Source organism: Protopterus annectens, chromosome 9.part0 (genome assembly GCF_019279795.1).
Source record: "Protopterus annectens isolate FY-2018-M chromosome 9.part0, PAN1.0, whole genome shotgun sequence".
NCBI classification, from domain to species: domain Eukaryota; kingdom Metazoa; phylum Chordata; order Ceratodontiformes; family Protopteridae; genus Protopterus; species Protopterus annectens.
This window is the reverse complement of record NC_056743.1, coordinates 365,517,946-365,590,034: the sequence shown is the minus strand read 5'-3', so window position 1 is coordinate 365,590,034 and position 72,089 is coordinate 365,517,946.

Here is a 72,089-nt window from a genome sequence, read left to right as displayed (position 1 = left end):
AGTCCCAAGCAAGGAAAGAGCAGAAGATTTGCTCTCAGAGTCTGGAAGATAAGAAAGAAGCTGACAAGCCGGAGAAAAAAAGAGCCAAGACTTACTAAGATTTATGGGTCTGATATTTAATAGCCCTAAAAAGATAGGGTAACTTAAGTATAAACCTTCGTAACCAGCCTATCCATGGTTCTACTGTTCTTGTCAGAAGGCAGTAACTTGAATGAAGGAGCAATTGAGACTGCTTATTAGAGGCTACAAGACACCACAGAGGGGTCAGCAGCAGGACACTTAAAAAGGAACAATCCTCAGGCACCCTAAAAAACCTATCAAACTTCTTGGAAGGAGAGGGCAGAAAATCCGTTGCTTTAGACGAATAGGAAAAACATCCAATAAAATGGACAAGACAGGAGGAATGGCCGCAGGTTTAGGAGAGTCCATCTGCAGTAACTCCTAGTACCTTTTATGGATATACGAAACTTGGGCACAACCCTACTGAAAAAATGTCATCATCCTAGAGATTGCGTCCCCAAGGGAGATTTCCTCAGAAGGATTAGAGTATGGAGAACCCTCCTCACACCCGTAGTCTAAAGAAGAAGAAATCTGAGTACAATAAGTAAGGGAGTCATCATCATAATCAACCACAGAATTCAATTCTCTGGGTCTTTTAAGGGGACCAAGGAGGACCAAGGAGGACCAAGAACAGAAACCCATTCAGGAAGCCTCAACGACAGTAAAACATTAAATACCCCTGAGTAAAGGCCTGCCTCTCACTTTGTTGAAAATTATGAGCAGAAGAAACACGATTAGTTTTCGGTTTCTTTTTTAAGGGGACATCCATCCTAGAAACCTGAGAAGACCCAGACTCGGGATGGCATTCCACAACTGCAGTAGGAACCTCTTCCCTAAAGAGAAATTGTGGAATCCCTCTAGACCCCTCAGAAACAGTCAATCATGGTTCCCTCTGAATGCCCAAAACGGATGCCTGCAAAGCCTCGCCAGACATCCTGCCTGCCAGATCTTCACCGGCCCCCAACCCAGACATGGTAAAAGAATCTGACAAAACAACTGGGCGAGCCTCCAGGTTCATAACAACCATGGGAGAAAATCCAGGCAGAGGCTGGACAGCAGAAGTTTCCAGTCTTACCTTATGCACCTTCTTCTCAGATAGCTGACCACTGGGGCAGGAAGTTCCATCCATGCTATCTGTTGCAAAAAGATTAAGACACTGGTTTCGCAATATACAAGGAAAGGGAAAAAAGCCTACAAAGTTTTGGGGACACACACCTGACAAACTGAACAAGATCTACAGTCGTGAGCAGCACCTAGGCAAAAAACAAGAGACAAATACTGTGGTGGTCCTTACAGGGAATCAGTCTCCAACACTGGCAATGACACTTTCTAAACGATATTAACCCCCAAACAGAAAGTAACCAAAAAAACAACTGGGTACTTCTCTGCAACAGTGAGTACTCAGCAAACAAGAGTAAGCACAGGAATACCAACAAACAGAACAAAGGTACAAAAAAAGGACAGAAGTAACAAACCAACGGTTAAAACCACGTTCAGATTGGTGGCAAAGAAGTTCTGGGGATGCTACGTCTGAACGTCACCATTATACTCTACCCTATTCAAGGTGCGTGTAGGTGACGTTCAGCGTATCAAAGCAACAGTAGACTATGGTAAACTGGCCAGACAATGGGCTTCATGGCAGAGAATCCACCTTTGTAAGAAATAATGCAGCGGCGAATGTAAGGACATCACAACGTCCCTAGGGAATGGGGATGGCCAGAGAAGAGAGAGGGGGCACAGAGAGAGAGAGAGGGGGACACAGAGAGAGAGAGGGACACAGAGAGAGAGGGGGACACAGAGAGAGAGAGAGGGGGACACAGAGAGAGAGGGGGACACAGAGAGAGAGGGGGACACAGAGAGAGAGAGGGGACACAGAGAGAGAGAGGGACACAGAGAGAGAGAGGGACACAGAGAGAGAGAGAGAGGGACACAGAGAGAGAGAGAGAGAGGGGGACACAGAGAGAGAGAGAGAGGGGGACACAGAGAGAGAGAGAGAGGGGGACACAGAGAGAGAGAGAGAGGGGGACACAGAGAGAGAGGGGACACAGAGAGAGAGAGAGGGGGACACAGAGAGAGAGAGAGAGAGGGACACAGAGAGAGAGAGAGGGGGACACAGAGAGAGAGAGAGGGGGACACAGAGAGAGAGAGAGAGGGACACAGAGAGAGAGAGAGAGGGGGACACAGAGAGAGAGAGAGGGGACACAGAGAGAGAGAGAGAGGGGGGACACAGAGAGAGAGAGAGAGGGGGACACAGAGAGAGAGAGAGAGGGGACACAGAGAGAGAGAGAGAGGGACACAGAGAGAGAGAGGGACACAGAGAGAGAGAGAGGGACACAGAGAGAGAGAGAGGGACACAGAGAGAGAGAGGGACACAGAGAGAGAGAGGGACACAGAGAGAGAGGGGGACACAGAGAGAGAGGGACACAGAGAGAGAGGGGGACAGAGAGAGAGAGGGGGACAGAGAGAGAGGGGGGGACAGAGAGAGAGGGGGACACAGAGAGAGAGGGGGGACACAGAGAGAGAGAGGGGGACAGAGAGAGAGGGACACAGAGAGAGAGAGGGGGACACAGAGAGAGAGAGAGGGGGACAGAGAGAGAGAGGGGACAGAGAGAGAGAGGGGGGGACAGAGAGAGAGGGGGGGACAGAGAGAGAGGGGGGGACAGAGAGAGAGAGGGACACAGAGAGAGAGGGACACAGAGAGAGAGGGACACAGAGAGAGAGGGACACAGAGAGAGAGGGGGACACACAGAGAGAGAGGGACACACAGAGAGAGAGGGGGACACACAGAGAGAGAGAGAGGGACACACAGAGAGAGAGGGACACAGAGAGAGAGGGGGACACTCAGCGAGAGAGAGAGGGGGACACTCAGCGAGAGAGAGAGGGGGACACTCAGCGAGAGAGAGAGGGGGACAGAGAGAGAGAGAGAGAGGGGGACAGAGAGAGAGAGGGGGGACAGAGAGAGAGAGGGACAGAGAGAGAGAGAGAGGGGGGACAGAGAGAGAGAGAGGGGGGACACAGAGAGAGAGAGGGGGGACAGAGAGAGAGAGAGAGGGGCACAGAGAGAGAGAGAGAGAGAGAGGGGCACAGAGAGAGAGAGAGAGAGAGGAGGGACAGAGAGAGAGGGGGGGAGAGAGAGGGACAGAGAGGGAGGGACAGAGAGAGAGGGGGACAGAGAGAGAGAGAGAGAGGCAGAGAGAGAGAGAGAGAGCCAGAGGCAGAGAGAGAGAGAGAGAGAGAGAGAGAGCCAGAGGCAGAGAGAGAGAGAGAGAGCCAGAGGCAGAGAGAGAGAGAGAGAGAGCCAGAGGCAGAGAGAGAGAGAGAGAGAGAGCCAGAGGCAGAGAGAGAGAGAGAGAGCCAGAGGCAGAGAGAGAGAGAGAGAGAGAGAGCCAGAGGCAGAGAGAGAGAGAGAGAGCCAGAGGCAGAGAGAGAGAGAGAGAGAGCCAGAGGCAGAGAGAGAGAGAGAGAGAGCCAGAGGCAGAGAGCGAGAGAGAGAGATCCAGAGGCAGAGAGCGAGAGAGAGAGATCCAGAGGCAGAGAGCGAGAGAGAGAGATCCAGAGGCAGAGAGCGAGAGAGAGAGATCCAGAGGCAGAGAGCGAGAGAGAGAGAGCCAGAGGCAGAGAGAGAGAGAGAGAGAGCCAGAGGCAGAGAGAGAGAGAGAGAGAGCCAGAGGCAGAGAGAGAGAGAGAGAGAGCCAGAGGCAGAGAGAGAGAGAGAGAGAGAGCCAGAGGCAGAGAGAGAGAGAGAGAGAGAGCCAGAGGCAGAGAGAGAGAGAGAGAGAGAGGCAGAGAGAGAGAGAGAGAGCCAGAGGCAGAGAGAGAGAGAGAGAGAGCCAGAGGCAGAGAGAGAGAGAGAGCCAGAGGCAGAGAGAGAGAGAGAGAGCCAGAGGCAGAGAGAGAGAGAGAGCCAGAGGCAGAGAGAGCCAGAGGCAGAGAGAGAGCCAGAGGCAGAGAGAGAGAGAGAGCCAGAGGCAGAGAGAGAGAGAGCCAGAGGCAGAGAGAGAGAGAGAGAGAGCCAGAGGCAGAGAGAGAGAGAGAGAGAGAGAGAGGCAGAGAGAGAGAGAGAGAGAGAGAGAGAGAGAGACAGGCAGGCAGGCAGGCAGAAAGGCAGGCAGGCAGGCAGAAAGGCAGGCAGGCAGAAAGGCAGGCAGACAGAAAGGCAGGCAGGCAGACAGACAGAAAGGCAGACAGACAGACAGAAAGGCAGACAGAAAGGCAGACAGACAGACAGAAAGGCAGACAGACAGACAGAAAGGCAGACAGACAGAGAGAGAGAGAGAGAGAGAGGCAGAGAGAGAAAGGCATTTATAAGACTAGCCAGAATGTGTTGGCTTTCTCCACCCCCTTAGATTAGTTCCCTGTGCCTCTGTCCAGCAGAGCCACTGAAGTGATCCCCGGGGTAAACTTTGTTTCCCATCCACTCGTCAAGGTTTCTCTTGGAGTGTTGGTGAGGAGCTCTGCCTAATGTAGATTGGAATCTTGTTCCAAAGCATGGGAAGACTCTGGGACAGGAATCTATCTCTCCAGCACATCCTATTTAGTGTTGTGGTGAGGTTTAGATCCCTAGAGTGGCTTGAGGGGATATGGTTTTCTTTAGGTGGAGCATGTCCATCAATTCTGGGTTGGACATGGCCTTGGTCAGGCAGAGATCACTTCTGAGTAGGTGGTATGTAACAGAGCACAGCTGGAGTTTCTTCAGTCAAGCTGCATAGGGCATCTGTTCGAGGCCAGTGATCCAATTGGTGAGGTACTTCTGTGGTCTTTCCAGCTGTTGCAGGTGTCTTGTAAGGTACATCCCAAATGGGAAATTGTACTCTATGATGGGTCTGATGAGTGATGTGTAGAGTGGCACAAAGACCTATTTTGATCTGGATGCGAACCCTTTTGTGATTAGGTGGGCCACATAGGATTTTCTAGCCTCTTTGGCAATGTGATTATCAAAGGAGAGATTTACTATGTAACTTGGGTCCCCAGATCCCTTATTACGTTGTCCGTATTTAGGGGACTACCACCCATGTGGTAGTTTGTGGGTACTTAGTTTTTTCCAAAGGGGATGACTATGCACTTTTTGGCATTTAGCTTGAGGCCATGATTTTGACACCAGGCATCCATCTCAGTGAGACCTTTTTGGAGGATGTCTGTATCAGCTGGAGTGTCAATTATCGCCCCTAGTTTGCAGACGTCTGCGAACTTGGTCAGCCATAGTCCTCCTGTGCTTGCCTGTACCTCTGAGAAGTATATGCCGAACAGAACGGGTCCTACGACTGAGCCCTGGGGAACACCACTAGTAACCGGTTTAGAGTCGGACCTAGCTACCGCAACTCTCACCATATGGGTTCTGTCCGTAAGTCAGTTGGCATCCCATCTTGTGACATAGGGGTTTATGTTCAGGCTGGTGAGATTGTCTATAATATCAGAATGGAGAATAGTGTCAAAGGCCTTTGTGAGGTCTAGGTAGGCTGTATTTATTTATTGACATTTGTTGACCGGGAAAGTCCACTGGGCTTGAAACCCATTTTCAGTGGAGGCCCAGGGAGAAATGCTCCAAGTTGCATGAAAATCATTTCATGAACTTGTAAGGAAACAAAATTATAATTATAAAGCAAGTGAAATAATACAAAAAACTATCTAAACAGCAAATATGTTGTAAAAAGACACAATACAGTAACAATGAAACATTAGCATGTAGGAAAATTATACAATTGGAAATATTTAACAATACAGCTCAATTTGTTTTGTTTTTGTTTGGGGAGGGGGTAGGAAAAGGGAAAGATAGAATTACAGAGTTAAACTTAAAGATAAGACAGATATAGTTAGAATCCTATAGTTAGGTAGTGGGAAGAAGTAGATTATAGGTGGCATATATTTAATGGTAGTATTAAAAGTAGAAAGTGAAAGAGGAGAAAATCTGTTAAGATGGTTGTATTGATGTGTAGACTATGATACTAAAGATTAGGGATAACTCGTATGGTGCAACAGCGTAACATATACTTGAGCATATTTGCTACATGAAACAGTTTTGCTAGATTAAGGAGGCTGCGGATATGTGTTGCACGTGCAGCTGGGGTCATCAGTGAGTTGTTGTTTTAGTTTTGTTTTCAAGGAGATTATGTCGTTTAATTCTTTAACTGATGGGAGGGTGTTCCACAGCTAGTTATGGAATTGGAATAGAGGCAGCTACCTGCTCTTTTACTAGATTTTGATACTTTAAGTAGGTGTTTGCTATTAGAGCGTAGATTTTTGGATGGGACAAAGTTCAACGATATTTTTCAGGGAAGGGCAACACTCGGGTTTATAAACAAGTTTATGGGCAAAGGTAAGTTGTGTGTAATGTATGTAATGTCCAAATTCTAGCCAGTTTTGTTCTTTAGTGGCCTGGCAATGGTGGGTGCAATTTGGTTGGGCTGATGCGAATTTTGCCATCTTATAACAACAGGACTGTAGTTTGTGCTGCAAAGAGTTGTGGAGATTGGTGAAGATAGGTGACCCATATAGCAAGGTTCGAAGGAGAAGACTTTGAAAGTTTAATTTGGATGTATTTGTCCAAGTATTGTTTGTTTCTGGAAAGTTTAACTAATTTGAAGCAAGTCTTTTTTATTGTGTTATTAATATGCAAGTTAAGTTTGCTGTCAATAGTAATTCCCAACACATTTGGGAGGTGAAGAGTACAGAAGCCCCTTAGAGAATGGCCCTAGCAAAACTAGACTTAGAAATCAAGCTTACGGTGATTTATAAAAGTACGTATAGATGACAAAGTAGCAGCGTCTAAAATACTTCAGGAATTCAACCCCTTCCAAAAAAGTCATAGATGAAACCAAGGCCTTGATAAAGATGGCCTCGATTTTGCCTGGAATCGTTTTCTTATTGCGAGTAAAACAAAAGGTAAAAGCCTTAGAAAATTTGTTACTGGTCTGTTTTGACACGGACTGTCATTTCCTACCATCACATGAAATGAACAATTTATCAGAAGATCCACAGTTCCAGGGTTGCTTGTCTGTGGACATCCAAGGTATGGAGTAACATTTCTCCCTCACTTTTGGGTTCAGAAAAAATAAAAAGATGGATAGTTTGGCTTAAAAGTTAACTTGGATACCACTTTAGGCATAAAAGCCAGATTAGTTCTCAAAGAAATCCTGTTCCTCCGTAAAATGAGATAGGATTGACTCACTTTTAAGAGAGTTTACAACTCAGACACTTCTTGCAGAGGTCAAGATCAATCAGTAAAACGGTCTTCCATGTTAAGAACCTGAAGTCAGCCAGGTTGGCTAGTTCAACTGGAGGAAGTGTTAGCTTCTCTGACAAAGAGAATATCCTAAGGGGGGCACTGGTTTACTTGGCAGTATCTTGTACAAAACCCCTTTCAAATACATTTTGACAGGAGACTCCACTGAAAGGGAAGGATCCACTGGCAGACATGCTGAAACAGTCGATAACGGAAACCTGACAAAGGAATAAAAGACCATGAGATTATAACTCTTACAAACACTGTAAAGAGAGAGAACAACTAGCCCTGAATGTGTGCTGGTTACACTGTTAGCACCTAAAAACGTTTTCCATTTGCTAATAAACGATTTTCTAATAGCAGGCTTTCTGTCTCCATTAGTATCTGGTGCACATCCTCAGTAAACAGGAGCCTAAAAGGACTTGAGATCCTATCTTACAGGTAGTCAAATGAAGTGGATTGATACTGGGGTGTATCAAGCAACCCTGTTCTTGTGAGAGGAGATGCATTCTGGGAGAAAGCTTATAGTAATTGCCCCTTGCCACTTCTAACAGGAGAGAGAAATGCTGTTGCCTCAGCCAGACGGTAGTCACCACAATGATCTTGGGGGATTTATTCTCAATCTTCTGAAGTACCATGAACATCAGTGGAAAGGGTGGAAATGCATGGAGGAATATTCCCATCCAAGGAAAAGAAACCGCATCTGTCTTTCAGGCCTTCTTGCGTGGATTTCTGAAACAGAATCTTGCCAGTTTATCATTCAGAGAGGATCTCTGTACAAATGAATCAAATCGTGGAAGACCCCTGATCTAGTTTCCATTCATGAGGGTCTGCTGCACAATTTTGCTTTGTCAAAATGTAGGGTACTGTAGAGTGAGACTGTGCTGTGAAGCCATATCTAAGGCTAACATGGCTATCTGGTTTAAACCTGCTTATTGATGTACCACATGACTGTGGTATTCTATGTAACCACTTGAAGAGGTCCTGTGGACCAAAGATGACTCGGAGTAGAGTGCCTTGATCAGGGCAAGCATCGCTTTGATATTTATGTTCTTGGTGTCCCACACACCCTGCACTTTTATCCTTCCAGAAACTGTTCCCCAAGCAAAGTCAGGTGTCTGTGTTGACTGACTGCTTTGGAACAGCAAGTCAGATATGGAGACCTGGATTTAAGGGTATCTGCTCTCTCTTCTGAAACTACAGCACTGATTTGAGAAGACAAAGGGTGCTGGAACCAAAGAAACTTCAGATACCACTGTATCTTTCTCTTGGGCAGGCTTATAAATGGCACCATGAGAATCAAATTCCAAGAGACCCAAAACCCTAAGGTATCCCCTCACAGTGACCTACGTTTTAGTGAAAACATTAGAAAAACATCTAGATATAGAACCATTTTTTCCTGTGGAAGAAAAGTTCTTTGAACTGAGATGTTCTCTTGCAATGCCAGCTTATGTAAGAGACTTCTCACCCATGACAGAGATTCTTGATATTTTGAAAAATACTCTGCAAAGATAAGCAAATTGTCTAAATATAGAAAAATGTGGATATCCTGTAGCCTGCAATGAACTAAAATTGCAGCTAGACACTTTGTAAACACTCTTTTTGTGCTTACATTAAGCTATCTCATTTAGACAGAGATTGATCTTACCAATCCAATGGTCGATAATTGTACTTTACCCCTAATGAGAATAACGGTGATCATATCATCATTAAGAATTTGAGAGAACCAATGTTTAGAATAAAGCTTTTAGGAGCTGCCACTGTACTTCACTAGTACAAGGGCAAGTACTTGGAAGTCCCGGGGTAAAATATTCTGTTTTCCATCCACAGATTCAAATTGTGCTCGAATATGGGCAGGAATGAACTTTGTTTTATGTAGATGGGGGTCTATTCCAGAGTAGCTGTATCCTCTGCAGGATACAACTGTCCCTCCAAACCAGTTAATGTTGCAAAAGATGTTTAGATCTCTAGACAGAGAGAGTATTTCTGATGCATTCGGACTTGCTGATGTGCAGTAAACTCAAGGGTTAGAGGATGCCTTGTAGGCCACACACAAGTCACCTATTAGTAATCTATAGGATATTGAGTTTAGTGACATGGCTTTGTAAGACAGGTTTAGGCTTTGTAACCTTTTGGTAAGGCATCTCTTGGGGGAATTCCAGTTGTTGCATGTGTCTAGACAGACATGCCAACAGGAGCATTACATTCAATCACTGGCCTAACGACAGCTGAGTAAAGGGAAACAATGACATCCATAGATCTGGACAGTCTTTTTTTTTGTTTGTTTTTTTGTTTTTGTTTTCAATATAAATATAAGCTTTGCAATACAGAAGAACTTTCTTAGGTTCATAGATATGTACTAGGCTAATGGCCCTGGAGCCCTTACAAGCCTAGCCCATAGAAGTGCCCTGGGATCGTGCCACCCAACGGTAGTTCCCACTGCCTTTATCAAGGAGAGCCACTGGAGTGATCCCAGGGTGAACTTTCCATTTCCCATCCACTCATCAAGATTTCTCTTGAAGAGGGCCAGTAAGGTGCTCTGCTTGACATGTATGGGAAGTCTATTCCAGAGCAGGGGCAGTCTCTGTACTATGAACCTGTCCCTCTAGCATGTTCTGTTGATTGTGGTAATGAGGTAGAGGTCTCGAGCGTGTGGTGCAGAGGGATTGGGATTTCTTTAGATATAGCATTTCTAAACAAAGCTGGGTCAGACATGGCTTTGTAAGTCAAGAAGAGATCGCCTCTTAATAGATGATATGAGACAAGTGAATCTGTCCATGTAGGACATATGTTTAAGGCCTAGGACCCTCTTTGCGAGGTACTTCTGTGGCCTTTCCAGCTGTTGCATGTGTCTAGTGAGGTACATGCCAAATGGGGAATTATACTCTATGACTGGCCTAATGAGGGAAGAGTAGAGACAAATGATTACCTCTTTCTTCCTGGATGCAAAACCCTTGGTAATGAGATGTGCTACATAGGACTTTCTGACCAAATGTCAATGTGGTGTCGAAGGAGAGGTCGCTGTCAACCTGCGTCCCCAGAGCTCTTATAACGACTTCAGTGTTTAGTGGGCTCTCATCGATGTGGTAATTAGTGGGAAATGAGTTTTTCCCAAAGGGGATGACGACGCAGTTTTTGGCATTAAGCTTAAGGCCATGGTTGACACCAGTCATTGGTCTCAGTAAGGCCTTTCTGGAGGATTTCTACATCACTTGGGGAGTTAATAATGGCTCCCAGCTTGCAGTAGTCTGAGAACTTGATCAGCCAGAGTCCCGCCGTGTTGGCCTGGACTTCTGAGAAGTAGATGCCAACAGGAGAGGATCCAGGACTGATCCCTGTGGGACTCCACTCATAACAGTTCGGCAGTCTGACTTGGAGTCCACTACTTTCACACTTGCTCTTACAACAATGGACACATGTTGGTCAAAAGTTAATTCACTGTGCTCTTAAGTTCCCAAATCCCAAACAACTGGGTCATCTCTTAGGAGACTGTCAATTTGGTAGTTCCCAATACAAAAAGAAATACACGTGATGTACAATGTTAAGAATTTGGAACATGTTAATATGGTTTGTTCTTTTATGTAAATGCTTGCAACTGTCTCAATTGATAATTTCAATAAAAATTAAACCAACCTACCAGAGACCAGTTCTCTGAAAAGCCAATCAACCAAAACCACGGACTGCCGAAAACCTTTCCCTGTGAAAGGAACCACTTGGCCACCATGGTGAACTATGCCCTGTCGTCAGTGTAGTGAAAACTCAGGAGTTGGTATATTTAAGTAAGGTGGGGGGGAGGAGAAGCCCCCCACTTGGGTGGGTTTAATTTTACTCCACTTAAGAGTTAATTTGAGGTGACCAAGTAGTTCATTTTGCAGGGAAAGGATTTCGGCAGTCCGTGACTTTGGTGGATCAGCTTTTCCAAGAACTGGTCTCATGTAAGTGGGTTTTGTTGCACTGTAAATTTGGTCATTCAATGTAGACCCATATAAATAATATAGGTTCATAGGTAGGTACTAGGCTATCTGCCCAAGGGCCTACGTAAGCCTAGCCAACAAGGTACCCTGGCTTACGCCACCCAAAAAAGTTATTTTACTGTACCACTGTCGAGCAGAGACATAGAAGTGATCCTCAGGGTGTATTTCCCATTTCCCATCCACTCATCAAGATTTTTCTTGAAGAGTGCTAATGAAGAACTTTGCTTGACATAGATGGGTAGCCTGTTCCAGAGTATGGGAAGTCTCTGGGACAGGAATCTATCCCTCCAGCATGTCCTGTTTATTGTGGTGACAAGGTTTAGGTCCCTAGAGTGTGTAGCTCGGAGGGATTGGGATTTCTTTAGGTGTAGCATGTCCAACAGCTCTGGGTTTGACATAGCTTTATATGCTAGGCAGAGATCACCTCGGAGTAGGCGATATGCTACAGAGTAAAGCTGCAGTTTTTTGAGACGGTCAGTGTAGGGCATTTGAGGCCAGTAATCCTATTTGTGAGGTATTTCTGTGGCCCTTCCAGCTGCTGCAGCTGTCTTGTGAGGTACATTCCAAAAGGGGTGTTGTACTCTACAATGGGTCTAATGAGTGTCGAGTAGAGGGGAACAATGACCGCTTTCCTGGATGAGAACCCTTTTATGATGAGGTGTGCAACGTAGAAGGACTTCCTGACTACTGTGGAGATGTGACTATTTATTTATTTTATTTTTATTTATTTTACATTTGTTGACCGGGCTAGGCTAGCTGGAGAAATTTCCATTTTCAGTAGCGGCCCGGGGAGAAAAGCTCCACAGAGTGAGATACATACAGAAAATGTAACAAACCAAAAAATAATGATAACAATAATATTCATAATAATGGAGTTAGTATTAGGGTTTGCAATAACAAAAATAAAGACTAGTAAACCCTTCAATGTTAAGTAGTACTAAAGGGTTAATTCCTATGACACACAATACTATCTACATGACATGATAAAAATTGAGAAAGAGAAGGAAGAAAAAGAGAACTTAATAGATATAGTCAAAAGGAAAGTATGTAAGGAAAGTAGAGTGTAAGAAAGTAAGGGAAAAGATAGAGATGAACTGTGTAGAAAAAGCTAACAGTGGGGGAAGAAGAGTAAGACAAAGAGGGAGTAGTGAGTGAAGGAGGAAGGGAGAAAAGTTATATTTTGTTAGTAGTAGTGAATCAGCTAGTCAGGTTTATTACATGAACAAAGCCAGTGATTTTGGAAATGTAGTTTAATATTTTGTTTGAAAAGAGGCAATGATGTAATCTTTGTTATGTTAGTAGGTAACAAATTCCATTTAGCCCCAACAGCATTGGTAAAAAGAGAGTCACCAGCATTATTATTTGATTTTATAGAACTTGTCAGAATTTTACTGGAGGAGCGGAGAGAGTTAAGATTTTTATATGGGGTAATGAGTTGTGAGAGTATTGGGGTATTATTAGGTTGGTATAAGATTTTGTGGGCAATGCAGAGTTGGTGGATTATCAGATAGTTCTGAAACTCAGGCCAGCCTAAAAGTTTTAAGTTTATACAATGATGTGTTTTAAAGGGGTTGCGCGTACCAAAGCGGGCAATGTTATTATAGCAGGTTGCCAGTTTGTTAAGACTTGTTTTTTTGAGATTGGTGAAGATAGGTGAAGCATACAGAAGAGTAGAGATAAGGTGGGAGTGAGCGATCCTTGTTCTAGTTGAAGGTGTGAGAAAAGGTCTAATTCGATATAGGGATCCTATCTTTCTATTAACTTGTTTTATGGAGTTGTTAATGTGTAGGTCAAATGAGAGATTATTGTCTATTGTAATGCCTAACAATTTAGTTGATGTGTCAGGTGAGATGACAGTGGCTGTTGGAGGAGATAGAGAAGTGTAAGGGAGAGGTCCTGGATGTGGGGGTAAAAAGAAGAAGTTTGGTTTTCTTTGCATTTAGTAAGAGGAAACGACTAGAGAACCATGTTTCTACGGTATTGAACACAGTTTGGGTGAGAGAGATAAGTTCAGTGGTAGAAGATGCTGAGCAGATGAGTGTAGAGTCATCAGCGTATTGAATGCAGGTTGCTTGAGGGATTATAGTTTGAAGATCATTGATGAAGAGGGAGAAGAGAAGTGGTCCAAGGATGGAGCCTTGTGGAACACCAATGGAAACAGGCAAGAGTGAAGAGGTGTGGTTATCCCAGAGGACAGCTTGTTTTCTATCTGTGAGGTAAGATTTAAACCATGTAATGGTTGGGATGTCGAATGAGAGGATTCAAGAGTATTAAGTAACAAAGGGTGGTTAACCATATCGAATGCTTTGGACAGGTCAATGAAGAGGGCAGATGAGAGTAAGTTGTTGTTGCGGTTCTGATTAATGGTATCTACAAAAGAAAGCAGGGCAGTGGTGGTACTGTGGTGTGGTCTAAAGCCATGTTGACAGTTTGCTATTATGTTGTGATGAGAGAGATGTTGCACGAGTTGAAGGTGGATACATTTTCCATGATCTTAGCCAAAGGTGAGAGGAGAGCAATGGGCCTATAGTTAGCGTAGTCAGTTGAGTGTCCACCTTTGTGTAGTGGGATAACATGAGAGACCTTCCAAATTTCGGGGATGATTCCTTCTTTGATTGTCCTATTTATGAGAATAGATATAGGATATGCAATAACCTTGGCAGCTTTTGAAGAAAAGAGATGGGAGCTTATCAGAGGGGTACATGGTTTTAGTTTTAGAAGAAGTTTGTGTATGTATGATGTAGAGATAGGTTGTAGTGAAAATTTAAAGGAGGAGTTAGTTTGGTTACGAGATGGGCAGAAATTGTTGGCATTAAGTTGTTTAGCTAGAGTTTGGATAGTTTCTGTGAAGAAAGCGTTAAAGGCATCTGCAGTCTGCTGTGGGGTGTCAGGATCTGCATTTAGTGGGGAAGGTGTTTTGGAAGTTCCTGGGGAGAGGAGTTTATTAATTGAGGACCAGAATTGTTTTGAATTATTAAGATGAGTTTGTTGTAGTTCGATATAGAATTTTTTTTGTCAGTTATTACTGCCTTTTTAGTTAGGTTTCTAAGCTGTCGGAAGTTTAGAAGATCAGTATTATTTCTGTGGGTTCTCCATCTAGCCCAGACTTTATTTCTAGTGAGAATGAGCTTTTTGGTTTCATTGGATAGCCAAGGGGCTATGTTAGATTTCATTCTGATAATACGTTCAGGAGCATGGTTGTCAAGAATGGATAAAAACATTTTGTTAAAAGTAATACTGCATCTTGAGAGGAAGTGTTTTTAAGGGTTCCAGTTACATGCCCTGAGTTCAGTTTGAAAGAGGTCCAGATTAAAATGTTTGGAGGTGCGTATTTTCTAGTAACGTGGGGGTTTAGCAAATCAGCTTTATCTCTTGTTATAAAAGTTAGAGAGTGGTCACTGATATCATCTGGCAAGGTTCCTAGTTTGTAATTATTTTTTACTCTGTTTATAAGTATCCAGTCTATAATGCTTTCTCTATTAGTTTGTTTATTGAGCCTAGTAGTGGAAGTGATGGTTTGAGTGAAACCATGTAGGTTGATATGGGATGAAGGATTTTCTTCATTAATGTTATTCCAGTCTATGTTCACGTCGCCTAGTATGATAGTTTCCTGTGGATAATTGGTGGATAAGTGACTAAGAAAATCTTCGAGGGTAGGTATATTGTTGCCTGGAGGCAGGTATATACAGATGATATTTAGGGATTTTTTTGAATTTAACTGGAGTTTGATCATGATGGCTTCTATCCTGCTATCTTGAGTTGGTATGGCTGGGAGGGTAGTGACATTTAGATGATTTCTAAAGAGAATTGCAACACCACCACCTTTTCTTTTGGGACGGTCGAGTCTTACCATATTGAAGCCTTGGGGCGTGATCTCAGTGTCTTTAGTGCTAGGTTTTAGCCATGTCTCTGACAGGCAGAGAATATCAAATGCGTGTGTGTGAAGGAGGGCATGAAGGTAAGGTACTTTGTTGTTTAGGCTTTGGGTGTTCAGATGTCCTATTAAGAAGCTATTATTGGTTTTAGTAATAGGTGCTAGAGGGGAGGGGAGAGGAGGACCGGGGTTAGGATGGATGTCACCATCTTGAAGAGTGGGATTGCTGCCTTTGATTGTAAGGTAGCACCTTTGTATGGTTAGTATTTTGGTTTTCTTATCGGATGTTATGTCATAGTTGAGATGTGTAAGTCTGTGGAATTTAGGTAGCTGATAGCTGGGGGTAGGAGAATTAAAAGGATATGGAATAAGTGGAAAGAGAAATATGGAGGTGTGTTTGCAAGAGTGGAGAGTTTGGGCATAAAGTGATTTCTCGTAACAGGACAGGAGATAGACAGAGTATAGAGTGGTGAACAGTAGGAATGAGAGTGAGATTTGGGTTGGCAGGTATGGGGCCATTGTAGGATGAGTACAAGAGGTAAGAAATGGATAAGGAAAGTAGAAGAGACAAGATGTGAAAGGGGTATTCTACTGTTGGAAATAGATACGAAGGAATAAAAGGAATAGGCAGAGAGGGGATAGGAGTAATATAGTGAAGGGATAAAGGTTAAAGTATGATGTTTAAGTATCAAGATGTTGTGAGGAGGAGGGGATAGGAAGAGCACAGTGGGAGTGTGTTATGTTAAAGGGGTGTGTATATGGGTGGGAGGATATTTGGTGGGAAGGGGGAGGATTGGAGGGGTGGGATAAGGGTGTGGCAAGAGATGTATAAGAGTAGGACCCCTGGGGGTGGGTGGGAATTGGGGGTAGGGAGGGGAGCGGAGTGAGCCCGCAGGGCGAACGGAGCGGGTAGAAACAACAGAAGGTAGGGAGAGGAGACAATCAGAAATGCAGGTAAGTATGGCAGGAGCAGAAAGTGTATGGAAAAAGGAAACCCAGGTAGACCAGTGGTAAAGGAGAAGGTATGCAGTAGAAGGTCAGAAAGATGCAGAAGGAGGTAAGGAAGAAATGGGTGAGGGTAAGCTGAGAAGGACTGGCAAGATACTGGAGCAGTACTAGCACTATTTCCAAGGAAATAGGCAGACTGTCAGGTAGAAGATAGAGGCTAAGGGAGAATAGGAGAACCAGCAAGAACTTTAAAGGCTAGTCAGAGGCATATGAAGTAGCAACTAAAAAAGAGAGTGAGGAGAGCGCCACCTAGTGGCCAGGGCTGGTAAATGAGAGAGAGCAGGAAATAGCAGAGAAAGGACAGGGAAAGGTTGCAAGGAAAAGGAGGAATAGTGTAAAGGAGAGAGTAGAGTGGTAGTAGAGGATCAGAGGAGGAGAGATACTGGCTGCTAGGCACACAAGCACGGGCAAGCTATTTGACTCAGAAGGTAGACTTGGTAGAGGCTTAATGAATCACTTATGCAAGCCCACTACCTACTTTCAGTTTCTTGACTGTGGAGGAATATAGGAGGCAGGCAGATTTCCAGTCACTGTAGGCAGGCCAGGAATCATCCGATACCAGTAGGGTGAGAGGCAGGCCAAGGTTCAAAGTAGGGATTAAGTAAGAACTTTCTAGGGGTAGCCGGGTAGGGAGGAGGAAAAAAAATATATAAGAGAGTTAGTAAAGGTGTTAGAGCAAGGTATATAGTGTAATCATGTAATAAGGACAGTTAGAAGCAACACAGTACAAGTTTCTAGCAATCACTTCATAATAAAACCATGTAACAGGTATCAAGAGGTCACATTGACAACAAAGCTGAAATAGAAAATATCTATTCATCTAGCACTCAAACCTAATTAACAGTTACTAAAGCCTAGGTAGTGGAGGTATCAATGCATTAAAGAACAGGCAGGTAAAGACACAATAAAGAAGTACAATGTATATAATTAACCTCAAAACACAGAAGTAATAGTTGTTATAGGACATATAGACCTGGTAGGGCTTTGTATCAGGGGCACAGATACTATAGCAACTATAAAATTATCTAGTAAAATTATCTAAGGAGAGATTAAAAACATTACACTATCAAAGGAGAGACTACTGTCCACCTACGTCCCAAGGTGTCTCATCACGCATTCGGTGTTAAGTAGATTGCTGCCTATGTGGTAGTTCATGGGTACAGAGTTTTTACCAAAGGGGATGACACTGCACTTTTTGGCATTGAGCTTGAGGCCATGGCTCTGACACCAGGCATCTGTCTCAGCGAGGCCCTTCTGTAGGATGTCCACATCATTTGGGGACTTGACTATGGCTCCTAGTTTGCAGTCATCTGCAAACTTTAGCCAGAGGCCTTCTGTGTTTGGTATCTACTTCTCTGAAGTACAGTCTAACAGGAGAGGTCCCAGGACAGAACCCTGTGTACTCCACTTGTCACTGCTTTGAGTTCAGATTTGGAGTCTGCCACTTTTACAGTGTGGGTGCTGTCAGTGAGCCAGTTGGCAACCCATCTTGAGATGTAGGGATTTATACCTAGTTTAGTGAGTTTAGCTATAATTCTAGAATGGGGGACGGTGTCAAAAGCCTTGGCAAGGTCAAGATAGGCTGTGTGAACCACCTTACCCTCATCTACGGCTTTGGTGACTGCCTCAAAGAAGTTGATTAGGTTCAGGAGGCATGATCTGCCTTTCACAAACCCGAACTAGGTAGGATCCAGAGTTTAGAGGTTACCAATGTCGGTTTTTGAGTTCCATGATACGTTCCATGGCATTGCAGATCAGGCTAATAGGTCGATAGTTCCCGGGATCAGTGGTGGCTCCCCCTTTGTGGAGTGGGATAACCGTTGCTGTGTGCCATTCAGTGGGCACAAAGCCTGATGCGAGGCTATTATTGAACATGGTGCTTAAGTGGGGAGCCAGTTCATTCTGAAGTTCGTGTAAAATGCAGCCTGGGATGTTGTCCGGTCCCATGGATGCTGTGTTTTTGGCTTTAGAGAGTGCAACTTTTACCTGTGTAGTTGTGATTACAGGGACTCTGTATTCTTCCTGTAAAGATATGAGCCCTTTAGGGGGTGGGGGGGGGGGGGTAAAGTTAGCACTGAACCTATCTGCCAGGATTATGGCAATATCAGTTGGTTCTGTAATTTTCGTGCCGTTGTGCTGCAACTCGGAGCAGATCTGGGTGTTGCCATCAAGATTCTTGACAGCTATAGAATGCTTTGTGGTTGTCCTTAGAATTATATATATATATATATATATATATATATATATATATATATATATATATATGATAGCGTCTTTGTTCTGTTTGGGATAGCATGAGCCATGCACTTGTGCAAGTGCTTATAGCGTACATTTGTGTAGGATTCAGCAGTTGTAACTGTATTGTTCAACTGCATGGGTGTCATGAAGTTCACCACTTCTGTCTTAAAAAGCATGAAGTTGGCTTTGGAGAAATCTTTTACTTTGGTTTCCTTAATGGGGGCTGGGATGTGGATATCAAGGGCGATTAGCTTATGGTCAGTTCGGACCAACGAGGAGTTGACTTCAGGTGTGGAACACCGGTCACTCATGTTGGTAATGATTAGGTCTAGGATATTGTTGCCCCTAGTGGGGGTGTGGATAAGCTGATCCCGGGCATTGGAGTTTATGAATTCCATAAAGCGTTGAGCTAAGGAGTTGGCACACGAGTAGTTTTCCCAGTTAATGGTGGGGTAGTTGAAGTCGCCCATTATTAGGGTGTTTGGTTGAACCCTAATATTTTCCAGTACATCAAGAAAAGAGGAGAATACAAGATATTTACATGTATACATATTGTGACTGCTCTCTTTGTGAAAGTAACTTCCCTATTTTGATTTCCTGCACCCTATCCAGCAGGTGACACGGGTTTATTCCCAATTTATCTTTTCTACTATGCCAGAGTAAAGAATTATGTCAAAGTCTTTTGCCAGGTTGAGGTATGTGGTGTGTACAGTTTTGTCTTCATCCAAGGCTTTGCTGATCTTTTCAAAATACCCATCAGGCTGAGTTAAGTATGACCTGCTCCAGACTAATCCAAACTGAGACAGGTGTTCTACATGTCCGGATTAGTTTCATGACAAGTCTTTACATCTCTTTGCATACCAGGGTGGTCAGACTTATAGGTCTGTGGAAGGTCCTCATTTATGCAGGACAATGGCTAACTGTTCTCCACTCAGTTGGTACAAAACGTGTATAAAGGTCAAGAGTGAACAATATTGTTAGGGGTGTGGTCAAATCATGCCTCATGCTGCATGCTAATTAAGATGCATCCAGAGATACAGTCAAGACGCACATTGCTGCATGACTTTTAGGACTTAATCTTCTGTGATAGCTGGACACAAGCCAGTTTCAGGTACATCTTGAGGGACACATTTATTTATTTTTTACATCTGTTGCCCGGGCTAGTCCAACTAGACATATGTCCATTTTCAGTGGAGGCTCGGGGAGAAAAGCTCCAACAAACAAAATAAACACACTATCATATATAACATGAGACATTTACAAATACAGTTGACTGTGCAGATCATCCTATACATTGAATTTTGTTACATTTCTGTAAACGGAATCAGGATACATTTCAGCTATGGTTAGCCCGAATGTGCAGATCACCCTATACATTGCATTTTGTTACATTTCTGTAAACAGAATCAGGATACATTTCAGCTATGGTTAGCCATGCAAATAGTTTGCTAACAATATAATATGAGAGAATACTTTTGTTTTATTTGACTTAAAAAAGTAACTAGGTTATACACGCTCTTAGAAGTTAAGAGACAAGTAACTAGTTTGTACAGTAATGGCAATAATGCCTTGAGAAATTAGGGGTAGTTAGTCTGGGTTAGAACAAGGGCATAACCATTGTGATTTAAGGTATGGCTTCAACTTGGTTTTAAATAATGCTATGGAGGTAATGATGGATAGGTCTTTGGGGGGGGGGGGTTCCAGATTTTTCCAACTGTGTTGGTAAACAAGGAGTCACCTGCCAAGTTGTTAGCTTTGCCTATTTGTACAAGTGGTTTATTTGCTGAGCGTAGGGTCTTGAGGTTGTTATAGGAGATGATTAATCTTGTAGGCAACTGTTAATTGATTAAATAGAATATTTGGCAGAGAGAAGATGTGGCAGATGGGGAGAAGGGTAAAGTTAGAGCCAAATTTAATCGGCTAGTAGGCTCACTTTATCTTCCCCCTCAATGTAGGTAACTTCATTCACAGTCAGGTCAGTGCATTGCTGACTTGCGCTCTGAGATTATTAACATTAACAAATGTCATGCAATTGCCTTTGGCTTGGGTGGCTATTTTAGCATAAAACTTGGCTTTGGTGGACTACATTAAACTCCTGAGTTTATTTCAGGAACAAGGGCTCTTACTTTTGGTCAAATTTCCTTTTCTTTTATTATAAGCTTTCAATAAGTTTCCATCATAGGGTTTGTTTCTGGTATTTGCACTGCATTTGTCCCTATGGGGTACAGCATCTATGTACCTGCTTACATGCTGGTATAGTGCAGTGGTGTACATTTCTGTGGAGTTGACTGTCAATCTTCAAATCCCCTTCAAACCCAAAGTAGCATTTTTGAGTATGTAGTTTGTCTAAAAGGTACCTTGGGTGCAACGGATATCTGGTTTCAAAATGTATTTCAAAGTACACTGCTTTATGGTCAAACAAACAAAGTGAGGAAGATATACAGGGGACTAGCTGTTCTTGCTCAAAACCAGGATAAACTATATCCCTAAATGTGAAAAAGTACCTTTTCCTCCCTTATACATCCGTACTCTCCCTTTTTCACATACTTCCCTTGCTTCTAACTTTCTCTTACCTAACTTTCTCTCTAAATAAACCATAAGCATGTCTTCCCTCACTTCATACTGCAGTTCCTGATTGTATTAGACTAACTTACCTTTAATTTCTCTGAAAACGGTCTAAACTTTCTATAATTAGTAAATGATCACACAACTCATATTGATGCTTAAACAGTGTTTTTATGTGATCATTAATTTGTTATAATTATTTAACCAGCAGGTATTTTAATTTCTGAAGATTGCAAAATTATTGCTATTAAAATATTTTGCAATAATTTGGAGTTTTTCTCCCCAGGCCTCTGCTGAAAATGGGCTTCTACCCAGTCAGACCTTCCTAGTAAAAACATCAATCAATAGAGTGGACCTCCCCGGTAATCAAACTGGAAATAAATAAATAATAAATAAAGATGCTCTCATATTAGTAAGAACAACATCCAAGATGTTGTTTCCGTAATGAGTACTCTGCCTAATTGTTTCAGGCATTCATAATAACAAAAGTTCAGGAACAGTTAGTTATGTACTCACCATAACGATCGATGTATGTGGTCCATCTCGCCTACATTCATTACTGATGGGTTCGGAGCCGACAATCGGCTCGACTCTAACTATTTTCAAGCACAAAGTCTCTAATTGGCTGGGCCAACTGGTATCCCAGGATGCAACTCTCCCAAACCCCCAGATCTTGTTTGCATAAATCGCAACCACTCCAAACACATCAACCTTACTAAGAGGATTACCATCCCCAGGAAGGGAAAATAAACCAATTCTGAAGGGTCTCAAAACAACTATCCTCCAAATCCTTCAGGCAGGGGGCAGGTGGGAGGGTACGTAAGAATGTAGGCGAGATGGACCACATACATAGATCATTATGGTGAGTACACAACTAACTGATGTTATGTGGTCCTATCTCGCCTACATTCATTACTGATGGGACAGCATCCCTAGCACTCCTAACCTGGGAGGCTCATAGGAAAACACTCCTGAGAACCGTGGAACCAAAGGAAGCCCGACCTCTAGATGCCACGTCCAGTTTGTAATGAGAGATAAAGGTATGATGAGAAGCCCATGTAGCTGCAGCACGGATGTCGTCCAAGGAAATCCTGGCAGAATATGCTACTGAAGTCGAGACCGCCTTAGTTGAATGAGCCTTGACTAAGAATGGTAAGCTTCTGCCTGCTGAAGAGTAAGCAAAGGTAATGCAATCCTTAATCCACCTGGAAATTGTACACTTGGAAACAGAGGTACCGCCCTGCTCCGAAAGAGAGACAAACAGTTGATGTGATTTTCTTGACTGTTTAGTCCTGTGTAAATAGAATCTTAGTTGTCTATGCACATCCAATTGATGAAATTTGTACTCCGCCTTGTTGGAGAAGTTGGGAAAAAACACAGGTAACTCAATGGATTGGTGGAGATTAAAAGTAGATGACACCTTGGGGAGAAAGGACGGATTAAGTCTCAAGGAGACCCTGTCCTTATGGAATATTAAATACGGGGGCCTAATGCACAATGCTTGCAGTTCAGATAATCTTTTAGCCGAAGTGATGGCCACCAAAAAGGCTGTTATCCAGGATAAGAATTTTAATTCGCAAGTGGCAGCCGGCTCAAAGGGAGAAGTGATGGCTTGCAATACTAGATTTAAATCCCATGGCATGACTGGTGCTGACACAGGAGGACGTAGTAACCAGGCTCCTTTTAAAAAATCTTTGCAAAGTTTATGACCCATCAGAGCAGGCTCATGGAATACGTGGAAGTTAGAAATGGCCGCCAGCTGCACTTTAATGGTGGAGGGAGCAGAGCCTTGTCTGAAGAGCATAGCTAAAAAGTCTAGGACCGCTGATATCGGGGCTGTGAAGGGGTCTAGGCCTTGTGACTGAGCCCAGGTGGAGAATCTCTTCCACTTGCTATAGTAAATTCTTCTGGTGGAAGATTTATGTGACGAAAGGATATGGACCACCTCAGGCGATAAGGAATGTAGTCTAATTATTGATAGAAGTGGAGCAGCCAGGCTGTCAACCTGAGGGACTGTAGGGAGGGGTGGAACTGTCCCGACATACGAGTCAAAAGGTCTGGTACTGGATCCAGAGTCCAAGGACTGTCCACTGTATATCGCTGAAGGAAGGGGAACCAAAACTGGCGGGGCCAGTGTGGAGCAATAAGGATCATCTTGCTTCCCAAAAGAATGGCTTTCTGAATCACTCTTGATAACAGAAGAAACAAAGGAAAGGCACACAGCAGACCGGAAATCCAACCGTGGACTAGAGCGTCCCTGGGTGATTCCTCCTGTGGGGGGATCAGAGTGAAGTAGTTGCAGCATAAGGTGTAGAGGGGACTGGCAAAGAGATCGCAGCAAGGCCAAAGGAGAGACTACTGTCCACCTACGTCCCAAGGTGTCTCATCACGCATTCGGTGTTAAGTAGATTGCTGCCTATGTGGTAGTTCATGGGTACAGAGTTTTTACCAAAGGGGATGACACTGCACTTTTTGGCATTGAGCTTGAGGCCATGGCTCTGACACCAGGCATCTGTCTCAGCGAGGCCCTTCTGTAGGATGTCCACATCATTTGGGGACTTGACTATGGCTCCTAGTTTGCAGTCATCTGCAAACTTCGTTAGCCAGAGGCCTTCTGTGTTTGGTATCTACTTCTCTGAAGTACAGGCTAACAGGAGAGGTCCCAGGACAGAACCCTGTGGTACTCCACTTGTCACTGCTTTGAGTTCAGATTTGGAGTCTGCCACTTTTACAGTGTGGGTGCTGTCAGTGAGCCAGTTGGCAACCCATCTTGAGATGTAGGGATTTATACCTAGTTTAGTGAGTTTAGCTATAATTCTAGAATGGGGGATGGTGTCAAAAGCCTTGGCAAGGTCAAGATAGGCTGTGTGAACCACCTTACCCTCATCTACGGCTTTGGTGACTGCCTCAAAGAAGTTGATTAGGTTCAGGAGGCATGATCTGCCTTTCACAAACCCGAACTAGGTAGGATCCAGAGTTTAGAGGTTACCAATGTCGGTTTTTGAGTTCCATGATACGTTCCATGGCATTGCAGATCAGGCTAATAGGTCGATAGTTCCCGGGATCAGTGGTGGCTCCCCCTTTGTGGAGTGGGATAACCGTTGCTGTGTGCCATTCAGTGGGCACAAAGCCTGATGCGAGGCTATTATTGAACATGGTGCTTAAGTGGGGAGCCAGTTCATTCTGAAGTTCGTGTAAAATGCAGCCTGGGATGTTGTCCGGTCCCATGGATGCTGTGTTTTTGGCTTTAGAGAGTGCAACTTTTACCTGTGTAGTTGTGATTACAGGGACTCTGTATTCTTCCTGTAAAGATATGAGCCCTTTAGGGGGTGGGTGGGGGGGGGGGGTAAAGTTAGCACTGAACCTATCTGCCAGGATGATGGCAATATCAGTTGGTTCTGTAATTTTCGTGCCGTTGTGCTGCAACTCGGAGCAGATCTGGGTGTTGCCATCAAGATTCTTGACAGCTATAGAATGCTTTGTGGTTGTCCTTAGAATTATATATATATATATATATATATATATATATATATATATATATATATATATATATATAGGATAGCGTCTTTGTTCTGTTTGGGATAGCATGAGCCATGCACTTGTGCAAGTGCTTATAGCGTACATTTGTGTAGGATTCAGCAGTTGTAACTGTATTGTTCAACTGCATGGGTGTCATGAAGTTCACCACTTCTGTCTTAAAAAGCATGAAGTTGGCTTTGGAGAAATCTTTTACTTTGGTTTCCTTAATGGGGGCTGGGATGTGGATATCAAGGGCGATTAGCTTATGGTCAGTTCGGACCAACGAGGAGTTGACTTCAGGTGTGGAACACCGGTCACTCATGTTGGTAATGATTAGGTCTAGGATATTGTTGCCCCTAGTGGGGGTGTGGATAAGCTGATCCCGGGCATTGGAGTTTATGAATTCCATAAAGCGTTGAGCTAAGGAGTTGGCACACGAGTAGTTTTCCCAGTTAATGGTGGGGTAGTTGAAGTCGCCCATTATTAGGGTGTTTGGTTGAACCCTAATATTTTCCAGTACATCAAGAAAAGAGGAGTGGGAATACAAGATATTTACATGTATACATATTGTGACTGCTCTCTTTGTGAAAGTAACTTCCCTATTTTGATTTCCTGCACCCTATCCAGCAGGTGACACGGGTTTATTCCCAATTTATCTTTTCTACTATGCCAGAGTAAAGAATTATGTCAAAGTCTTTTGCCAGGTTGAGGTATGTGGTGTGTACAGTTGTGTCTTCATCCAAGGCTTTGCTGATCTTTTCAAAATACCCATCAGGCTGAGTTAAGTATGACCTGCTCCAGACTAATCCAAACTGAGACAGGTGTTCTACATGTCCGGATTAGTTTCATGACAAGTCTTTACATCTCTTTGCATACCAGGGTGGTCAGACTTATAGGTCTGTGGAAGGTCCTCATTTATGCAGGACAATGGCTAACTGTTCTCCACTCAGTTGGTACAAAACGTGTATAAAGGTCAAGAGTGAACAATATTGTTAGGGGTGTGGTCAAATCATGCCTCATGCTGCATGCTAATTAAGATGCATCCAGAGATACAGTCAAGACGCACATTGCTGCATGACTTTTAGGACTTAATCTTCTGTGATAGCTGGACACAAGCCAGTTTCAGGTACATCTTGAGGGACACATTTATTTATTTTTTACATCTGTTGCCCGGGCTAGTCCAACTAGACATATGTCCATTTTCAGTGGAGGCTCGGGGAGAAAAGCTCCAACAAACAAAATAAACACACTATCATATATAACATGAGACATTTACAAATACAGTTGACTGTGCAGATCATCCTATACATTGAATTTTGTTACATTTCTGTAAACGGAATCAGGATACATTTCAGCTATGGTTAGCCCGAATGTGCAGATCACCCTATACATTGCATTTTGTTACATTTCTGTAAACAGAATCAGGATACATTTCAGCTATGGTTAGCCATGCAAATAGTTTGCTAACAATATAGTATGAGAGAATACTTTTGTTTTATTTGACTTAAAAAAGTAACTAGGTTATACACGCTCTTAGAAGTTAAGAGACAAGTAACTAGTTTGTACAGTAATGGCAATAATGCCTTGAGAAATTAGGGGTAGTTAGTCTGGGTTAGAACAAGGGCATAACCATTGTGATTTAAGGTATGGCTTCAACTTGGTTTTAAATAATGCTATGGAGGTAATGATGGATAGGTCTTTGGGGGGGGGGGGGTTCCAGATTTTTCCAACTGTGTTGGTAAACAAGGAGTCACCTGCCAAGTTGTTAGCTTTGCCTATTTGTACAAGTGGTTTATTTGCTGAGCGTAGGGTCTTGAGGTTGTTATAGGAGATGATTAATCTTGTAGGCAACTGTTAATTGATTAAATAGAATATTTGGCAGAGAGAAGATGTGGCAGATGGGGAGAAGGGTAAAGTTAGAGCCAAATTTAATCGGCTAGTAGGCTCACTTTATCTTCCCCCTCAATGTAGGTAACTTCATTCACAGTCAGGTCAGTGCATTGCTGACTTGCGCTCTGAGATTATTAACATTAACAAATGTCATGCAATTGCCTTTGGCTTGGGTGGCTATTTTAGCATAAAACTTGGCTTTGGTGGACTACATTAAACTCCTGAGTTTATTTCAGGAACAAGGGCTCTTACTTTTGGTCAAATTTCCTTTTCTTTTATTATAAGCTTTCAATAAGTTTCCATCATAGGGTTTGTTTCTGGTATTTGCACTGCATTTGTCCCTATGGGGTACAGCATCTATGTACCTGCTTACATGCTGGTATAGTGCAGTGGTGTACATTTCTGTGGAGTTGACTGTCAATCTTCAAATCCCCTTCAAACCCAAAGTAGCATTTTTGAGTATGTAGTTTGTCTAAAAGGTACCTTGGGTGCAACGGATATCTGGTTTCAAAATGTATTTCAAAGTACACTGCTTTATGGTCAAACAAACAAAGTGAGGAAGATATACAGGGGACTAGCTGTTCTTGCTCAAAACCAGGATAAACTATATCCCTAAATGTGAAAAAGTACCTTTTCCTCCCTTATACATCCGTACTCTCCCTTTTTCACATACTTCCCTTGCTTCTAACTTTCTCTTACCTAACTTTCTCTCTAAATAAACCATAAGCATGTCTTCCCTCACTTCATACTGCAGTTCCTGATTGTATTAGACTAACTTACCTTTAATTTCTCTGAAAACGGTCTAAACTTTCTATAATTAGTAAATGATCACACAACTCATATTGATGCTTAAACAGTGTTTTTATGTGATCATTAATTTGTTATAATTATTTAACCAGCAGGTATTTTAATTTCTGAAGATTGCAAAATTATTGCTATTAAAATATTTTGCAATAATTTGGAGTTTTTCTCCCCAGGCCTCTGCTGAAAATGGGCTTCTACCCAGTCAGACCTTCCTAGTAAAAACATCAATCAATAGAGTGGACCTCCCCGGTAATCAAACTGGAAATAAATAAATAATAAATAAAGATGCTCTCATATTAGTAAGAACAACATCCAAGATGTTGTTTCACGTAGTAGGTACTCTGCCTAATTGTTTCAGGCATTCATAATAACAAAAGTTCAGGAACAGTTAGTTATGTACTCACCATAACGATCGATGTATGTGGTCCATCTCGCCTACATTCATTACTGATGGGTTCGGAGCCGACAATCGGCTCCGACTCTGCCAACTATTTTCAAGCACAAAGTCTCTAATTGGCTGGGCCAACTGGTATCCCAGGATGCAACTCTCCCAAACCCCCAGATCTTGTTTGCATAAATCGCAACCACTCCAAACACATCAACCTTACTAAGAGGATTACCATCCCCAGGAAGGGAAAATAAACCGATTCTGAAGGGTCTCAAAACAACTATCCTCCAAATCCTTCAGGCAGGGGGCAGGTGGGAGGGTACGTAAGAATGTAGGCGAGATGGACCACATACATAGATCATTATGGTGAGTACACAACTAACTGATGTTATGTGGTCCTATCTCGCCTACATTCATTACTGATGGGACAGCATCCCTAGCACTCCTAACCTGGGAGGCTCATAGGAAAACACTCCTGAGAACCGTGGAACCAAAGGAAGCCCGACCTCTAGATGCCACGTCCAGTTTGTAATGAGAGATAAAGGTATGATGAGAAGCCCATGTGGCTGCAGCACGGATGTCGTCCAAGGAAATCCTGGCAGAATATGCTACTGAAGTCGAGACCGCCTTAGTTGAATGAGCCTTGACTGAGAATGGTAAGCTTCTGCCTGCTGAAGAGTAAGCAAAGGTAATGCAATCCTTAATCCACCTGGAAATTGTACACTTGGAAACAGAGGTACCCGCCCTGCTCTCCGAAAGAGAGACAAACAGTTGATGTGATTTTCTTGACTGTTTAGTCCTGTGTAAATAGAATCTTAGGTTGTCTATGCACATCCAATTGATGAAATTTGTACTCCGCCTTGTTGGAGAAGTTGGGAAAAAACACAGGTAACTCAATGGATTGGTGGAGATTAAAAGTAGATGACACCTTGGGGAGAAAGGACGGATTAAGTCTCAAGGAGACCCTGTCCTTATGGAATATTAAATACGGGGGCCTAATGCACAATGCTTGCAGTTCAGATAATCTTTTAGCCGAAGTGATGGCCACCAAAAAGGCTGTTATCCAGGATAAGAATTTTAATTCGCAAGTGGCAGCCGGCTCAAAGGGAGAAGTGATGGCTTGCAATACTAGATTTAAATCCCATGGCATGACTGGTGCTGACACAGGAGGACGTAGTAACCAGGCTCCTTTTAAAAAATCTTTGCAAAGTTTATGACCCATCAGAGCAGGCTCATGGAATACGTGGAAGTTAGAAATGGCCGCCAGCTGCACTTTAATGGTGGAGGGAGCAGAGCCTTGTCTGAAGAGCATAGCTAAAAAGTCTAGGACCGCTGATATCGGGGCTGTGAAGGGGTCTAGGCCTTGTGACTGAGCCCAGGTGGAGAATCTCTTCCACTTGCTATAGTAAATTCTTCTGGTGGAAGATTTATGTGACGACGAAAGGATATGGACCACCTCAGGCGATAAGGAATGTAGTCTAATTATTGATAGAAGTGGAGCAGCCAGGCTGTCAACCTGAGGGACTGTAGGGAGGGGTGGAACTGTCCCGACATACGAGTCAAAAGGTCTGGTACTGGATCCAGAGTCCAAGGACTGTCCACTGTATATCGCTGAAGGAAGGGGAACCAAAACTGGCGGGGCCAGTGTGGAGCAATAAGGATCATCTTGCTTCCCAAAAGAATGGCTTTCTGAATCACTCTTGATAACAGAAGAAACAAAGGAAAGGCACAGAGCAGACCGGAAATCCAACCGTGGACTAGAGCGTCCCTGGGTGATTCCCCCTGTGGGGGGATCAGAGTGAAGTAGTTGCTGCATTTGGTGTTGAGGGGACTGGCAAAGAGATCGCAGCAAGGCTGACCCCCACCTGCTGAAGATCAGAGTCGCAACTCGGCTGTTCAGGGACCACTCGTAAGGCATCAGAATAGCTCTGCTTAGCCTGTCTGCTATCACGTTGGATTTTCCCGGAATGTGTGTTGCCACTAGGAACCGTTGGGAAGACGCTGCCCAATTCCACACTCTCATGGCCTCTCTGCAGAGTGGGTAAGACTTGGTTCACCCTTGTTTGTTCCGGTACCAAACAACTGACATGCTGTCCGAGTGAACAGCAATCGTTCCCCATGGAAGAGAGCTCTGAAGTGCTTGCAACGCTAACAGCACTACTCTCATCCCTAGGACATTGATGTGTAAGTGTACCTCGTGATCCTGCCAAGTGCCTTGGACCGTTCTGCCCAGATAATGCCTCCCCCACCCTATCTGGGAGGTATCCGTGGTCACTGTGGCAGCCAGAGAAAGGGGAATTAGATTCCTGCCCTTGTTCAAGTTGGAAGGACATAGCCACCAACGGAGATCCTGCTTGCAATGCTCTGTGAGAAGAATCGGGTGAGAGAGGGGTAATTTTTGATAGGACCATTGGACTGAAAGGAGCCACTGAAGGATCCACATGTGAAGCCTGGCTAAGGGTATTAGCATGATGGTCGCCACCATGGAACCCAATAACTGAAGAACCAACCTGGCTGGGACCTTCTTCTGGGGCAATAGAAGCCTGGACCTGAGATTGCAACACTGTAATTCTTTCTTGTGGTAGAACAGCCCTCATTAGAACAGAGTTTAATTCTGCGCCTATAAAGACAACACGCTGTGAGGGCAGCAAGGCAGATTTTTCCCAGTTTACTGTAATCCCTAACTTTTGACAAAGATTTATGGTAGCCTCCCTGGCTTGGATGAGGAGATGCCTGGTGGGGGCGGTAAAGATCCAATCGTCCAGGTAAGGAAACACCCGGAATCCTAGACATCTCAGGTGAGCTGTCACCACTGCCAAGCATTTGGTAAACACCCTGGGGGCTGTGGTGAGACCAAATGGCAGGGCTCGAAACTGGAAATGACTGGCTCCCAGCCGGAAGCGTAAATGATTCCTGGATGCCTTGTTTATCTTTATGTGATAATAGGCATCCTTGAGGTCGATGGAGCACATCCATACTCCTTCTTCCAACAATGGGAAGATGGACTGAAGAGTGACCATTCGGAATTTGGATTTCAGGACGTAGTGATTTAATTGGCTGAGATCAAAGATGGACCTCAGGTCCCCTGTTTTTTTCGGCACCAAAACTAGCCTTGAGTAAGTTCCTGATCCGATCTGGTCTAGGGGGACCAGTTGGATGACTCCTTTTCTTAGTAGCTTTGATATTTCTAGCGCTACTTGATCCCTTTGACTGGGTGGAACGTCCGGGATTTTCTTGATTAAGGGAGGGGGTGAAACAAAGGGAATGTTATAACCTCCCGTGATTATTTGAAGCACCCATCGATCCTGAGTGATGCTCTCCCAGGCTTGAAGATGCTTCGAAAAACGACCCCCGATTGGCTCCGGAGCAGCGCAGTCGGGCAACCCCTCAGGGATGCTGATAGGAAGATCCGCGAAAGGAGTCGCGGTCTCCCAGACTGCGGGGGCCTCCTCTGCCCCTAGGACGGCGTCTTCCAAAATAATTTTCCCCAACTCTGCCTCTGGTGGGGGGCTCACCTTGAGTGGCTGGGAAAGACTTTTGTGATTTTCTGAAGCACATCTTCCCTCCTCTCTGAGCCTTGGGATAAGGCCTACAGGGAAGAGAAAACGGGCCCCTACGGCAGATAAAGTCTTACCCTCCTGCTCACATCTGGTGAGAATCTTTCACTTTGGGTCCAAAAAGAGAGGACCCATCAAAGGGGGCGTCCATGAAGGAAGGCTTGAAGGCCTCCGCGAAGTGACATAGGCGCATCCAGGCTTGTCTCCTCGGAGCAAAGCCTGAGCTAGCTGCCCTGCTCGCCCCCTCAGCTGCATAGGATATGAGCCTCATAGACGAGTTAGCTATGGAACCAAGGGTAGACAACTGGGCGTTAACAGTCTGTGCTAGCGCCTCAGGCATGTTACCCGTCAAGGTATCTCCCAACTCTTTGAGGAGATCCCGCTGGAGCAGAGTAAAGTGGCAAAGGTAATTCAGGGACCATAGTGTAAAGGTTGCTGAAGACAGTGCGCTTCCCATAACGATCCATACTCCTGGACTCCTTGTTAGGAGGAGGGACTGAGGAAGAAGCCTCGGCAACTTCCTGCTGAGTGGCTGATGCCACCACCATGGCATCTACAGGGACCCCTTTTGTCAAAAACTCTTTCCCCAGGGGAGCAGACAAGAACTTGTAAGGACGACTGGGGCACAGGTTCCATGGAATCAGGATGTTCCCATACCCTTCGACAGATCAGGTCTAATAGTTCGAAGGGTGGAGACACCCAGGAGGTGGTAGGTTAAGCTCCGAAGGCCTTGAGGAATACTGACTCCTCCTCAGAGGGGGGCTTGGAAGACCAGTCGCCTCTCTGCCTCAATCTCCAGGATATCAGAGAAGGAGACGTCATCAGAGGATGACTTAGGGGACCCCTCTGCATCCTCGAGGTCGGTATCTGAGGTGATGGACTCGTCTTGGGAGTCTATGTGCTTCCTCTTGCACAACCTCTTCCTGGGAGGCTCCTCAGGCACAGACTCTGAGGGGCCCTCAAAGTTGGGGACCACTCATGGGGGTGTCCTCAGGCCTTCGAGCTCCGCTGTCCACTGATAGGGGGCATCAGAGGCTCTAGCCGGGATGTATGGGGACGGAGTGGTCAATCCAAGTGATGTCGCTGATGACCTGGCCAGTGCTGTCCTCATGGCCTCGAAGACAGGTCCCCCCGAATCCGAGGACTGACCAGTCTCAGAGGCCACGACCTGAGTCGGGACCCCCCCCCCCGAGCCGAAGCGCCGAGAGGGAGACTCGGGGCCGACAGAAGTCCTGATGTATCCCCCTCGGGCCCGACCGAAGAAACCCAAGTGCCGAAACCAAATGGTTGGAACAGACGGCTCTGATGGACCCATCAGGGGTACCCGAGCCGGCCTAAGGACATCACTCGGTGCCGAACACTCCGGCTCAGATGACACAATGCTCAGAGGAGGAATCATCGGTACCGGTAAGGCAATGGGCTCCGGAGCCAACTGGGTCGGAGCCGAAAATAATTTGGCTAACACTGGCGACTGAAGGGGCCTCTGAATCACCCTATCCACGTCCAAATCAGACAACCCAGAGGATTTGGAGGCAACTGAAGGAGATGAGGATCTCCTACCTATCGATTCCCGAGTAACACTGGGTGACCGGCTCCGAATCAGTTCCAAAATGATTGGAGCCAAGGTAGACTCCAGTACTACAGATACTTCCTGCGGCCCCGAGGACAATGGAGCCAAGGAAGCAGAGTCCAACACAGAGTTCTTCTCCTGCGGCCCCAAAGACAATGGAGCAGAGGTAGTAGTAAATCACCTTCAAAATCTTCTCCGGAGGCTCCGAGGAACTAGATGGAGCCGGAGATCGTTTCTTAGATTTAGTGGATTTGGATCTGCCAGTAGTCAAAGCAGATTCTAAATCCTCTTCAAAAGAGGGCTTGACCAGGCCCTTCAAAATCAGTTTATTTTTCCATTCCTGCAGTACCCTAGCACTGAAGGAATGGCAGACACTGCAGGATTCTTGCAAGAGAATCGCGCCAAGGCAATAAATGCAGATGGCATGCCCATCTGTGATCGACATTTTGTAGGCACACTTTGAGCATTTTTTAAACCCAGAGGGTTTATGCTCCTTCTGCTCTTTAGACATGTCCAGCAAATCAAACACTCAACAACCACAACAGGAAGGAGGGATACACTAAGGAACTCTAACTTAAACGCTCCTAGGATAGACTAAGGAAACACTGACAAAACAACGAAGGAGAGGGCTAGATTCCTCCAACTTAAACGGGCCTAGCCCGCCAAATGCAAGGGAAACTACTCACACACTCTACAAACTGCCACAGACCAAACAACAGACACAACACAACGTAGCTATGAAAATAGCTTTTGTTTCACAGAAAATATAAAATTTCACAAGGTTTTCTAGTCAAAAAAAAAAAAAAAAAAGACTACTTGGCCACAGCCAAGCTCGAGACCACGTCCTGACTCAACAAGCAGCAAACGAGATCTGGGGGTTTGGGAGAGTTGCTTCCTGGGATACCAGTTAGCCCAGCCAATTAGAGACTTTGTGCTTGAAAATAGTTGGCCGAGTTGGAGCCGACTGTCTGCTCCGAACCCATCAGTAATGAATGTAGGCGAGATAGCACCACATAACATTCTTAGTTCTTGTACACTAGTGGTGATGTAGGCTTCCCTGATTATAGCTGCATATTTTAGATCACCTAGGAAAAAAGTGCATTGGGTTGAATACAGAGGGATACCAGTGCCTGTATCTACAAGTTGTGAGTTTCTTGCGTCAGAGAGGTCTACAGCTAGCCAATATATGGTACGGGACCCTTCTGATGATTTGGATATGAAGCTTTGCTGCATCATGCAGGTTTAAAAGCCTTGAAAGGAGCCTATTCTGGATGTAGATTCGAGACACCTCCTCTTTTTTCCCCCCTCCTGCCCAGTAGACGTTTTAAATGTACAGAAGGTGTTGTTGCCTTGCACAGCTGGAGAGCTCTACTGTTTTAAACTGTGTCTCATTCACTACAGAGATGTCAATGTCTTCCAGGGTGAGAAGGGTTTTGTATGGAGTGTTGTTTCTTACTCAGGCTCCTAGCATTGATCATTAACATCTTTATATTCTCCGTCGCTTGTTTTGTCATGTTGGTAGGTTAATCAGGTTGGCATTACCTAAAAAGGGTACTACTAGAGTGGACAACGTCTTTGCCAGTAACAGAATCCAGAGAGAGCACAGATGCAGACCATCACTACCAAAGCAGTGGGGTCTGTCAATCACATCCTCTCATACTTACAAATATTGGACCCACTTTGAATGACACCAAAAACTACGCCAATTATTGAAGGCAATTTTTTTTCCACTCATATCGCAGCATCATCCTTGGATAAAGTAGAATGTTGCCCAATGCTAGGCTTATACCAGCCTTGGAAATAAAGTCTAAGAGGTCCAGCATGCCTCTCTTCATGTAGTCCAGGAAGGTACACCTCAACTGACTGACGTCAGCATGAACTAAAACAGAGTCATACTGGTACTTTATGTTCAAGGGCTTGAGTGTTTGTGAGATCTGATGGACACTGGTACCAAGTCATTTTTTCCCTGCCCAGCCTGGTAAGAGTAACATCTTTATGTCTGTCTTACAATGGAGTCAAATGTAAGAATGCTTGGCTGAGTCAATGCCTGTCTTACAGGATCAGCATCTCTGATGTTTGGGTTCCTTGTGCTGTAGAAGGAGGTAGGATTAACTTGCCAAGTGTGCTTTGTACGCGTGCTGTGTTTTGGAGTTCTTTGAGGTTTCGGCAAGTTTATCTTTAGAACCTCAATCGTATGACGGATTGTATGTATTCAGATAGTCAAAGGGGTATGACATGCACTGCACAGCTGATGACTTTGGTGTTTGTTTACTGCGAGTGAGATTTTTGCCTCCAAGAATAGGATACATATATATCCCTCACATACCGAGTTATGCTATTTGAGGAATATATGATAGTCTAACTGCACGAGACGATTCTTCACTGCTTCAAGATGGCCATCTCAATCAGGCTGGCTAAAGAAGTCACGGGAAAAGTGCTGGTCCATGACACCTTTCTAACATGAATAACTCTGGGAGCAAGGGTGACTACAACTGAATGGAGCTCAGTTTTAGGATAATGTTTGGGTGGGCTTGCTACCAAGTTTTTAAAAGATCAATACAGAACAGCTAGCCCAAAAACCTTCTTTTGCCATTCAACAAGTAAGTACAGTAAAAACTCACTAAATTTAGTATTAATATCAGTGCAAACAGTATCATTACGCTCATTAAGCTATTTTATAGGTCTTTCAGCCTGGTAGGTAGTTTACGTGGAGAGACTTTGCAAAGTGATATTTACGTGCTTATTGTCAACAGCCAATAAACAGGGAGGGAATTATGTTGTCAAACTATGGTGAGGGGCAGGTAAAAACAGAGGAGACTGTAGCTAAAGCAAATACAGATCATTAAAATTAATCAGATCAAGAAATGAAAACACATTTGTCTAGGAGAAAAAACAAATTATTTGCAGAGTAAGTCTGTTTGTGGGGCCAACGTTGGTGCTTTTGGAAGACTGTTAAAAGAAATTTTGCCCAAGAACTTCATTTTCCTGTCAGAAGCTTTTACCGACTCACTTGGGCTCCTCTACTCCCTTGTGAGGTCTACATCCTGGCTTGAACATGTAGCAGGTGCCTGCCACCAACTCACTTATCTAAATACCATTATAAATTACTAATTTTCGTTCTTCTGAGAAACATTAACCCTCCCCAAACAGCCCATCTTCCTCACTACACAATTTTAAATAACATTACTTACTCCTTAAGTACTAAAAATAAACTGGCCAAATCAGTGCATTTATCACAGGCCACAATCTCAATATACTTGCAGTCACAGACTGTGTTAAACTAATAGACCACCACAAGTAGCAGTTACAGACTGTGTTAAACTAACAGAATAACACAAGTACAACCACAAGTCATTAGTGTTTAGAAAAGTTAAGTAAAATAAAGTTTTTGTTATTAATATCTGTATAAACATGCAAATTGCACACAACACTGCATAGTAAGTAGGAGGTATTTTAAATAAGAGGTGTGGGGAAGTTTAAATTACTCTGTCTTGACTGTTGTCTTAATTGTAAATATAACCAGCCCTGATATAATAAACATTCCCCAGTAGCTGAATATTGCAACATTATTTTTAAATCTCATTTCATGGCTTTTCTTGTCTTTTTGTATCGATCATACTACAGGTAGAATTAAAATACAATTCCTTCCCATTTTTTTGGGAAGGGGATGCCCAGACTATTACCTTAGTTTGCACTATGGGCAAGGAATTATTTTAAGCAAATTATTTTGACAAAATAAGAGAAAGTTGAAGCATTAAAAAAGTGTTTTTTTTTTCTTCCATCTTCAAAGTTATTGGACATTAGTAAAGGTTCTAGTGGAACGCGTTTTAGCTGAAGAAAATTAGCAAAAAAGTTAGTCATGAGAAGTCTGTATAGTGTGCCATGAGTGAACTACACCTACACCCCCCCCACACACACACACACACACATACATAGTTGGAGAAGTCAAGTCTGCAGGAACAAAACAATAAATCATGAAAGATCCTTAGAATGCTCTCAGTGAAATTTACAAAATAATTAACTCAAAGGGAAACTGGCAAGCGGTTAAGTGAAAATAAATGAATGTTTAAATTGGGGGAAGTGATTAGTTATACAACAGCTGCCTCCCCAGCAGCCTAGTATTCAAATGCATTACACAGTATACAGTTCAATTCCAAGTACAGTTTAGTCTAGTTTTGGCCTAGTTTAGTCTAGTTTTGGCCTAGACTACATTTAGGCAGCAATCTGGGTAAATGGGACCACTGGATAACATTTTCAAGAATGGTTAGCCTTAATATAAGAAGAGGTAATGTTTGGGGGTGTAACCTTTGATTTAAAGCAACTGCTTCTATTTGGAAGGGTACACTTTTGTTCTGAGGTTTAGGGGTTTTAACAACTTTTGTTGTGTTTCTTTTTTGCTTGAAGTATGAAATGCAACTTGGTGTCAAACAAAGACAAGCAACTACTAAACAGATCTACCTGCAAAACAGTGTGTGCATGTACGTTGCAAGACTATTAACATCCCAAATATATGTTGTATACAATATGCAAAATTTAAAGTTCATTATCAAGAGTATCTGCTTTGTCATTATTAATACGGAACATAAACAGTGGGAATACATGCATATGGTCGAACGGCAGTTCAGCAACGCTACAAAAGCCGAAAGCAGTGACCACAGTTTTGTAGTTGTCGAATTTTCAGATGCCGAACCCGGAAAAACCTACGCCGGCCAGGCTAATATCCCCCCCCCCCCGACCCATGGTAGCGCTTGTTGTGGCGGTTGTGCGATCGGGAATTTAGTTCGATATTGTGAGCGTTCACGCCTGCGAGATTAGACATCACCATTCGGAGTATGTACTGGTCGCGGTTGTCGTGTTCAACCATATGCATGTATTCCAAACAGTCTTGTAGGTATAGACAAAAAGTACTAATTCTTAAAATTCAAGTTCTAAAATGTTTCAGCATCAGCTGATGTACAACTACTTTTAAACAGTTGCTTCTTTTTTCGGTACTTATGTATTACCGCAACCAGATTTTTGTGATAATACCAATTGCTTACAGTTATCGCAATCTTGAGAGTGTTGTACATATGTCAGAAACCATCTAAAAATCAAACAAATAACCTGTGCTGTACCCATACGAGTCTGTGATATAGCTGAGAAAAGGTCTACAAAAACATTTATGACCGTTACATTCATCAGCATTTGCTCCCACAGAGAAAAAAAAAGGGGGGGGAAAGGAACGTTCAGCGGGCAGCAGTGCACTATTCAGTTAAGCTTCACCACCTGCATAAAGAAACAACAGCATGTTTTTATTTTATTTTTTTTTTTGGGGGGGGGGTTGTTTTGCACGTTTTAATCCCAGAAACACATGTAAAATTGATCAGATAACCTGTCTTGTACCTGTACGAGTCTCAGGGAAAACAGATGACACAGCTGTGACATATATATATATATATATATATATATATATATATATATATATACATATATATATATCATATATATATATATATATATATATATATATATATCTATATATATATCTATATATATATATATATATATATATATATATATATATATATATATATATATATATATATATATATATATATCTATATATATACGTACATATATACATACATGCATATACACACACATACATAGCTGAAAAAGGTAAAAAAAAAAAAAAAAAAAAGAAAGGGAAAGGAACATTCAGCGGGCGGTGGCGGCGCATTATTCAGTTGAGCTTCACCACCCTGTCAGTAAACTAAAAGAAACAACAGCATGTTTCTATTTTTTTGGGGGGGGGGGGTTGTTTTACACATTTTATTGAAAACACTGCAGAAAAAAAAGATGTATTGTTAAAGGAAACACACTATAACACTTATAAACCACTAACTGTCAGAAAACAAAATCGTCAAGCAAGTGGTATCGCAAAAATCTGGTTGCGATTATACGCAAGTACCCTTTTTTCATATGAATATAATGTGTAATTTTTGTGTAGGATTACTAAATGTCTGTTTAAAAATGTTAGTATGTTGAAGCTGTTCCCCTCAGACCTCCACTGAAAAGTTTTTTTTTTAATAAATCCAGTAAGGCAAAGACTGCAAACAAAATCAAAATAACAAATTATGTAGGTGTAGGGTGCAAAAAGTAATGTCAGAGAAGACACAAACAGAAATGAACATGTGAATTTGACGAAGGATTTCAGGATGGACATTCAGCAGACTATCCAAGGACAAAGGGGAAGAAGAGGTAAAATGGACTGTTAGAGACTCCAATAGTGAAAGGAGTGAGAAAAAAAGACCCAACAGTAGACTTGTTTAAGAAGCAGGAATTGTGCTGGCATGTATTACATTCCAAAGGAAATAATTATGGAGCTTAAGAGAATTTTGAAAGAAAGAAACAAGCTGCTTTCAGTAGGGATTATTACTTACTCATTATTGTAAATTAAGCTCTGCTGCACACCCGTATATATCAGGTGGACATAGAAAGGAAAATAAAAGGAAACAGACTTCTATGGATTTCCATTATGGTGAAGCTGATTAAGAGGTTTCTGAAGATGCTCCAAATTGAGTGTCAGGAAAAATTATGGGGCAGATAAAGACAGAACAAACAAACCAACGAACCAGAGAAAGTGACAGATGTCAAACAAGGAAGTATAGGAAAAAGCCTCAAGTTAATAAAAAAAGGCTATTCTAACCCGCTATCTGGAAGAAATAAAATGATCACACGGCAGTGGCAAACAAAGTGAAGGCACAATCAAGATGGAGTGCACAAGACTTCATTTGAATACAAAACTGAATGTACAAAAATCTTTAAGATTAGTAGTACCCTTGAAGAGGATACAAATAAAGTAAAGGAAATTAAAGGAACAGTAACATTATAGTGATATAATGGTACTTCATAAGGAAAACACTGCCCTAAAGCAGCAAGTAGCAGACATGGACTGCCTCCAAGAAGAAATAAAGGTAAAACTAAAAGAAGTGAAAGACATAGAACAAAGAAACACTTTACTGCAATGCCAGAAAAACCTGAATGAAATCTACACAAGATTCCTCAGAGACTAGATAGTAAAAAGGACTGACAGGGAGAAATAATGACTGAGAAAGTACATCTGGTATACCAGCTAGGTGCACTGCCCAAATAAAACAAATCTATAGTAGTAAAATATCAAATTTATAAATTTAAGGAAAAAATCCTTACTAAATTATTTAAGGAAGGCCACATGTTGCAGATCAACTCTATTGCTTTCTGCCTAGAGCTATGGTTCACAGCAGAACAGTGCTTTTTATAAATCACCGATTCTGCTGATTTAGTTATTCGTGTTCAATGGCATTTCTGCAAACTTCCGCAAGTTGTTGGCCAGAGTAGTAAGTGAGGGAAATTCTTTATGCTAGTGATCAAGTTCTGATAGGGTAGGTTTCGTTTCTGTTGTCAATTTCAATCAAGCAAAGTTACAGGATGTAAGCATTATTTGGAATATGCACGAGATTCATGATATGCCACCTTTAAATAGCCTTAAGCGATACGCACAGAGCTCTTACTTTATATCTTCATGCATTAGTTTTATGTTCAAAATTAGTTCATATTTGCTGATATTTAAGGTTTTGTCAAGCTACATGACAAATGAATGATTCATGGTATTATTTTATATCTGTAATTATAACTTCATCAGTGATGTTATGATGAATGAATGAAGCCCCTTAATGATTATCACTTAGATATGAAAATAACGGTCATGTTTTTAAGTTACACAAAATTTTTTTAAAACTTGTTACAATATATTAATACTTGTTACAGTTCGTATTTTTATGTTGCAGCATATGAGCTGATACCAGGGGCAACATATTTGATTGGAAAAAGGGAACTGATTAGATACAGCTGCTATAATGATTAAGCATACCTTGATTGGGTTTGGGCTGCTATTGGTTTTAACTTATTTTAAAAGTGAAGCACTTTATGGCATTGAATGAGATCTGATGAAGCGTGCGTTTTCAGCACGTGAAAGCGCTTATCTTTTTTATCCTTTTATCGTTTTCATGTCCATTGAATAAATTGGATTTATACCTTCTCGTGGTGTGTCCTGAGGTTCTTTTACAAGATCAACAAGACAAAAGTATTTCTGGACAAGGATTATTTGGCAACTTTATTCTTAAGTATTTACACAGATATTTTTATGCCCAAAGTCCACTCCAAATAATTTTTCCTCAGGTAGACATCAAATGCTGGATGTGTGATGGAGAAGACCAAGGTTAACCAGGAACATATTTGGGAGTGTAATGAGATGGCAGACTGCTCTGTTGGAGATGCTGGGTGAGCAAAAGTACAGTTTTGTACCTACCATAAATGTAGATGTTCGAGGATCCCCATTGCTGCAGTCCTTACTATTGGGTGTAGTCCGCTGTCCAGTCGGCCCGAATACCAGAGTATAAGGCTGACGTCGGTCAGGGCGCATTAGACTGACGTCAGTACGTCAGGGTACTAATGCGCATGACCGACGTCATATCCTCAGTCTTTTCTTGCCCCAGATGTCAGAAGACCCTAAAAAGACAAGGCCCAAAATACCTGCACCAAAAATATATACAATATATACAAGAATATATACAAAAATATCAGCATGTAATCTCACCTACACAACCACCCCTAAACACAGAGGGAAGGAGGGAGAGAATTGGACTGCAGCAATGGGGATCCTCTAACATCTACATTTATGGTAGGTACAAAACTGTACTATGTTCTTAGCTCCCCATTGCTGCAGTCCTTACTATTGGGTAGAATCCCAAAGCAGAGGTAAGGGAGGCTGGCAAATCATAAAGAAGTAGGAGCTGACAACATGCCTTGCAAAACAGCTGTGGCAAAACCAGCCCTAGACTTAGAGTAGATAGGAAGGTGATAATGCTTAGAGAAAGTATGCACTGAACTCCAAGTAGCTGCTTCCAAAATATCCTTAGTTGCCACCCCTTAGAAATGCTGTTGAAGTGGCAGTAGCCCTAGTGGAATGAGGCCTAATCCCAGCTGGAATCTCCTTGCCATGATGGGAATAACAAAATGCAATGCAAAAGCCAATCCACCTAGAAATAGTTTGTTTTGACACAGGCTTGCCCTGCGAACTCAAAGCAAAAGAAACAAACAACTGCTGAGACTGCCTAAAATCCTTAGTCCTGCTTAAATAATAACGCAATTGCCTGTGTACATCTAAAGTGTGCAAAATCTTTTCCCCTTTATTTTGGGGGTCTGCATAAAAAGTAGGCAAATGAATAGTTTGGTTTAAAGCCACACTAGAGACCACCTTAGGCATAAAGGAAGGATTAGTACGTAATGATACCCTATCCTTATGGAAAATCAAAAGGGCTCTACTGCCATAAGGGCCTGCAACTCAGACACCCTTCTTGCAGAAGTAATAGCCAACAGAAAAGCAGTCTTCCATGACAAGTATTTCAATTCAGCAGTAGCCGCAGGCTCAAAAGGTTGTAGAGTAAGTTTTCCAACACAAAATTGAGATCCCAAGCAGGAGTAGGAGCTCTACGTGGGGTCTTATATTCTTTGCCCCTCTAAGAAACTGCTTGAGCAAAGGATGAAAACAATGGTGGGTCACAATCATAGTGAGCTGAAATTGCTGCAGCATGAATCTTAATGGAAGAGAAGGACAAACCTTTGTCCAATAACTCAGTAAGATATTGAAGAGCCACACTCAAATTAGGCTCAGAAATCTCCAAATTCTTTGCTGTACTCCAAAATAAAAATCTCTTCCATTTTTCAATTACACTTTCCTTGTACTAGGTCTTCTAGCTTCCATAATCACATTTAAAACTTGTTGAGGAAGTTGAGACCTGCTGTGTTTCAAGAGAGAATATGCCAGGCTGTTAGATGAAGAGAGTGAAGCTTGACATTGAGCAGATGACCGTCCTTCTGAGATAACAGATGAGGAATCAGAGGTAAAGGCCATGGAGGCTTCTTTACCAGACTCCATAGTAGTGGGTACCAGTGTTGCGAGGCCAATCTGGAGCTATCAAAATCATCCTTGGCCTGTCTTGTCTGACCTTTAATGGTACCTTTGGAAGAAGAGGCAGAGGTGGAAAGGCATACACATGAAGGTTTTTCCAACTGAAAGACAGAGCATCCACTTTCCAAGCTGTGTGATGAAACCCCTTTGTGCAATACTTTGGCAGCTGGTGGTTTAGTGGAGAAGCGAACAGATCTATGTCTGGAGTTCCCCATGACACTGTCAATTTCTGAAATACATGAAGATCCAGTTTCCACTCGTGGGGATCCATGATTTGTCTGCTTAACACATCTGCTAAGGAGTTCTGTGCTCCTGGCAGAAACCTTGCCTGAAGAGTTAGTTGCAAGCTTAGCGTCTCCCATAAAATCATTGCTTGCCTGCATAGAGGATAAGAATGTGTTCCCCTTGCTTGTTGATGTATCACATGACAGTTGTGTTGTCTGTTAGAATCAACACCTGCCCTGGAAGAAGTAACTCCTTGAAAGCCATTAATGCAAACTGGACTGCTAACATCTCCTTCATGTTGATATGTAGATGCTGTAGTCTGGCAGGCCACTTGTCTTGTATCCACTTTCCATTTAGATGAGCTCCCAAGCAATGTCCGAGGCATCTGTCGTTAAAATCTGACTCGCCTCTGGCCGGGTCACAGAGAGTCCCTTGTTTAGGTGACATTCCTGAGCCCACCACAAAATTCTTTTTGAAGGCAAGGTATTATTTGAATGACAGTGTCCAAATCCTGGCAGTGCTGTGTCCATACATTTTGAGATACCATTGTAGCTTCCTCATATGCAGTTTGGCATTGGGAAGCACCAGAATACAAGATGCCATGAACCCTAATGCTTGAAGGACTGTCCTTGCAGTCAGCACGGACTGATGAGATAGTTGATGGAAGTAAAGTGATAGACTCTTTTGTTTGTCCGGGGTTAAAAAGGCCATCTGGGCTGCTGTATTCAGTCTCACACCCAGAAAGCACATGTCTTGAGAGGGTACTAGACTGGACTTTATTTCGCTCACAGAATACCCTAGGCATCTTAGCACTGCTATAACATATTCCAGATGCTGTAGAAGGTCTTCCTTTTCTTGAGCCAAAATCAGGCAGTCGTCCAAGTAAGGATAGATTTGAATTCCTTGTAGCCTGAAGTAAGCTATCACTGGAGCCAGAACCTTTGTGAATACTCTGGGCGCAGTAGATAAGCCAAAGGGCAATGCAGAGAACTGATAATGAGAATTTCCAGCTCGAAACGCAGATACTTCCTGCAACTTAGCCTTATAGGCACATGAAGGTAAGCTTCCTTGAGATCTAAAGTTACCATCCAGTGATCTTTGCCCAGCAGAGGTAAAAGCTGTTGTAACGTCAACATCTTGAACTTGGGAATGTCCAGATAAGTGTTGAGGAGAGATAAATCCAAAATTGGTCTCCACGTGTTCCCCTTCTTTGGTACTAGGAACAGGCGAGAATAAAATCCTAGGCCCCTCTCTGATACAGGGACTGGCTGAATGGCCCCCATCTGGAGTAACTGAGAAACTTGCTTGTGAGCCTCTTTTCTTTGTGGAGGAGGAACGTCTGGCATGCCTTTGAAAGGGAGCATGGTATGGAAATAAAATCTGTAACCGTGGTGAATGATATCCAACACCCATCTGTCTTGAGTAATTAAATCCCAATTTTCTTTGAAAAGAGACAGTCTTCCTCCCAAAGGAGCTGCCAGACGAGAATCTACTGGCAGCTGAAAAAGCAGGTCATTGGGTCTGTTTACGAAAGGACTGACCCCTGCCCTCACCAGAAGTCTGAGCAGGTGAACTCCCTGTTCTAGGCCTAAAAGAACCTGGAGCCCTGCCCCTACCACGTCTAGACCTACCCCTAGACTGGGAATCATAAGCAGGATATGTCCACCCCTTAGCAGGCCAATTTCTACTAAACTTGGTGGCTGCACCTGCAAAAATCTTTAACAGTTTGCATAGACTTAGCTTTGTCCTCCATTTTCTTTAAAACTGCTTCCACAGGCGAACCAAACAACACATCAGACTGTAAAGGAGCATCCAAAATCCTTGTCTTAACATGCTCAGCTAAATTCTGATCCCTCAACCAGGCATGCCTGCGAAGAACAGAACTAGTGGCAGCCACCCTCGAGGAGGCCTGTACAGCATCAAAACCACATTGCAAAGAATGCTTACCCACTTGTTCAGACACATGAACCAAATCCAGCAACTCTTTACACTCAATACCTTCCGCCAAAGCATCCACCTTAGATTTCAATTGTGAAAGGAGATAATTTTGATATTTTAGCATGTGAAACTGACAATTCAACGCTCTCATGGCTAGAGTGGAAGAAGTATACACTTTCTTTCCCCACCTATCCAAAGCCCTAGCCTCTTTATCAGTGGGAACAGGATTTTTAACCACAGAGGCCTTAACACCTTTAGGCCCCTGAGAAACAGTTTCTGGGTCCGCCCTAGGACTCTTAAACAAATACTTATGAGCTTGGGCACCCTATAATACCTATCAGGTTTAACAGGAGCAGGAGGCAAAGAATCAGGGTTCAGGAAGCCTCTGCAAAACATCTTCCACCACATTTAACACAGGAGGTATAGCTAAGGGCCTATGCTGGGGTAAAACAAGAATTCCCTAAGCCTTTTCCTGGAATCAGAGTAATCCTGGCCTTCCCATTTAAAGTGCTCCCTCATGGAATGCAGAGTCTCTGAAAATGAGAAATCCTCAGGAGGAGAAGCTGTAGGAGTGGAATCATCCACATCTGAATCAGAATAAGTAGGATACTCCTGCAAATCTTCCGCAGAAGACTCAGAAGCCTCTGAACACTGTTCAAAACTATCAAACTCCGGTTCCACCCTAGGCCTCTTATCAGGAGGGGGCATAGAACCTCTAATCATAGTAATCAAATCTTCTGCCATTTTAAGCATATGTTTCTTAGGTACAGAACCCGAAATGCTAGGAGAAGCCCCACTGAAGCTGAACTTGGCCTACCTCTCAAAGAAGTTTTAGCAACAGAAGGAGAGGCTCTAACCACCTTGGGAAGAGAGGGAAGAACAGTTACCTGAGAAGCCCCCTCAGCCTGGCCTACCTCCTGAGAAGGCACATCCTGTAACAGTAAAGTTTCTGCCTGAGACTCCATGGAAACTCCTGGCAAAACCTCTGGCTCCACTGAGCCTTCTAAAGAACCGACGTCCGGGACTGCCGGTTCATCAACCCTAGGCTTCGCTGTTTTGTCCTTGCGCTTCTTGGACGAAGCGGGCCGGAGCATCCGGCGGCATTTTATAATTGCAACGCTTCCCAAACACTAACCTGGCACAGTCTAACCTCCTCTTAATAGTGCGTTTGTTAAACCTAGCACAAGAGCGGCAACCAACAACGTCGTGCTCAGGCCCTAAACAAGGTATACACAAGGTATGGTAATCCCTATGAGGTATCTGTTTCCCACAAGAAATACAGTTATTCACTTTTTCTGACATCCGGTTAAATACTGAGGCAAGAAAAACCAAAATGTTCCCAACGGGTACTTAGCCAACTCTGCTTCGGTCTGAAACTCCGGTTTCGGAAATATTTCAGAACGCCAACCTGCACTCGCAAAACTGCTTCTGCATCGGACCATGCGGCAAAAAAGACTGAGGATATGACGTCGGTCATGCGCATTAGTACCCTGACGTACTGACGTCAGTCTAATGCGCCCTGACCGACGCCAGCCTTATACTCTGGTATTCGGGCCGACTGGACAGCGGACTACACCCAATAGTAAGGACTGCAGCAATGGGGAACGAAGAACATCTGGTGTAGCTAAGAAAATAATTTTTTGAGATATGATACAGAATCAGAATTACCCAGACACAGTAAGGACTTGCTGTGGCTAATAATGGTGGCTGCCAAAAAAGCAATTACTAGAAAATGAAAATCAAAGTCTACCAATTTTACTAGAAGTAGATAAGATAGTAACAGTGATAAAACTAATTGGGATCATTAGAAAAGGGTAGGAGCCAAGTACAAGGAGAAACAAGGTTTAAAAGAAGGCAAGATTTGAATGAGCCATCTAATGTTTGACTGGATATATATTGTAAACTGATGTCTAAAGTTTGCAGCTACAGTTGTGTCAGCATGGTTTGTAATGTATAATGTATGCAACTGAAACTGTGTCAGTACGGCTTATTTTCGTTTACATAAAGTTAAGATTTGCCTGCGTCATACGTGATAATTTAATAAAGTTTTCATTTCTTGTTTTTACGTTCTATGTTTTTCATCTCTACCTGTATTCTCACTTGTGGGTCAGATCTAACCCATCAGAGCAGTCTCAGCCTTTTTCAAAAGCTTGAAGCCTTCAGCAAAGCTTGTAGGCATTCTCCCTTACCCATAATGTAGTTCCCTAAACCCTCATATCTTGTTCGCCCATGAGAAAAAAGCATTAGCGGAATTAAAATTGTAGGTAAAAATATTTACAGTGCAAGAAGATTAAGTGGTTTCCGAGGCTACGAAGTCCAAAGGATATCCAATTTCTACTACCCAGTCTCCCAGGACAGTAGGCAAGGGGTAGGTAGGTGGGTTGCGAGAATAAAGGTGGAGATGGACAACACACATGGAACATTATGGCAAGATCATAACTTCTTTATGTGATGTTGTCAATCTAGTCTTTATTCTCACTTGTGTGACCATGTCCCAAGCTACCCGATTCTTGGGTGGCTCATGGAAGAATATTCCTCAGAACTATGGAGCCAAAGGATGCTCTACTCCTGGAGGCCAAATCTACTTTGTACTGAGTAATAAAGGTAGGAGGGCTTGCCCATGTGGCTGCAGCACATACATTGTCCAAAGACAGCCTTGCTTGGAAAGCTGAAGTAGTCATTACCCTGGTGGAATGAGCTTTGACAGGTGCTGGGAGAGTCTTGTTCTTAGAACTGTATATAAAGGAAATGCATTCCAAGAGCCATTTGGGCAAGTTACCCTTAGATACTGGCAAGCCTTTCTTAGTGTTAGAAAAGGAAACAAACAGCTTATCTGATTTTCTGAATTCTGCAGTTCAATGTAGGTAAAAACGTAACTGTCTATGAATGTCCAATAGATTTAAAGAGTATTCTCCTTTATTCTGAAAATTTGGGAACACCACCAGTAACTCAGATTTACTGAGAATACCTTCAAACACAACCTTAGGCAGAAAGGAGGGCTTGGAGTGTAAAGAAATTCTGTCCTTATGAAAATTCAAGTATGGTGGTTTGAAAGATGAAGCTTGTAATTCTGACTCTTACTTCTGGCAGCCTTGGTTCTGACTCTTACTTCTGACAGCCTTGGTTCAGTGCTCTCTAGTATTCTGTTTGTATCTGTCCTGTTTGGTGATAACTGTAATTAAGTATACACATGAGGAACTGATAAATATTCAGCAATTCATTTCATGCAATTTGAAATCGGATATTTCACAATTGAGATATTTTTTTTCTGGGGAGCCTAGCTGGAGGAGCAGTAGCTGTCAGCAGCAGAGGTAGACACAGTCATCTCAAAAGGGGGAAGCGAGCTGGTGCACTAGTTAGGCTGCGACAGAGACGTTTTCGAACAGTACACCCAAGTATACAGCTGGCAAACCTCCGCTCCCTATCCAATAAGATGGATAACTGTTACTTCTTAATGAAACTCAAGGATTTTTCACATTCTTCACTACTGTGTTCACAGAAACATGGCTAAATTAATTTTCGGAAATAAATGATAATGTATATAATATAAAATTTGATGGTTTACAATGTGGAACAGAGGTCAATTTTTTGGACATCCATTTATCAGGAACGAAGGATGGTTAAACTGCTACTATAGTCCATCGCAAGTTTGTAGATGGCAATCAGTACTTGTTTGGGACTAGTTGGCATACCACTGACGTCGTTGCCCTATGGGGAGAGGATTAGGTTGTCCAGGCTTTGTAATGATAATTTGGATTTAGAGAAACAAATCAATCATTACTTATGTTTTTACGGAGAGGTTATAATGAAAATTTAATTTTTGAATCTACTGACAAATTAATACAACTTAATCTGAATAAAGATGGTATTAATAGCAGAAATAGAATTATAAATGTCCATAATATTCATTCTAAGGCTAAAATAGATAAGAAGGTAAATAAACAGAAAATATTTTTTGTAACAACTTTTAATTTATTAAGTAGTCAGATTTGGGAACTAATGAAGCACTACTGGAAATTTCTACAAAGAGATGAATTATTACATAAGATTATTTCTGATGCAGCTTATAGGAGAGGACAGAATTTGGGGGACAAACTAGTTAAAGCATATTATACCGCTCCAGTGATGAGGCCCCCTTTTCCTTTATCTACTTGTGGCACCATATCGTGTAATAATTGTAATGTTTGTTCTTTTATTAAATTAAGTTTTTCTAGGATTAATGGAAAAATGTTTAAACCACACACTTGTTTTACATGCCATACGGTTGGTGTGATTTATTGTCTTAAGTGTCCCTGCAACTTTTTCTATATTGGGGAAACTAAGAGGAAATTTAGAATTAGGTTGCAGGAACACATTAGAGGGGGATGTTGGAAAGTCCCATAGCATCCCATTTTAAAGGAAAACATAATGGAGATGCTAACCTAATGCAAGCCACTATTTTGGAACAAGTATTCATTAAGAAGGGCGACAAAAGATTTAAAGTATTTTGCTTTATTAAGAAACTGTATTTATATTGAAATTTAATACATTGTCACTGATGGGTTTGAATAGAGAAGTTAATTGGAGAAGCTTACTTTAAGATCTTAGAGTATTGGTTAATGCATATATATATATATATATATATATATATATATATATATATATATATATATATATATATATATATATATATATATATATATATACACACACACATATACATATATATATATATATATATATATATATATATATATATATATATATATATATATATATATACACACACACACACACACACACACACACACACACACACACACACACACACACACACACACACACACACACACACACACACAGAGAGAGAGAGAGAGAGGAGTGTGTCTTTATTAAATTTGTATGCTTTGAAGGCTGTAGTGGCCGAAGCGTTAACACAACAATACATTTTTATTGGTTTGGAATCCTTTGTCGTTTTGTGGAATATTTACTGGTTGCCTTACCAGTTTTCCGTTTGCTGCTTGTTGTGAATCTAAATGAATCTATTCCAGACTCTGCATTACATCTCCCTGGCTTTCAACTTTACAGAGTGAACAGAGTATTGGAGACATCAGGGAGGAGTAAAGGTGGTGGAATCTGCTTTTATATCATTGAAGATTGGTGTAATGATGTCACAGTGTTCACAGTGTTAAGTAAAATGGACTGTCCTGACTTACAAAGGTTTTGTGTTAATTGTAGATCTTTTTATTCATCTCAGGAGCTCTCCATTTATTCTGCGTAGTGTTTACATTCCACCTCAAGCCTGTGCAAGGGCAGCAGTACAAAAACAGTCCAATGAGATAATATGCTTGGAGTAGAATTATCCAAACTCCCTTCCGATTACTCTGGGGGATGCTAATAAGGCAAATCTCAGCCATGAACTTCCTAAATATACACATCATAAAAAGCATCCTACCAGAGACAGGAACACACTGGATCATTGTTATACAGTGTTAAAACATACTTATCATGGTATCCCCATGCAGCTTTGGGCTTTTCTGACCACTGTGTAATTCATTTGCTTCCCATCTATAAGAGCAAGTTAAAATCTGTTAACCCTGTGACCAATACAGCAGAGAAGGTGGACTTGGGCAAAGCTGAAGCTCCAAGCCTGCTTTGAGTGTACAGATTGGTGTGTCTAAGAAGATTCTGCTGCTAACTTCCATGAACATGCAGACACAGTAAAATCTTACATCAGCTTCTGTCAAGATTTGTCTCTCTCCAACAAGACCTGGTTAACATTTAACAGCAAATCCTGGTTTACTGCTAAACTTAAGCAGCTTTGTCAAGACAAGGAAGATACCCAACAGAACCAAGATGCTCTCCTCCAAAAGAAGGAAGCCAATCTGGTGGTCCCCTGCCATAACAACACTCTACAACAGGAGGAGGAAACTGATGCGGAATAAGGTGAAGTCCCAAGACTGGAAAAACACCCTTATCAGCCTCAGCAAAAACGTTGAGATCCCTCATCAAATCCTCTAAAGGTAGCTATGAAAACAGAATTGCAGCAGATAGTAAAGACAACCACGAGGCCTTCTATAGTTATGCAATGACTCTCCCATGGCAATACCCAGATTTGCTCTGAGCTACTGCACAATGGTACCTCCTATACAGAGCCAACAGATATTGCCAATATACTGGCAGACAGACTCAATGCCAACTTTACCACCCTCTCTCCCACCAAAGGGCCAATCACAATACCAGTAGATTGCCATCCACCCAGTAATACTGCTGCACAGGTTAAAACAGCACTGTCCAAGGTCAAGAATACAGCTTCTATGAGACCTGATAATATCACTAGCTGTGTTCTACATGAACTACAGAGTTTACTGGCACCTCACCTGTGTGCCCTGTTCAATGACAGCCTCAGATCAGGCTTTATCCCTACTGAATGGTGCACTGCTACAGTCATCCCTCCCCACAAAAGGAGGAGGCCACCATCTTTTTGAACTATTACCATCAGCCAGATGTTGTAGATTAATACGCACCAAAACAAACAGATTCAAGAACAGTTTTTCCATAGGTCAAGTTCATAAATGGTCAACTCAGCGTATTAGGTTGAGGTATACTTTTTCCCCAAGCCTCAGAGGATTCTGCAGTATTGTTTACATATTAATACTTCAGAATTTCTTGCACAGAGTTGCACTTTGCACCTTGTATGTATATGTATATTTACTTTTTTGTCTTGTTCTCAATAGCTGCATGCATGTCATGTGCCTTGTTCTTAATACTTGTATGCATATCATTTACGTAATTCATACTTTGAGAGTCAATGAAACCGCAGTCAAATTCCTTGTATGTATGCATACTTGACCAATAAATGTGATTCTTAAAGAAATTAAGTCACAGCTAGCAGAAGGTTTAAAGGGAGGATGGATAATGTGACACCACAAAATTTAGATCCCAAGGTGGATATGGATCTTTGTATGGAGGCCTTAAAAAAGTGTAGTTCCTTTGAAGACGACTCTATAAAGCTTGTTTGACATGATTCTGTAGCCATTTTCTCCTACATGAAAGTCTGAAATTGCTGCCAATAGAACTCCAATAGTAGATGCAGCAGCACCTTCATTGAAAATTTTAGCCAAGAAATCCAATATAAAATGTAGGGGAGCAGTAAAGGGATCAATCTGATTAGAATAAGTCCATAAAGCAAACTTCTTCCATCTTCCCTTGTACAGTTTGTGTGTGGATGACTTATGCGAAGAAATTAAAATACATCTTACAAAGCAGGAAAGGGAAGGATACCTGGCTATCAGGGGAATTAGAGCAGCCAAGCTGTCAGTTTGAGGATGTTTAGATTGGAATGAACCATTCCTGATGGGCGAGTCAGAAGACATGGAACACTGTCCAGAATCCATGGTTCATCCTGAATACAAGGCTGAAGGGGAACCAGATCTGTCAAGGCCAGTGGGGGGGGGGGGGGGGTTATGATCAGTGTCCTCTTCAACAAACTTGTTTTCTGTAGTAATCTGGGAATTAGAGGACTTGGTGGATAGGCATAATGAAGTCCCAGAGGCCAATCATCAACAAGTGCATCCCTTGGGGATCAGGGCAAAGTAGTTGTTGCATTTGGCATTGGTGGGTGAAGCAAAAAAATCGCAGCAAGGCTGACCCCATTTTCGGAAAATATTTTCCGCAATTTGATTGAGGGACCACTCGCGTGGCAACAGTATAGCTCTGCTCAACTTGTCTGCTATTACATTGGATCTCTCTGGGATATGCATTGCTCTCAGAAAGCGATTGGAAGATGTAGCCCACTGCCAAACCCTTTGAGCTTCTTGACAAAAGGGATAAGATTTGGTTTCCCCTTGCTTATGTACCAGACTACATACATGTTTGTCCAACTGGACTGCTATTGCTCCCAGAGGGAGGGAGTCTTGAAATGCTTGCAACACTAGAAACACAACCCGCATCTCCAGGATGTTTGTGTACAAATGGGCATCGTGTTGATGCTAGATGCCTTGAACTGTCTTCCCTAGATAATGCCCCCCCCCCCAATCTGGGAAGTGTGCATGGTCATCATGGTTTGGGGATGTGAAGGAATAAAGTGATGGCCTTGAGATCAAAGAGGAGAGTGAATCCACCACCGAGGATCCTTTTTTGCACAAAATTTATCTTGATCGTGTGTGACACTGGTAACTCTAGAACTGACCATTGTGTGGAAAGTAACCACTGAACTGAGTATTCTCATACTGAAGATGAGCCAAGGGAATGAGGACAGTTGAGGTGGCCATTTTGCCCAGTACTTTAAGAACCAGTTTGGCAGAAGCTCGTTTCTTTCTGATCAACATTCTTATGTAATACCAGAGACAGTCTACTCTGTCTTGTGGAAGTTTTGCTTTCATCCTTCTTGTGTCCACTTCTGCTGCTATGAAAACAAAGTTCTGACATGACTCTAGAACAGATTTTTCGTAGTTTACTGTGATCCCTAGACAGGAGCAGAGTTGTAGTGTGGAGCCCTTGGTCTGCAGCAGAAGATGCCTGGCCAGGGTGGTTATCAGCCAGTCGTCCAGATATGGAAACACCCAGAATCCTCGACATCTCAGGTGAGCCAAACTACTGCCATGCATTTGGTGAACACTCTGGGTGATGTAGTGAGACCAATGCACAGAGCTCGACACTGGAAATGACTGGCTGCTGGACAAAAGCGCAAGTGTTTCTGGACTGCCTTTCCATCTGTATACAGCAATATGCATCCTGAATGTCTACAGAGCACATCCAATTCTCTCTTTTCAAAAAAGCTAGTACTAACGGCAGTGTCACCATCCAGAACTTGCTCTTTTTTATAGGTTCATACTAGGCTATCTGCCCGAGGGCATTTACAAGCCTAGCCCATAGTTTTGTGGCTTACGCCACCCCTTTAGTATGGGGAACTATACCCATTATTTTGTTGTGCCTCTGTCGAGCAGTGACACTGAGGTAATCCCTGGGGTATATCTGCGATCTCCCATCCATTGGTCAAGATTTCTCTTGAACAAGGCCAGCGAGGTGCTCTGCCTCACATATACCGGGATTTTGTTCCACAGCATAGGGAGTCTTTGGGTGATGAATCTATCCCTTCAGCACGCCCTATTAATAGCCGTGTCGAGGTTTAAGTCTCCGCCTTGTGGCTCTGACGGATCTAGATTTTTGAGGTGAAGCATATTCATCAAATCTGGGTTTGACATGGCCTTGTATGTTAGGCAAAGGTCACCTCTGAGCAGCGGTGTTTACTGAATAGAGCTGGAGTTCTTTCAGTCGGGCAGCATAGGACAGATGTTTGAGACCCTTTATCCTTTTGGTGAGGAACTTTTGTGGCCTCTCCAGCTGCTGCAAGTGTCGGGTCAGATACATTCGAATGGGGCATTGTACTCAATCATTGGTCTGATGAGTGATGAGTATAGGGAGACTATGACCTCCCTTGATCTAGATGAGAATCCCTTCATGATAAGGTGGGCAATGTAGAAGGTCTTCCTAACTACTTTAGCTACATGGGTGTCGAATGACAGACTACTATCAACCTGGGTCCCCAGGTCCCTGATAACTTCTTCTGTGCTCAGTGGATTGCCACCTATTTGGTAGCTAGGGGTAACCTTGTTTTTCCCGAAGGGTATGACTATGCATTTTTGGCATTTAACTTTAGGCCATGGCTCTGGCACCAGTTATCCGCTTCTTGAGACCCTTCTGAAGGATATCTGTGTCAGATGTGTTTTCTACTATGGCGCCAGTTTGCAGTCATCTGCAAACTTGGTCAGCCATAACCCTCCTGTGTTTGCTTGTACCGGAAAAGTAGATGCCAAACAAGACTGGCCCCAGGGAGGAGCTCTGTGCTACACCACTTGCGACACGCTTTGAGTCTGACATGCCGCCAGCAACTCTGACCCTGTGGGTTCTGTCACTCAGCCAGTTTGCAACCCATCTTGTGATGTATGGGTTAACATTTAAGCTGATGAGTTTTTCAATGATACCCGAGTGGGGTATTGTATCAAGGTGCTACGCCAGATCGAGGTAGGCTGTATGGACTGCCTTTCCCTCATCAATGGCTTTGGTGACCGTTTCAAAAAGTCAACCAAGTTTAGAAGGCATGATCTGCCTTTGACAAAGCCAAACTGGGATGGATCCAAAGTCTGCAAATTCCCTATGTCTTTATTTATGAGGTCCATTATGATCCTCTCCATGGCTTTGCAGATAAGGCTTGTCAAGCTAATGGGCCGGTAATTTCCAGGGTCGGTGGAGGCACCGCCTTTGTGAAGTGGGACCACAGTTGCAGTGTGCCACTGCCTGGGCAATGCACTCCAGAGGTAAGACTATGATTAAACAGCTGTCCTAGCTGTGGGTTTAGTTCCTCGTTGAGTTAGTGGAGCACACAGCCGGGGACACCATCAGGTCCCATGGATGCTGTGTTTTTTGCTTTGGAGAGAGCAGTTCTCACTTGGGCGTTGGAGATGTTTGGGGGGCTGCAATCGCTTGGTATAGATATCTCTCCTTTGGGGGGGGGGAGAAGTTTGCACTGAACCTGTCAGCCAGTATGTTGGCAATGTCTGTAGGATCTGTAATCTTCACATCATTTTGAACTAGTTCTGAGCATATCTGGGAGTTTCCTCCCAGGTTTCTAACATAGCTAAAGAAGGCCTTATGATTGTCTTTTGAGTCTTTAGCTATTTTTCTCTCAAAATTTGCTTTGGATGATTTTATGAGAGCTCTTAGTTTTTACTTATAGTGATCAAGGGTGTCTTACCTTTTAAGGATTTTGCTCTATCTTGTAGTAGCTTCCTCCTTTTGCTGTAGAGTTTGTTTATGGCTGGGGTCCACCAGACTGGACGCTTGCCTTTGGTACAAAGAGTCTTTGTTTTGCTTGGGATTGCCTTATCCATGCAGTCCTGCAGGTGCTGGTAGAAGGCATTTGTAAGTGATTCAGCGGCTTGAGTACTGTTTTCCTCACGGCTCGGGGCCTTAAAGGAGACCACACTAGTCTTTAGAAGCGTGACGTCGGCTTTTCGAGAAGTTCTTTACTGTGGTCTTTTATTTCAGGTGGGGTGGGATGAGGACCTCCAGCGAGATTAGTTTGTGATCTGATCTCACCAGTGAGGGGTATACTTCCTGTGTTGAACATTGTGCTCCCATGTTCGTGATGATGAGATCAAGTATGTTTTCTCCTCTTGTGGGGATGGTGACTAGTTGTTCCATGGCATTTGAGTTTATGAATTCCAGGAACTTTTGGGCTAGGGTGTTTGGGCTTGAGTAGTGTTCCCAGTCTATATTAGGGTAATTGAAGTCACCTAGTATGATGGTGTTTGGTGATACATTTATCCCTTCTAGTGTTTTCAGGAAGGCCATGTGAGGTTCCTGAGTTTGTGAGGGTGGCCTGTAACATGCTACAATTTGCAGAGCAGTCTTGCCTATGGTTAATTGCACCTGGATGGTCTCCGATGCATCGTGCGTTGCCACCAGTCTTGAGGTGTGGGTGTCCTTGATAAATATGGATACCCCCCCCTCCTTTCTTGGTATTGTCCGGATTTTGGGGCCGGAATGCATGATATGAGGTAAAACCTGATAGTGCTTGGGTGCTCTCAGGAGCCTTGAACCAGGTTTCTGTCACAGCACAGACATCGATGTTCTCCATACTGAGAAGGGCCTCGAGTGCGTGCATTTTGAGATTTAGACTTCTGGCATTGAGCAGCATTACCCTTAGTTTTTCCTTTTTGTGTTCTAGGGTGGTAGGTTTAGAATTTGAGCCTTGCCTAAAAAGGCACTATGGGGTGGCAAGAGCCTTTGCCAATATCCGAATCCCAGGGTGACAGGTGCAAGCCGTCCCTTGCGAAGCAGCGTGGCTTGTCCAGCATGTCATCCCAGGCAGACAGACATTGATCCCCTTTGAATGACACCAGAGTTTAAGCCAATTGTTAAAGCTGATCATCTTATCTCTGTATTGTGGCATCATTCTTGGTGAAGGTAGGATACTGCTCAAGGTCAGGGTCATACCTGCCTGGGCTACATAATCAGAGAGCTCCTCAATGTCTCTTTTCATGTAGTCCAAGGAGGTACGTCTCAGGTCGTTTACACCAGCGTGGACAATGACTGAGTCGTATTTGTACCTGCTGTTGAGAGACCTGAGTGCTTGCGTTATGTGGCGGATTCTAGCGCCCGACAGGCAGCTTACTGTGACCTTCTCCTTACTCAGTCTGGTGAGCGGGACGTCAGTGTGTCTGACTATGGAGTCACCAATGACTAGTGTGTCTGGCATTGTGTTTGGCCTTAAGGGCTGTGACTGTTTGACACTCTGACTGTGAGGTCTATGTGTTGCAGGTGTTGTGTTCTGAGGTGGTGGATGTTTGGGTGTCTGCTTTGGTGGCCTCTGCTGTTTTGGTAGATTTTTGATGACAGCCTCCGAGTATGTCTTTGTGCGTTTATGTGCATGATTTGAGGTTGTGATGGTACTATGTGAGACTGGGTCTATTATAGTGTGTGTGGTAACCTTCTCCTCCTGACTGGTCTTGCCAGTCCTATGTTGAGAGAGCTCAGCCTCCAGTTTGGCCGTATAGTTGCATCTCTCGCATGTATTTGTGTTTTGTGGGAGGAGGAGAGGGTTGTCTGTGTACATGAGGCAATTGTAACATTGCCTCAATATTCCCAGGTTCACCAGCTGAGCAGGAGAGGACACTAGCAACTGATCCCTCGACATGCTAGAAGGACTAGACAAAAAAACTTTAAAAGAGATTCCGGGGGACGTGGGTGACCGAGAAATGGGGGTTTGCCTTTTTGGGGTGCTATCTATAAGAGTGCCGTATCAAGGTAATAAGTACTGTAGGAGCAAGTGCTAGGTTTAACAGATAGAGAATAGTCTACTTAGAGTCAAGTAGAGATGATCTTTTTAGTTATAGGATACGCTGATTAGATCAGTAGTATAGTTCGAGGAAGGAAGTTTTAAGGGAAAATTTGAAGAGTGGACTTTAGGTAGCCCGAATAGTTTAAACCTGCTTAACCAGCGCTGCCCTAGTGTGCAACAGTGGCAACTCCGCGCTAAATCGCGCTAAAGCGTGCTTTATAGCAGGGGGCTGGAAAAGACAGGATTGATACTGATTTGTTTAAATTGCTGAGATCCAGAATGGGTCTCCAGCCCAGTTTTCTTTAGAACAAAAAGAATCTTGTGTAAGTTCCGATTCCTCTTTGGTCTGCAGGAACTTCTTGGAGGACTCTTTCTTAGCAACTCTTGAATTTCTAAGGCTGCTTGTTCCTTCTGACTGGGTGGAATGTCTGGAACCGTTTTGTTTTTGGAAATGGGGAAGAAAACTGGAATGACGTAACCTCTGGTTATTATTTTCTGCATCCATTCGTTGTTTATTTTTAACCAGGTATGAAGGTGCAGAGACTATCATCCTCTCACTGCCTCCAGAGATGGACAATCGGGCACCTCCTCTGGAGCACTGAAAATGCCCAAGAAAAATTCTCTGGAGCCCGGATTCTGCAGGCCTCCTCTGTCACCAAGGCGGCATCTTCCATTATTGTTGCATCTTTCCACTACCACTGTGACCTTTGGGAAAGAGTCTGGTGGGTGTGGAAAAAACTTACTCCAACGGCAGATAAGGTCTTGCCTTCCTGTTCACACTTGGTGAGAGAGTCTCTAACTTGGCCCCAAAGAGAGAGGAGCCACCAAAAGGAGAGTTAATGAAGGAAGACTTGAAGGGCTTCATGAAATCACAAAGGCGAATCCAGGCCTGTCGCCTAAGTGATATGCCTGAAACCACTGCCCTACTCATTCCATCTGATACAAGATATGCAAGAGTTTAAAACCAAATTTAGGGTGGCGAGCGGAGAGGTTGCCTTGTCTGCAACCGTATCAGCTACAGCTCCATGGAAGGTATGTGACAACTCCGTTATCAGATTTCCCTGTAGTCTAGTAAAATGAGTCAAGTAATTCAGCAACCATAAAGTGAAGTTCACTGACGAAAAGATGCACTTCCCATATTTACCCTGGTCCTAGAATCTTTACTTGGGGGATGGAGAGTGGAACTGTTCTCACATAGTTTTTTTAGTGCCTGCCGCCACGACCATGGCATCAACTGCTACACCTTTTATAAGGAACGGCTTCTCCAAAAAGGGCAAAACAATACTTACTCAGCCTAAGAGTAGGTTCTATGGAGTCTGGGGAATCTCAAGCCTTCCAAGAGATTAAATCAATAAGTTCATCGGAAGGAGAGGGTCACCCAAGAGGTGGAAGGGTGAGACCTGAAAGCCTTCAGGTATACAGACTCCTCAGCTGAACGGGTTTTGGACTACCTCTCCATTTGACATCTTCAGGAGGTGACAGAGGGGACCCTTCTGCATCATTTAGGTCAGTATCAGATGTGACCGACTCTTCCGGGGATTCTAGATGCTTCCTCTTGCAAGTCCCCTTCCGATTTTCAGAAGGGGGTCCCTTGCTGGACACCCTGAGGCCTAGGTGAGTAACCAACGTCACCGGCCTAGAAGTGGAAGGAATGTATAGGACCGGAATGTAGTCATTAGCCTCCTCATAACCTCAAAAAGGCACCCTGCCCCTGATCTGAAGAAATCCCTAGATCCCCATAAAAAAAATAAATAAATAAAATAAAATAAAATAAATAGTTGGAGCCGAGGGAATCTCTGGTGCAGAGGACAGACAAGTCCAAGGCAGAAGTGGGATCCGAATTAACGAGTGCCAAAGCTCCAAGAGGAAGGAAGGGTTTGATCTGGTGAGATATGAACCTGCTCTCCGGGTCCGACTGGGGAGCGTCGGCTCCTAGAGATCTCCTGCTCCGACAACGCAGAACAACTCAGGGCATATGTCAGATCCAAGGAAGCTTTGGGCATGGGATCAGAGACAGACAGCAGCTGGCCATCAGAGTCTTCCAGTTCCGAAACCAGGGGATGGATCGGAGGAGGAATAGGCACCAATGGAGAACACTTGGTCTAATCCGATGCCTTTGGGCTAGGATCCAGTAATAACTTGTCCAAAGCCGGTGTCTTCAGAAGCCTTTGCACTACTCTGTCCACATCTGACAAGCTCCTTGTAGAACGGGTAGATAAGGTAGGGGATTCAGATTTTGTCAAAATTGGTTATAGAAGCTCAGAAGTTATAGGTTCCAATGATGGAGAACAGCTGCAAAGTCTAAACTCAGCTGGAGCAAGAGAGGTCGGAGCGAAAGGTTCAGGTCGCTACAAAGTCCTCTCGGATCCGGTAGCCACTAGCTGCTCCAAAAAATCTGTAGGAGCAGTCAGTTTAGGTACAGTCTCTGCTCCAAGGATGATTTTGGAGTAGAGGAAGGTCGCTTTAGAGTTTTATAGGTTCATACGTAGGTACTAGGCTATTGGCCCTAGGGCCTATACAAGCCTAGCCAAAAAGGTACCCTGGCTTTCACCACCCAGGAAAATTAATTTTCCTGTGTCCCTGTCAAGCAGAACCACAGAAGTGATCTCCGGGGTGTATTTCTTATTACCCATCCAATCAAAGATTTTTCTTTAAGAGTGCTAATGAGGAGCTCTGTTTGACATAGATAGGTAGTCTATTCCAGAGTATGGGAAGTCTCTGGGACAGGAATCTGTCCTCCAGCAAGTTCTGTTTTTTGTGGTGACAAGGTTTAGGTCCCTAGAGCGTGCAGCTCGGAGGGACTGGGATTTCTTTAAGTGGAGCATGTCCAACAGCTCTGGGTTTGACACAGCTTTGTATGTTAGGCAGAGATCGCCTCCGAGTAGGCTATATGCGACTGAGTAAAACTAGAGTTTTTTGAGTCGGTGTGCGTAGGGCATCTGTTTGAGGCTAGTAATCCTCTTTGTGAGGTATTTCTGCAGCCTTTCCAGCTGTTGTAGATGTCTTGTGAGGTACATACCAAAAGGGGTATTGTACTCTATAATGGGTCTAATGAGTGAGGAGTAGATGGGAACAATGACTTCTTTTTTTTCTGGGTGAGAAACCTTTTGTGATGAGGAGTGCCACGTAGAAGGATTTCCTGACCACTGTGGCGATGTGATCATCAAAGGAGAGAGACTACTGTCCACCTGTGTCCCAAGGTCTCATCACACTTTCGGTGTTAAGTGTACTACCGCCCATGTGGTAGTTCAGGAGTACAGAGTTTTTACCAAAGGGGATGACAATGCACTTTTTGGCATTGAGCTCGAGACCATGGCTTTGACACCAGGCATCCGTCTCAGTGAGGCCCTTTTGTAGGAGTTTCGATTATGGCTCCTAGTTTGAAGTCATCTGCGAATTTAGCTAGCCAAAGACCTTCTGCGTTAGCCTGTACTTCAGAGAAGTAGATACCAAACAGGAGAGGACCCAGGACTGAACCCTGTGGTACTCCACTTGTCACTGATCTGAAGTCTGATTTGGAGTCTGCTACTTTCACAGTGTGGGTTCTGTCAGTAAGCCAGTTGGCAACCCATCTTGTGACAGGGATTTATACCTAGTTTAATGAGTTTTATCTATAATTCCAGCGTGGGAGATGGTGTCAAACGCCTTGGCGAGATCTAGATAGGCTGTGTGAACCACCTTACCCTCATCTATGGCTTTGGTGACTGCTTCAAAGAAGTCCATCAGCTTTAGGAAACATGATCTGCTTTTTACAAAACCGAACTGTGTGGGGTCCAGAGTTTGGAGCTCACAAATGTCTGTTTATGAGTTCCAGGAGGATAAGTTCCATGGCCTTGCAGATCAGGCTAATAGGGCGGTAGTTCCCGGGGTCTGTTGTGCCCCCCTTTGTAGAGTAGGATAACAGTCACGGTGCGCCATTCAATGGGCACAAAGCCTGAGGTGAGGTTGTGATTGAACATGGTACTTCGGTGGGGTGCCAATTCATTCTGTAGTTAGTGTAGAAGGCAGCCTGGGATGTTGCCAGGTCCCATGGATGCGGTGGTCTTGGCTTTGGAGAGTGAGGTTTTTACCTGTGCAGACATGATTACAGGAACTTTGCATTCTTCCGGTATAAAGATGGGCCCTTTAGGGGGCGAGAGGGGGGTAAAGTTAGTACTGAACCTATCTGCCAGAATGTTGGCAATATCAGTTGGTTCTGTATATTTAGTGTCACTGTGCTGCAACTCAGAGCAGATCTGAGTGTTGCCACTGAGATTCTTGACATAGCTATAGAATGCTTTATGGCTGTCTTTAGTACCAGTGGTGATTTTGTTTTCAGAACTAGCTTTGGAGGATTTTATGACGTATCTCAGCTTCTTACTGAGGCTGACCAGGGAGTTCCTCCTATCGTGGGATTTTACTTGTTTTTGCAACGGTTTCTTTCTTCTGTTGTAGAGTTTGTTTATGGCAGAAGACCAGATTGGCTTCCTTTTTTTGGAGGACAACATCTTGGTTCTGTTAGGGATAGTACGATCCATGCACTCGTGTAAGTGCATGTGTGTAGGATTCAGCAGTTGTACCTCCATTTTCCATCTGCATGGGTGTCGTGACGTTTGCCACTTCTGTCTTAAGAAGCATGAAGTTGGCACTGGAGAAATTTTTTACGGTTGTTTTCCTATTGGGGGGGTGGGAGCGGGATGTGGATGTCTAGGGTGATCAGCTTGTGGTCGGATCTGACCAACGAGGAGCTGACCTCTGGTGTGGAACAGCTGTCACCCATGTTGGTGATATCCAGGTCTAAGATATTGCTGCCCCTGGTGGGCGTATGGCTAAGCTGATCCAAGGCGTTGGAATTGATGAATTCCAAAAAACGTTGAGCTAAAGAGAGTTGGTACACAAGTAGTTTTCCCAGTTAATGGTGGGGTAGTTGAAATACTCATTATTAGGGTGTTGGGTTGTACCTTAATATTTTCCAGTGCATCAAGAAAAGAGGAGTGGGAATCTTGGGGCATGGTGAGGGGTCTGTAGCAAGCTACAATCTGGATTGCGGTTTTGCCCAGAGTTAGTTGAACTTGGATAATCTCGGATGCATTATGCTGCGCAACTAGCTTGGAGGTGTGGATATCCTTAATGAATATGGACACGCCTCCACCTTTAGTGTTTCGGTCCGGGTTTGGTGGCCAAAAGGTGTGGTATGGTATTAGTTGTTAGACTAAATGAACAGTTAGGGGTATTAAATTTGGGTCTAAAATTTGTGCCCACTGTTCTACCATCTTGGCATGTTCTAGAACAGGAACTTTTTAGATTATCACGAAAATTGCAATTAAAATGCCATTTTGACCAGAATGTGAATGATAGTTTGTCTGATGATGAATATTTTTCTTGTAATTCTGATAGCTTGTCTTTTATTGAAACTGGGAGTGATGCTAGTTTTAATGCATATTGTCCGCTTACATCTAGTATTTAATACAGAAGTAATACCAGTTTTTAATACTGACAGTGTTAAAAACTTTATGGCCATGGTACGTTTTGCACTGGAACAAATTTTTCAGGACAGCATAAGTCTATGGTATGTTAGAATTTAACCAAATGTGAATGGTTAGCACTAAAAGAATTGGTTCAAAGTAAACATCAGATAAAGGTAATAAAACTGTGATTTTACACTATAGGCAATATCTTGAAATGTGTTATACACATTTACATGATATGGATGTCTATAAAGTTGCTGATATTCAAACTTATTATGGGGCCTTCAAGAATATTCAGCACTGATAGATAAGGGACAACATTTAGGATATTTGACTAAGGAAGATGCGAGTAAAAAGTTGAACATAGATAAATGTACAATGGCAACTTTTTATTGCTTGCCAAAGTAACTAAGAATGGGGTCAACCCACCAGGCAGGCCTATAGTAGCTGCTACGAATTATTTCTTAAATAATATTGGTATTGTTTTACAAGATTTTCTTTTGCCATATGTACAGCAGTTGGACTCTTACATAAAGGACACTCTTGATTTTCTTAATAAAATCTCTATAATTAATTGGAATTCTAGTATGTATTGGGTGACCCTTGAGGTTAGAAGCCTATACACAAAATATTAAACATAGGGATGACATTACTGCTTTTACAATCTAGGTTAGAAGAATGTCTACTGTCAAATTATATTATTGAATGGATAGAATTCAGTTTGAATAATAATTACTTATCTTTCAATAATCAGATTTTCCATCAATTACAGGGCACAGCTATGGGGGCACCTTTTGCCCCTATTTATGCTAATATATTTATGGCCTTTTTTTGAAAAGAAGCATATTTATCAACATGTATTCTATAAGAATTATGTTAAAAAAATATTATAGATATATTGACGATCTCATTTTTTTATGCCAAGATGGCATTGAGATGGTTGAGAGCTTTATTAATGATCTTCAATGTAATGAATTTAATTTGTCCTTTGATGGCTTGCAACTTGGACAGACAGTTGATTTTTTTTAGATGTACATTTGGTAGGTACTAATACTAGTCAAATTCTTACCTCAGTATTTAGAAAATTTTATAATTGGGGGGAAATTTCTACATGGTTCTAGTTTTCATCCTAGTCACTTAATTCCCTACCATATGGGGAATTATTACATTTATGTAGAATTTGTAATAATGCAGCTGATTAAAAGCTATTACTTCTACTTCACAGATGTTTTTGAATGGGGGTATTCATTACCTACCATTTTTGATGCCCTAGATAAAAATCTGTGAAAATTATGTATCTAATAAATGTAAAGATACAAGATGTATGCATTATCGAAAGAGTATTCAGTTACAAAATAATTTTTATATTAATTATGTTACACAATATTTTGAGTGAACAGATACAAGAACAAATTGGATACTATTGGAAATTTTTATTAAAGGGATGGGAAGCTAAATACGTTACTGAATGGGTGTCCTGTTTTTTCTTATAAGAAAGGAATCAGTACAGCAGATAAACGTATTAAATCTTATTTCATTGCCCCTACAGAAGGTTTGGTAAATAACCAGTTACCTAAGGGTACTTTTCCATGTGGGAAATGTAACATTTATGATCTGCTTATACAAACATTTTATAAACTGAGGAATAAGAATTTTACAGTATTAGGAAATTTTTCACGTACTACTACAGGTATTACGTATGCTTTACGTTGTCCATGTAATTTAATATACATATGGGGAGACTAAAAGAATGTTTAAACAGACTACAGGAACATGTCCGAGACAAAGAAATGTAAAGTGGAAAGTTCCACTGCAGTGCGTTTTATGCAGCACCACAAAAGTGATTATCTAAAATAGCAGCCTGAAGCAACTTGTAAAGCTTTTGTTAAATTAGAAGATGATGAAATGTTAAAGAATAAATTATTATAAAATTTAAGGAATCTATTTATCTTGAAGTAGAATACTATGGTTCCACATAGCCTTAATTGTGAAATTAATTGGAAATATTTCATCTAATTAGTTTACTGTTGTTTTGAATTGTTTCATTAGGGCTGGGTATTTAAGGGGAATGTTTTGTTACTTTATTTTATACTTCTTGAAGACTGGTTAAGTCGAGGCGCTAAAGAATAAATACTTTGGATCCTGCTTCCTGCCTGTGTGTGGTATTTCTATTTTTGTGTCTTGCTACTTGGTGGTTTTGTATATGTGGTATGAATTATAGCCTGGTAATGCACGGGTGCACTCTGGAGCTTTGAAATAAGTCTCTGTCACTGCACAGATGTCAATGTTCTCCATTTTAAGGAGTGCCTCGAGTGACTGCATTTTGAGGTTTAGACTTCTAGCATTGAGTAGCATTACCCTCAGGTTTTACTTGCTTGTACCTGTTACGGTGGTGAATTTGTCATTTGAACCTTGCCTAAAATAAGCAATATAGGGGTGGCAAGAGCCTTTGCCAGTATCCGGAATCCCAAGGGCGAAAGGTGCAGGCCATCTCTGGCAAAGCAGCATGGTCTGTCGATCATGTCATCCCAGGTAGACAGATACGGGATTCCCTTAGAATGACACCAAAAGCTTAGCCAATTGTTGAAGTCCGTCATTTTGTCCTTGTACTGTAGCATCACTCTGGGTGATGCCAGGATGCTACTCAGGGATGACAGTAACTTTCTCCTTGTTTAGCCTGGTGAGTAGAACATTACTGTGCCTGACTGTAGAGTCACCTATGACTAGAGAGTTAGGTACGTTATGCCTTATGGGCAGTAGTTGAGTGGCACATTGAGTATGTGGACTATGTGTCATTTGGGTTGTGTTGGGGGGGGGGGTTGGAGGTTGCTTGCATTTCTGCTTTGGAGGTCTTGGTTGTTTGGGCAGATTTTTACAGATAGCCTCTGCGAATGTAGGTGTGTTTTGTGCTTCTGTGTGTGTTTTGGTGGTGTAGGTTTTGAGGGACTATGTGAGGAGTGTGGTACGGTGCAAGTGTTTACCTTCTCCTCTTGACTGTCTAGTCCAGTCTTCAGTGAAGACAGCTTTGCTTCCAGTTTGGCTATATAAGTGCATCTCTCACAGGTCATAGTGTTGGGTGTTAGGAGGAGAGGGTGGTCTGTGTTCATGAGGCAATTGCTGCACTGTCCCAAGATGCCCAGATTCATCAGGTAGACAGGAGAAAACACGAGGAGATGACCTTTAGACATGCCTGGATAGGTGCTTATTTAATAAGTACTAAAAACTGTTTTCCTCTAGACAAGTGAGAAAAGTTTTGTCTAACTTATCCGATGATTTAAAGGACTCAGGAGAAGTAGCCTCAGAAAAAGGAGTTTTAAGTAAACCTTTGAATACATGTTTATTTTTACACTCCATAAGAGCCCTTCGGCTGAAGCTAGGGCAAAATGGAGCATTATTCTTGAAGAGGTAAAGGCCCCAAGAAACACACACACTAACTATAATGGACATTTTTTTTAAATAAATTGTAGAGTTAGAATTTAAAGAATGTCCTCTAACTTAAACTGGACGTTGGAAAGAAGAGGGAACACTCACACAGCCAAAAGAAGCACCCTTCCCTTACATTCGTTTACGTTAGAGGAGAAGGAACTTGCTAACTAATTAACAGAAGAAAAAAATAAGTAAAAAATATAAAGAATATAGAAATAAACTTTTAGCACAGAGCTTCCTAGAAGGACCACAACGTTCACTGAGCAGCAAACGAGATCTAAGGGTTTAGGGAACTGCGTTATGGGTGAGGGAGAATGCCCACGAGCTTTGCTGAAGGCCTCAAACTTTTGAAAAAGGTCGAGATGGATCTGATGGATGGGATCCGACCCACAAGTGAGAATAAAGGCGAAATGGACATCATCACATCAAATGTGTGTCAGTCTAACATACAGAAAATGAAAAATTGCTGTAAGACAGGAAAACAAAGGACAGGTTTAGAGGAAGAATAAAACCACACACACACACACACACACACACACACACACACACGACTGGAAAAACAGAAGATCTGCAAGGGTTACAAGACCACGAATCTACAAGGCAAACAAGGTGCACTGAGTGAGGGCAGACTGAGTTAAAAACAGGCACAGGAAAACTACTTAACTGATGGGATAGACATGTCAGCAATGGCCTTAATATACTCAAAGGATTCTTTAGGGTCACCTCAAAAAAAAAAAACTTGTTGGCACAGATGATTAAATTTCAGAAACCTCAAAAGGAATGTAGTGATATTAAGGAATCCAAACACAAATGGGGGAATAGCAAAGGAGCCAAATAAGATTCTTTATGAAAACTTTAAAGAAAAAAGTGTAAAGGCCAGAAGTGAACTCAGAAATTGCAAGGTGGCTAGGGGATACCCCCAGACAGAAACTCAATGAGAGAACAGCACCAATGAGGAAACTTACTACAAAAGAAATTAAGATGGTCAACCAAGGAGAAATACAAGGATTAGTTGGAATACCAACTCAAGTTTGAAACAGGAGGATACAAAACATGCTTCCAATAGGGCATAAACTATCTGATAAGAATTTCTCACCATCTGAGGGTCTTAAGTGTCAGGAGGAGGAAAAACCACTGTGGATCAGGGCTCATGTATACCAATTCCAGTCCTAAGCCATGACTACAACGTGGTTATTTCAATTCTGGGGAAGAGAATAGCCCAGTTAATGACCAAAATTAAATGGGGAGCCAAATGTGGATTTAAACAGATGAGGCCAATCCATGACAATGTTATTAAACCTTAATGATTCAGATAAGGACAGCAAAGCAAAGAATCTCTTCTATTAACAACGCTAGATCAGAAAAGACCTTTGATAGAACTTACTATAGGTGCTCCTGATAGAAAGTGGTCTACCAAAAGAGTGGGAAAACCTGACTGCAAAAATGCTCATGAATCCTGAAGCATAAGTGAAGGTGGATAGATTTTTGTTAAAAGGTTTGAAATGGTCAGTGTTACTGTGGTGCAACAGGCAGAAAAATCATTTTTGGTGCAGAATGCTGTGGGTTCTATTCCCGCACCAGGTTGACAGCTGACACTGCAGTGCAACATAAGTGGAGTGTGGTCCTCCAGATGAGTTGTTAAACAAAGGCCCCACCTACATGAGTTGGTGGTAGCTCAAGTGGATGTAGAAGATCCAACAGCACCTACTGAAGGCAGTAGGGGATGTTCCCCAATGCCTTGACCAAGTTTCCCCTTACTTCCCCTTGAGTCTACCCTGAGGAGAGGACACAAGCCTAATGGAACTAACCTGGTCAAAGGATAGACAGACAGATTGAAGACAAGGTTATCCATTACCTTCTTTGTTTGCCTTTTAGACAGAACCCCTGGCAGTCAAAATAAGGGATTCCACCAATCAGCGGTACAAACGGTACGGTAGAGATGAAAAAATATGGTCTACATTACAATATACAGTAGTACACAATTTCCCACATATTTGGGGCCATGAAAGAATGATAAATCTAGGGATGTGGATAATGAAAGTAACTGGCAATGCAGGAAAAGAATGTGTTTGAAAAACAGAATGGAAGGCAGACAACATTAGGAAATAGGAATAGAGGATTATGGATACAGATTACAAAAATGATAGCACTAAAGATGATCTTGATACGGCTCATATTATACACATGACAAGCACATTTTACCTATGCAGAAGATGCTATGTGGCCTAGGATAAACAAAGCAGTAATTAAAATTTGTTTGAAGTAGTAAGCATAACACAGTGAGATGGGAGAAAATTGTGTTGCTGATAAGGAAGGGAGAATTGAGAGCTCCAGATCTAAAACTAATTTCAAACTACACAATTGATTGAGTAACTTGCTTAAGATGCAACAATGTAGTGACAAATGGAAGGTGTTTGAAGAGATTCATAAAAGTATATGCTATCAAAGAGTTACTAGACATAACAAAAAGGAAAGAAAGAGAGAGACACTGAATTGATTAAAGTAGCACCTATAGGACTAGACATTAGATATGAATGAAGAAACTAGTTTATCAGCAAGATGGAGGCACTTAAGGCTACAACCACAATACTGGGAGGAAAAAAGTGGGGGAACAAAGACTTTGACCTCAGTCAAAAGGGAAATTTAACATACCAGACAGGAACTGGCTTATATGGGGTGAACTGAAAGGTAAAAAAGGATGAGAGGAGGGCAAGTGGGGAAGTATAGGATGGGTCAATCTCTTGGGAGAGGCTAGATAGCAAACAGGTTCACAAAAATAAATCAGGACAGCTTATGCATATTTTACATACAACTATAGGGATCAAAGTGAGACATTTGAGAAAGACTTGGAGTGAGAAGGGGTAAGCAATATGCCCCAGAAAATATTTTTTTAATCCTTATGCAAGTTGCATTGCATGTACCCACAAGACTAACAGGGATTGTTGGAGATGTGAGGAAGGGCAAAGGGGCACATGGGAATATGTTTTCTGGAACTGTCAGGGTTTAGATGTGCTGAAAAATGAGGTTCAGCATTTTCTCCAATGCTTTTTGGAATAGAAAGCTAATTAACAGAAAAAATTCTGATGCTGGGCTGGAATACTAATAGAACTGCAAAAGGCTGCATACAACCCACAAAGTCACCAACTATGCTAGGATCATAGGAGGTTACTAGGCTAATGGCCCTTGGGCCCTTACAAGCCTAGCCAAGAGTTTATCCCACAAAAAGAAACCTCAATCAGCACCTGTCGCCCCTGTCAATGAGGGACATGGGTGAAACCCCTGGGGCAGATTTGTGGTTTCCCCATCCACTCATCAAGGCTGTTCTTGAAGAAGGTCGGTGACGTACTTTGTGTGGCGTGTATGGGGAGTCTATTCCAGAGACAGGGGAGCCTCTGGGAGACAAACCTGTCTCGCCAGCAGGTTTCGTTAATGTCACATATTAGATTTAGCCCTTTCGATTGGGTAATGTGTGGGGAGTTAGACTTGCGGATATGGAGCATCTCTAGTAGGCCAGGGTCAGAGATTGCCTTGTAGGCGAGACGCAGATTACTTCTGAGCAATTTGTATGATACAGAGTACAGTGATAGCGATTTGAGCCTGTCCACATAGGACAGGTGTTGGAGGCCATGGATTCTCTTTGTGAGGTGTTTCTCTGGCCTTTCCAAGGTGGTGCAGGTGTTTGGAGAGGTACATACCAAATGGGACATTGTACTCAATTATTGGCCTAATGAAGGAGGAGTACAGAGAGGTAATAACCTCCTTTTTTCTGGATGCAATCCCTTTACTTATGAGATGAACCAAGTAATTTTTTTCTGACCCATGCTGCTACATGCTGGTAGAATGCAAGATTGTTGTCAACCTGTGTACCCAGGTTGTGTGCTTAGGGGGATTGCCATTGATGTGGTAAACAGTAGGAGCAGTGTTTTTGCCAAATGGTACAATAATACTTTTTTTGCATTTAACTTAAGGCCATGACTTTGGCACCAGTCATTTGTTGCTGTGAGACCATCTTGTAGTGTGTTAACATCATGTCAGGAGTCAATGACAGCACCCAGCTTACAGCTGTCCGCAAACTTGGTCAACCACAAGCCTTTAGCCTTTGCCAGGACTAGTGACAGGTCTGCTGTTGGAGGTAGACACCCCTATTTTGACCTTGTGGGTCCAATTGGTGAGCCAGTTGGCCACCCACATGATGAGATAGGGATTTACGCCAAGTTGTGTTAGCTTTTCGATGTCGGAGTATGGGATTGTGTCAAAGGCTTTGGCTAAGTCAAGGTAAGCTGTATGTACTGACTTTTCCTCATCCAGGGCCTTGGTGACAGTCTCAAAAAAGTCAACCAGATTCAACAGGCAAGATCTGCCCTTGATGAATCCAAACTGGGTGGGATCAAGTGCTTGGAGATTGCCTATGACCTAGTTTATGGAGGTCCATAATAATACACTCCACCCCTTACACATCAGACTTGTCAAGCTAATGGGGCAATATAGTTTCCACGGTCAGTAGTGGCAGTATCTTTGTGCAAGGGGATGACAATGGAGGTTCTCTACTCTGCTGGAATGAAGCCTATAATTAGGCTGTGGCTGAATAGGGTGCTCAATTGCAATGCTAGTTCTTGCTCGATATGATGTAGAATACAGCCTGGGTTACCATCAGGTCCCATGGAAGCAGTGTTCTTTACCTTGGATATGGCCTTTAACACGATCTACGGAGATGTGAGGTGCAGGACAAGTATCAGGGGATGGTGATTGGGCCTTGGGGGGGGGGACAACAAGAGAGTGATGTTTGCACTGAACCTTATCAGCTAGCATGTTAACTACATCAACAGGATCAGTGTAAGTGGCATCAAGAACTAATTCAGAACAAACCTGGGCTTTGCTATGGAGGTTCCTGACAACTGAAAAAGGCTTTGTGGTTGACAAGTGCAGGCCATCTCAGGCAAAGAATCGAGTCCTATCAACCACGTCATCCCAAGCAGACAGATACTGGACCACCTTGGTATGACACCAGAAACTAAGCCAACTGCTGAAGTCAATTTTTTTGTTGGTATTGTGGTATCATTCTTGGTGAAGGTAGGATGCTGCCTTGGGTTACAGTCATGCCTGAGAGACACACAAACACAGACCTCAATCATGTCTCTTCATACAGTCCAGGGAAGTACGTCTCAAGTCATTCATGCCAACATGGACAATGACAGTCATACTTGCACTTGTTGTGGAGAGACTTAAGTGCATGCAAGATGTGGCAAATTCTGACACCAGAAAGACAAATGACAGTGAACATCTCCTTGTCGAGCCTGGTGAGGGGGACATTGGTGTCTCTCATGACTGAGTCGCCAATGACTAGAATGTTTGGGTTATCATTAGGACTTACAGGCTGTGTTTGAGAGACACTGGTGTGTTGTCTGCTGTCTGTGATGTGTTTGGTGGTGTGCGTGGAATGTCTGAGTGTGTGTTTTGGAGGTCTCTGCTGTTTAGGTATGTTTTTGAGGACCTCTGCATAGGTGGGCATGTGTTATGCTCGACTATGTGATGTGGGTGGTGTGGTGTTTGTGCTAGCAATATCCTCTTTGTCA